At 47.7% G+C, this 70,922-nt stretch overlaps 2 protein-coding genes across 2 annotated transcripts; one reads left to right on the top strand and one right to left on the bottom strand.

Annotated features, from left to right (window-relative positions):
- The first annotated feature begins 14,736 nt into the window (after window positions 1-14,736).
- YWHAG (tyrosine 3-monooxygenase/tryptophan 5-monooxygenase activation protein gamma) lies at window positions 14,737-47,733 on the top strand. Its single transcript, XM_081890697.1, has 2 exons — window positions 14,737-15,269; window positions 44,128-47,733. Exons 1-2 carry the CDS (start codon window positions 15,183-15,185, stop codon window positions 44,782-44,784), a joined length of 744 nt encoding a protein of 247 aa, XP_081746823.1. The 5' UTR covers window positions 14,737-15,182; the 3' UTR covers window positions 44,785-47,733.
- Window positions 47,734-62,955: 15,222 nt separating this feature from the next.
- Window positions 62,956-69,508, bottom strand: HSPB1 (heat shock protein family B (small) member 1). The gene is made up of 3 exons (XM_081889526.1): window positions 69,049-69,508; window positions 63,597-63,660; window positions 62,956-63,269 (listed from the first exon to the last, which is right to left on the bottom strand). Exons 1-3 carry the CDS (start codon window positions 69,443-69,445, stop codon window positions 63,080-63,082), a joined length of 651 nt encoding a protein of 216 aa, XP_081745652.1. The 5' UTR covers window positions 69,446-69,508; the 3' UTR covers window positions 62,956-63,079.
- Between the last annotated feature and the right edge of the window lie 1,414 nt (window positions 69,509-70,922).

The following is a 70,922-nucleotide window of genomic DNA, read 5'->3' as shown; positions in this document are numbered from 1 at the left end:
CTGGTTCCTGCTTCATCATCTCTTAGGAGGAAACGATGGCCCAGAAGACAGAGAGGGAGATGAATATTTCACGAAGTCTGAAGCAGAACCGGAGGTTATTTTCGGGCTGGATTTACAGCCTGTCCAAAGCAAGGCACAGGCAGGCAAGAGGGAGGGGGGATTAGACGAGGACAAAATGATCTATCCTCCCAGGAGAAGTGGCAACGCAGCCAGGAAAAATTGGGAGTGGGTCTGCAGTTGGGGGCAGAAGGCTCTCTGGAGCCTTATTTTAGGACACAGTGGTTTTATATGCTCAGGGAGCGGGACACAAATCACGGCTCACCACCACTTGGAGCTAGTTAACACCACCCTCAAAACTTCATGGACAAGACCTGGCAAACACTCATATTCTTGTAATTCCACCCCCCACAACACCGCTTAAGATTCTCCTCCATCTCCTGCATGGGGCAGTCATTTACTGTCTCCATGTTCCTGAAGAATGCAGCAGAGAATTTTTAATTTTGTTGAAAAAGAAATACGACTTAAATGCAGGTTAAAAAAAAGAGTGAAAATTGTGAGCAGGGTGTTTCAACCCAGAGACTGGCTGACAGGCTGCCTCCTTTCCTGCGGGGGGTTAAGATCAACAGTAGGTATCTCCACTTTCAGAAGTTATGGGGTGCTGGCGTACCAGAAAAGAGCCTCCTCTGTGGCCGCCCCAAGTTGTAGAATTCCCTCCCCACAGATGGTGCCTTTAGCACTTTCATTACACAGCTTTTGTCTCTCACTCTAACCACTACACCAACAAACCCTCCAAGTGTCCCTGTTTTCTAGAGACATTCCCGGATTTACAGAAGACGCCCCAGTTTCTGATTTGATCTTGGAATGTCCCACTTTTCCTTAGGACGTCTCTATTTACATAGGAGATATGTTGGAGGGTAGGGAGTTATCCGATCCCCGAGCCATCTGAAGGCAGCCCTGTTTGGGGACTTGGAGAGCCAGTGTGGTGTAGTGGTTAAGAGCGGTAGTCACATAATCTGGGGAACCGGGTTCGCGTCTCCACTCCTCCACATGCAGCTGCTGGGTGACCTTGGGCCAGTCACACTTCTTTGAAGTCTCTCAGCCCCACTCACCCCACAGAGTGTTTGTTGTGGGGGAGGAAGGGAAAGGAGATTGTTAGCCGCTTTGAGACTCCTGAAGGGGAGTGAAAGGCGGGATATCAAATCCAAACTCTTCTTTTCTTAATGTTTAATGTTTTATTATGTTGGAAGCTGGCCAGAGTGGCTGGGACAACCCAGTCAGATGGGTGGAGTATAAATAGTAATAATAATAATAACAATACTAATAGAATAAAGGTAAAGGGACCCCTGAGCATTAGGTTCAGTCGTGGCCAACTCTGGGGTTGCGGCGCTCATCTCGTTTTATTGGCCGAGGGAGCCGGCATACAGCTTCCGGGTCATGTGGCCAGCATGACTAAGCCACTTCTGGCGAACCAGAGCAATGCACGGAAACGCTGTTTACCTTCCCGCTGGAGTGGTACCTATTTATCCACTTGCACTTTGACGTGCTTTCAAACTGCTAGGTTGGCAGGAGAAGGGACCGAGCAACGGGAGCTCACCCCGTCGTGGGGATTCGAACCACCGACCTTCTGATCGACAAGTCCTAGGCTCTGTAATTTAACCCACAGCGCCACCCGCATTCCAATAATAGAATAGGACGTCCCTATTTTCATTGGAGAAATGTTGGAGGGTATGCACCAAATCCTGGCTCCATGGTGATCATCACTGCCTCCTTTGGTAGCTGGTGCTCATCACTGCCTCCTGTGGGAGGGAGTTCCATAGTTTAACTATGAGCCGTGTGGCCTGACATAAGACCTTAGGGTGAAGGGTGCATAAATAATAATAATAATAATAATAATAATAATAATAATAATAATGGAAGTAGGACTTTGCCCATGGCGGTGTTGCTAGCTGCAGCTGGTGCCTCTGAGCCTCCTCCTCCTCTCTTCTCCTTGCATTCCTGCTGCAGAGCCTGCTATTTTAAGGAGCTGCAGAGTCACTGGAGCAATGAGCACCTCAGGTTTCCGAAGCATAGCTGGCTCCATCGCTGCTGCTTCTCAGAAGCCAAGAGCCTTTTTGGCATGTGGCCATGGCGAGGTTTCTCGCACGGAGAAACCTGCGCACTGGGAGCAGGGCCCTCCGGAAGCTTTTGAAAGCCACCTGGACCTGTCTGGCCCAAGACATTCTGCTGCTTGCGGGGCTGGGCCCTGTTCCATGCATAGAGCTCTGACCTGATTGGCGATGGGAACGGCGTCTTCCACTTACGCCTGCGGTTGTCAGGTCTGGAGCATCCCAGGCCTTGAGGTTTCAGAGCCCAAACCTAAGACCTAGCAGTGGGTCCTGGTGATGCCATTGGATCTATGCAATAATATGCGGAGACGGAGGTTTATTGGGAGAGGAGAAGAGGCTGGCGTGAGAGCCTCTGCAATAATTTGCAGAGATGGAAGTTAATTGGGAGAGGGGAAGAGGGCGGCCTGAGAGTCTATGCAATAATTTGCAGAGATGGAAGTTAATTGGGAGAGGGGAAGAGGCTGGCCTGAGGGTCTATGCAATAATTTGCAGAGATGGAAGTTAATTAGGAGAGGGGAAGAGGCTGGCCTGAGGGTCTATGCAATAATTTGCAGAGATGGAAGTTAATTGGGGGAGGGGGAAGCAGAGGTGCACAAACTCCCTCCCCAGAGAATCTATGCAATTGCATCTGGGTCCTGCCGGGCTGCATACACAATCTTCTTTAAAAGTTTTTTTTTTTTTAAAAAGGAGCTCTTGTCCAACTGGAAATTCAAGCACTCTCCCTGTTACTTGGACAATTCAGGCCAGCTCTACAGGGTCTGGCAACCCTAACTACACCAGTGGGCAGCAGGGGAGATTAGATGGTACTTGACAAGTCATGTGACACATACTCAGTTCCATCTTCCAATACTTTTCTGCCATGCCCCGTATTCTGCCCCTCCCCGTCAACATCTGCCACCTGAGGCACCTGCCTCACTGCCTAATGCTTGAGCCAGGCCTGCCTCACTGCCTAATGCTTGAGCATCTCAGAACCTGCTTGCAGCCATTAGGCAAGCAATGTTATAGCAGAACCTTGAGCATGGGCAGAGTACATTTATCCCACAGGGCTGCTGCTAATGGTCATACATCTAGAGTGAGGCCAACAGAATTTCAGGGGAGAGGGTATGCTTCCCTTGGGTGTTCTTCAGCCTCAGTGTCACTTGTTTTACAAATTATTATTATTATTATTTTAAAAAACAGTGAGTGATTGAGCATCCTTAGCTATGGTGTTGCCAGCCAAATGCTAGAGCTGCCTCCACATTTTGTGCTCTTTCTTCAGAAATGTCAAGGTAGAACACACACACACACACACACACACACACTTGTTTTAACTGTGTTTATATCTGATTTTATTATATTGTCAATCAGTATCTGTACATGTGAGAGAATGTTCCTTTTTTACAATGACGGTATGATTTCCAGTACATCACTGAACTGGGACTTTTCTCCATCTCTGGTGAGAACGCCCACAAGATTGCTTTCTTCTGTAATAAAATTCAACAGGAGATATAAAATATTATTAAAGCACATATTAGCATTTCTCTCCAGTTATCCCTCCTAAATAGGTGGGCAGAAACTATGAAGATGTTTTGCCAAAAGGAACTTTTGACATGGATGCTGGTGGCTGCCAAGATCTCCATGGCACAACCATGGAAATCATTTTTTAAAAAAATCTGAATATATCCTTATGCTATAAAAATCTTGGGAATGAAGTTATTCCCCGCCCCCCCCCCCAGTTCATACATTATGAGTCTCTAAGGGACAGGAAGACCCGGATAATTTCTACTCAGTAGAGTGGGATTTTAATTCCTACAGTTTTGTTTCAGATTTACAGGTATGCAACCCCACCTAAAGAAATATGGTTATCATTAGTTTTGATTAGGAGTTATAATTTAGTATGTTTAGGTTTCGTATGCCCTGCCTTCAGTTCGACATATTATTGAATTTCTGTTATTGTATACTTGTCTCTGCAGTTGAAAACTAAAGAAGAAAAAAATTAAAAAAGAAAAGAACATGAGCAAAAATAATAAATAATAAACATTTTTATTTTATTTTAGACTGCTATTTCATTTTTGAAATTAGCTAGGTGGTTTACAACAAATATATATAAAACCATACAGTAGAAACGTATAAAAAAGATTAAAATAGTCATCAGTTAACCATTATGAAAATATGTATTCTTAATTGCCTGCATAGGCCTGGCAGAATAGAAAAGTTTTCAGCAGGTGTTTAAAAGTTAAAACAGAATAATCATAATGACAATTTTTAATTGCTGCCCTCCTTGGCTATAAAATAAAATAAAACTGGCTTGAATGTCCTCAACTCAATGCAAGAGGACAGAATAGCACAGCCCCCAACCTAGGAAGCAGAATTAGCAATTCTGTGCACACCACGAACTTAGCTAAACGATGGTTCCCAAGGTATAATTTGTTAATTTTCTGTTTATATGTACTCAGTTGATACATCTTGCACTTCCATAAACGTCCACACTGAGAGCACCTTGCAGACACTGAAAATCATATCAACCAATTAAAACAATGCCTCTTGAAAGAACACAAAACAAAACCTAATGAGCAAAATGGCAATTAAACTCATGAAACAATTATGCCATAAAACAGTGGCGTTCGACTAGCACAATATTAAAAACCACAGGCCTGTAAACATGAAATGCCTACTTCAATAGATGACTTCTAAGGTTGTCTAAATCGGAAAACAAAACAAGACAGAAAGTTGTGTGGCGTTTCTGAGGACTCACCTTTTCGAAGCCCAAGGGCCACATTACCATCTGGAGAAACCTCCTGGGGGCCGCATGCTGGTGGTGGGCGGGGCCAGATGAAAAAGTGGGTGGAGCAATGCATGTAAACATTCTCTTTGCACAGGAAGCTAGTTTCTACATGCACTCTGTCCTTCATCTGAGCCTGCAAAATGCATAATGGAATTTAAGGACCTGTTCCAGTTAGATCAAAACACTTGAGGGGGCAAAGTGTGGGGTGTGGCTTTTGAAGGCTCCCTAGGGAGCAGACCGAGAGACCTGGAAGGTCACAATTCATAACCTGGGTCTCAGGTTCCCTCCCTCTGGCAAACATCATCAGAGCAGAGGCAGATTTTGGTAATAAAGGCGCCTTGAGCAAGGACAAAATTTGGCACCCATCCATATCCCCCCCCTTATTTTCAAAAAAATTCCTTTTGGAACAACTGTGTCAGAGCAGATGTCAGGAGCAGGTCAGAAATGACTCACACAGTGTCAGCGAAGTTAGCTCTCTTTATTCAAAGAAACAAAAACGCTCAGGAGGCCAGGCCTAGTGAGCAGCTCTCCCCAGTGGATCTTGCCCCGATGAGGCAGTTGTGAGGACTTGAAGATCCCTGCCTTCCCACAGCTCCCTGAGTCTCCTCCCCCCCCCCCCAGGTCCTTCCCAATCGATCTGAGATTACGACACCTTGTCTGTTTTTGCTCTGTCCTCTTCTTACCCCTTCTGGTTCTAAGAGCCAGAGCCAGAAACATCTGGAGGCTCAAATACCTGTCACAGTGAGCTGATGTCGGTTCTGTCACCTCCTTCGGGTCAGCCTGCAAAAGGCCCTGCACTACAGTGGTACCTCGGGTTACATACGCTTCAGGTTACATACGCTTCAGGTTACAGATTCCGCTAACCCAGAAATAGTGCTTCAGGTTAAGAACTTTGCTTCAGGATGAGATCAGAAATCATGCTCCGGTGGTGCGGCAGCAGCAGGAGGCCCCATTAGCTAAAGTGGTGCTTCAGGTTAAGAACAGTTTCAGGTTAAGAACGGACCTCCGGAACGAATTAAGTACTTAACCCGAGGTACCACTGTACACGGGACGCAGGTGGCGCTGTGGGTTAAAGCCTCAGCGCCTAGGACTTGCCGATCGAAAGGTCGGTGGTTCGAATCCCTGCGGCGGGGTGCGCTCCCGCTGCTCGGTCCCAGCGCCTGCCAACCTAGCAGTTCGAAAGCACCTCCGGGTGAAAGTAGATAAATAGGGACCGCTTACCAGCGGGAAGGTAAACGGCGTTTCCGTGTGCGGCTCTGGCTCGCCAGAGCAGCGATGTCACGCTGGCCACGTGACCCGGAAGTGTCTCCGGACAGCGCTGGCCCCTGGCCTCTTAAGTGAGATGGGCGCACAACCCCAGAGTCTGTCAAGACTGGCCCGTAAGGGCAGGGGTACCTTTACCTTTACCTTTTTACCACTGTACACAGAAAATTTCTGCTGGGCAGCACAATGAGGATGCAATGGAGGAAGGAAAGTATGCTTTCTTTGTTGCCTTCACTGCCACTAGGTAGGCCCAATGTTGAGCCCTCACAGGTGTTTGACTGCATTCGACCAGAGTTTTCCTCCACTCATGTCGGAGCCGTTTCCCAGTTTGTTTCCTCACCCTAAACTTTGGAGCATGCCAGGGGGCCAATAGGGCTCCACGAAACAGGAGAGGGAGAGCGGCGATCGTGTCAATGTCCTGAGCCATTCAGATGTTCCAGGGCTTCGACAAGAGCAGCACTCATATCAGCTAGAAAATCCCCCAGAGCCATCTGGAAACTTATCAGCCTCCGAAGGCAGGCCATCCTAATATGCCCCCCACCTCTGCAGGGGGTGGGAAAGTGCTGAAAGCCTGAATCTCCACAGAAAGTGATCTGAGCATGGCAAGGGACTGGTGTCACTATCCTCCACTTTCAGATCACCCTCTTCCTGCCCAGTTGAGGAAACAAGGTCCGGAGTGTTATCTGCCACATGTGTTGGGCTGATGACATGTTGGGGAAGCCCCATGGTCGCCATGACAGCCCCTGAGCCAGTCGCCTTAGCATGGACATTGAAGTCCCCAGAACCAACAGTCTGGGAGTCCACAACATTGCCTCCGAAACCAGCTCTGTCAGCTCAGGGCAGGGAGACTGCTGGGCAGCAAGGCGGGTGGTAAACGAACAAAATCCCTAATCTGTCCCAACTGCCCAGTGCCAGGAACGCACATTCTAGATCCCCCCTCAAACTGGAGAGAGCCTAGAGAATTTCTCCAGGTTACAACAGCTACCTTTTCCCTCCTCTTGAGTCTGCCCTGATGCTGTACTGAATACCCAGGTGGGCACAGCCGGGTGAGACCAAGACCACTCTTCTCACCCAATGCAGGTCTCAGTGATACAATTCATATCGGCCTTCTCATCCACAATCAGATCATGGATGAGGGAGGCCTGACTCTGAGCCGACCTGGCATTCAGCCAGAGACCTGAGGGCTGGCTGACAGGACCGCTGCGACTTCTCAGGTTGGAGGAGGGGTTGGCACATGGCATAGTCACTAATGGAAGTGCCCCTTACCCAGGCTGACCCATCCCTCACCCCATAACTCCCCCTGCCCAGAGCCACTCCGATTGGGGTCACCCCTGATCTCCCCAGCTCCTCTCTTCCCAGGCACATCCCACATCTCCTAATCTAAAAAAAAACAACAGACACAAGTTAAAAATCAGTTAATAATAATCTGTAACAGCCCAAACAACTAGGGCAACAGAAGTAGAAACCTCCAATAACGCCCCCCCCCAAAATACCCCAACCCAAAATCAAGGAAGGCTTTTTAAAAAATAAAACCAAGACAGTCCCAGCAAGGGAAGCCCAGGGCTTGCAAAAGCCACAGGGCAAATAGGGCGGTAGGTTGGCATTCTTGCTGTGGGTCTGGGCAGCAGGATTATCCTGACCCTCTCGGTGCCGACTCAGGGCTTCTCCCCTCTTTGCTGAGTCATTCTGCGGAATCTTTTTTCCCCCTCTCCTCCAGACTGCAGCACTGAGCTGCTGGCTCCCGGTGAAAACTAATGTGTCAGTTAATTGTTCTTTATGGCCCCGGTGCTTTTTGGCTTCATCCACACCGGATCCATCTGCAGAACAAGCGGCTTGTGAGGAGGAGGGGGGGGGCTTTGCAAGGAGGAGAAACAATCCCAGAGAGAGAGAGAGAGAGAGAGAGAGAGAGAGAGAGAGAGAGAGAGAGAGAGAGAGAGAGAGATGCAAGGGAGAAGAGATTGCAGCACCAGGGAGGGATTCCTCTCTCTCCGCCTCCCCCTTCCTGCTTCTCCCACACCCTGCTCTCAGCAAGCCAGCAGGCCGGAGATGAAATGCAGCAGGAAATCTGGGCCAAAGAGAAATGGTTAGATCAAATCTGCTCAATTCCTGCGGTGGCAGCGTGGTGCCTTGTTCTCAACAGAAAGCCCATCTCGTCTGTGTCTGGGCACAGCTAGGGGTGCATTCTGGAGCTCTGCAGCTTTCAGGTGTGGGGCAGCAACGGACCCAGCAGAGAGCAGCAGATAATGGGAGCAGACCAGCCCCAGCATCAGCACCTGGGACAGCATCCTGCCTGGGTCTTAAGCTTTTGCCAAAGGGTGGGCAAGACTGCCATGTACACGGTTACAGATTCTCAGCTTTTTAAAAGGATCTTCTTTTCCACAACAGCATACTGCTTCTTCACAGAGCAGCAGAAGCAGCTCCCAGGTTGCCAGGTGTCCTTGTGTGGAAGAGTCATAGCTCAGTGACAGAGCATCTGAAGGTCCCAGGTTCAATCCTTCCTGCACAACATATCCGGTCAGGGCTGATAATTTGATGTCAAACAGATAAGCAACTCTTTGACTTTTAGAAGACATTTGAAGGCAGCCCTGTAAAGTTTTTTTTATATATAATGTCTGATATTTTATTGCATTTTTATATTTTGCTGGAAGGAGCCCAGAATAGCTGGGGCAACCCAGTCAGATGGGCAGCATATAAACAATATCCTCCTCCTCCTCTTCATCATCATATCCCCTGCCTGAAAAGCTGCTGCCAGTCAGTGCATGTTGAGCTAAATGGACCAATGACTTAAGTATAAAGCTGTGTTCTCACGGTTCTGTGATTTAAGAAAGATTGCAAAACGACACATCCTCTCTTGTTAAAATCAAGGCCGGCAACTGTTTCTGGTTTCTTCTCACCAACATATCAGACACGCAGAGGCACCTGTGAAGCATGGAATGGTCATGAACATAAGAAGCCCAGAGCATAAGAAGAGTCAGTGCTGGATGAGGCCAATGCCCCCCCCCAGTCCAGCATCATGTTCTCACAGTGGCCAGCCAGATGCCCCTTCTGGAAAACCTACAAGCAGGACCTGAGCACAAGAGCCCTCTCTCCTCCTGAGACTGCCCCAGAGTGAATGTGTTCCTCGGCAGATGGAAATGTTTCCCACCCCTGTTCATGGGCCTTGGGTCTTGTGATGTGAGATCCTTCAGCTGGAGAGGGCGAGGACAAAGCATAGAACCAGGGATGGCCTGGGATGGGCATTGGCTCTGCAGGGTTTCAGACATTAAGGACAGACACTACTGGGAGATGCTATTGAGGGGTTTCAACTACTGGCACTGCAAAATGGCCATTTTTCTCTCTCTCTCTCTTCCATGCCACATCCTGTCAATGGTTCCTTAGGCTGGGAAGAGCTGCTTGCCTTTGATTTACTCTGCAAGCCATGCAGACTTCCCTCAGCCGCTCCTGATTGGCTGCCGATCTCTACGAGTGCTTTTGGGGCCACTACACAATGCACCTCCACACCCCCGTCCTCAGCCATCTCTCCAGCTCTTGCACTGCAGCAAATGCAGAGAGAGAGAGAGGGAGAGACAGCTGGCTTGCATTGCAGTCCTCAATTAGTATGACTTGCAAAGCAGATTGGCGATTCCACTGCAGTCTCGGGGGTTGCAAACAAGGCTTTCCAAAGCACATACACCAGGATTACTCTGCTGCTGCTGCTGCTTGTTGCTGCTTGCTACTGCTGCCAGGATGCAGCAAGGCCCCAGCCAGCAGCCCCAGAAGATGGACGTTTTACATGCACAACACAGAAAAGGACGGTGGTGGGTCCCTAGTCCTGCAGAGCCTGCAATCTCTTGCAGGTGAGAGACCAGTTTTTGACTTCCAGGGTGACTCAGGGCCCCTTACCAGGTCTTTTGTGCAGGGATGCAGATCTCCTGCACCCCCCTCATATTTTACCCCTCCCTTTTTTGCTTTGCTTCTAAGATGTTGGATCTGCTGCAAAGCTCAGTACCTCCCAATAGCTCACCATCATCATTGTTTCTTCTTCTTCTCCTCCTCCCTTCTCTCTGCTTCTGCTGCTTTGCTCACAAAGCGATATATTGAGCTAGTGTGGCATAGTGGTTAGAGTGTCAGACTAGGACCTGGTAGAGACCAGAGTTCAAATCCCCCCTCAGTCATGAAGCTCATAGGGTGACTGGCTCACTCAGTGCAGACTACCTTGCAAGGTTGCTCTGGGGATTAAATGAGGGGGGGCGAGAACCCTGTGTGCCACCCTGAGTTCCTTGGAGAAAAAGGTGGGAGATGATAGATAGATAAATAAATAAATAAATAAATAAATAGAGGGGCTGCCATCTCTGCTCATGTTCCTTTCCTACTCCTGTTGTCATGCAAATCCAGGATTAAATGATGCAGCACAACAAATGCTCCAATGGTGACTGTATGATGACATGTTTATGTACATCTTGGTTAGAGGATCACACTAGTGTAGGGAAATGTCTTGGACCCAAGGAGCCAATTCTTCCCATCCTCACCCCACAGGCCAAATTTGACAGGTCGATGAGGCCACACACCTATCAGTCATTGGACATCATTGTAACACCACCCACTGTCCCGCCCACCTGTCAAAGTTAGCTGGGGGGGGCAGGGGTCTGCCAGTCTGCCTCACCAGTGCATTCCCTGAGGGGAACGCACTGCCGATGCAAAACCCAGTAGGATCGAACCCCCTCACCATTCTGCAGTTTCACACAGTGACTTCAGTCGGTTGACAGTGGGCGTGGTTGGAAATGGCCTCATGGGCCAAATTGGACCTGCTGGCAGGCCAGAATTTGCCTGTGGGCTGGAGGTTCCCCACACCTGGTCCAGGATTCAAAGCCCCACTTAGAGATGGGGTATCCCATCATGGTCATATAGGTCTGCTCTGTCCTTCTCCCTTCCATCACATGCTGTTCCATCCACTGTACCCAATGAAATCCACCAGTAAAATACACATTCTGCATGCATCTTTTAGGGAAAACATTTGTTTTTGCATGCACATTCTATGCACTGAAAATGCCTTGCTAAATGTGGAGGGGTGCATCATCCAGCTGGGAGCTTCCTGTCCTTTTGTCTGTCTTGTGAATGCCATACTGCTCTAAGTCCTCTGCAGGCTTTTATTTTGGCTTCCCTTAAGTGCGCTGTTTCACTCTCAGTTCAGCGATCGTCCCCTGGGGTTTGGCAGGGCTGAATTTCTAGGATGATAGCAGTAGGGGCGTGCCTTGAAGGTAGGTGGGCTGACAATCTCCCACCCGGTCTGTCTGGTCTCCACCTGCGATCCTGTCACCCCAGCAGCTGGCCGATTGCTGGCTGCCTCTGCACCTCCTCCTCCTCGATCATCTAATTGGGACACCGCTTTGTCACTGTTCAGTCAGCTGCACAGGAGACCCGGGTGGAGACAGATGTCCAGCCTGTTTGACACTGCATTCCCGCCATGCGCCGTGATGGTGCAGGAGGACAATTCAGAGTGCCTTTCTGACACGGCGTTGACAATTTATTTATTTAAAGAGTTTATATACCGCTTAATTGACGTCACCTCTCAGTGGCTTACAAAGATAGGATACAAACAGCAGCTAGAACTTATGAAATTGGACATCAATGCTTGCTGGAATTAGGGGGGGGGGAATCAGGAAGTTCCAGATGTCCAACAAGGAGGGGGCTGTCAGACCACAACTGGAAGGGAGTTCTGTAAAATTGGGCCAACAGTATTGTTTCACGCCACCCCAATCAGTGCGCCAGGGTTTCCCAAACTTGGGTCTCCAGCTGTTGTTGGACTACACCTCCCATCATCACTAGCTAGCAGGACCAGTGGTCAGGGGTGATGGGAACTGTAGTCCAAAAACTGTTGGTGACCCAAGTTTGGGAAACCCTGCTCTGAGCAGTGAGGAACTCCAGGATGTGCTTCCCTTGAAATGAAGGTTAGTGGAGACTGTGGCGTCTTTAGCATATATGGAGGGGCTCACAGCATTCACACCTCCGTAGATCTTGCTTCCCCTTTAGGTTTCCAGAGGAGCCCCTAATTCCAGCACGAAGCAAGCATTTCTCTGTGTCTCCGGCTTCTAGCCTGCTTCCAGCTCCCCCTCCTCCATTCAGGCTATTGTTCTTCTATCTAGGATCACATGGCCACCAGGTGATTATCCAAGTGAGGAACATTAACTTGGGTAGCTTTGAAAATGGACAACAGTGTAAAGCAGCATTATCATTAAAACGGCTCGTAAAAAAGTATATCCTATGTCTCATAATACAGTTATAAAAGGTTTGACTCTCCAGAGATCTTACAAAAACCATGGCTTATGAGCAACTGTAGTGGCATTGGGGGGGGGGGATACACTTCACCAAATAATGGACCCATATAGGACCACAATGATGTATTATGGTATTATGAAACAAGGAATTTGCCTTTCCTGCAAAGCCTTTGCATGTAGATGTTCTTACTGCAGCCCTGGAAGACTCCGCATGTCTGTTGCATGGACTTATGGCTGGATCCTGCACCTTAATTAGGGTGCCAGACCTCCAGGGTTTGAATTTTCAGGTGGGCAGGAAGAGTGCCACTACCAAGAAGGCCCTTCTTGGCAGTTCTCAGTATATTCCTTTTCACCTGAGAGCTGTGACCCAATTTCCCAGATATTAGATTATTTCCAGTGTTGATTTTGATGGCAGTGCAGTCCATGCATGCCTTTCTTAAAAGTGGTACAGGCACTTAGCAGGAGTGTGATCTCTCTTGTTGAGAAATAATCTTTCCAGTTCCTTTCATCCAATTCAGTTCTTTGAAGGCTCCTTGTAGGGTGCTTCCTCCAGTGCTGAAGCACAAGGTTTGTCATCGCTTGACTATAGGGCAAGGGTGGGGGGAGAACTTAATTTCTGGAAAGGCTTGGAGGCATGTGAGGAGAGTCCTTATACTCAAAGAGGTCCTGCTTTTTGTCCACCTCATGCTTGTGCATGAGACTTCACATTTCTTGTCTCCTTGTTGAAAAATGTCATGTAGGAAAGCAACTATTTTAATAATCATATATAAGAGGGGCACAGTGGTGTCAGGCTTACACAGAAGGACTCAACACTGCAGCATTTTGTTGTTGGTTCCATATACAGCTATTTCCACATTATTTTATGTTCTTGTATATTGATCTGTAACTCTAGAAGATCCACTTGTCTTTCTCTTTCGCTTGAGTCTTGTTCTGCCGGCCAATGGGTTTTTGCTTGTACTATACTTATATACCGTATCTGGGTATTTTGGGAGAGAGGACATTGGCTATATTATTTGTCTCTGAATGCACATTGCTGGGAATCACAAGTGTGGAGAGTGCTGTTGCAATTTGGTCCTGCTTACAGGTTGGGTAAGGCTAGGATCACATCCACACCATGCATTTAAACTGCATGGCTTCCCCCTAAGAATCCTGAGAACTGTAGATTGTAATGTGTGCTGGGAATTGCAGCTTTGTGAGGGGCAAACTATACTTCTGGGATTCTCTCTAAAGGTGCTTTTAAATATGACTTCCATACATCAGATGTACAAAAATACATGCCAGATATGGAAAAGATTGGATTGGATGAGGCTTTGTCTTTTTCAGAAATGGACTTTGTCCTATTACTTCTCTTTTCTTCTTTCCGCTGAAATGTCTGTATTATGATTTGTCAATGATCCCGTGTTGGGAAGATATTTGCAAAGGGTGGGTTTTCTGGGGGGGGGGATATGTTGTTCTTTTTGTTCTTGTATATTTGAAAACTTAATAAATATAATTGAAATATGATTTCCATGTGTTTTGAGTATGCGGTATGGATGTGACTTAAGGCAGGAGAGATCGGTGTTTGAATGATACCCAATGAGTGGCTTTGGGTGGACATTCTGTATCAGCCTAACTTGCCACAGTGGGCTATTGTGAAGACAAAACAGAGCTTTACTGGAAGCAGCAGAGGGAAGGTTATAATGAATTTAAAATAATTAGGTTACTGTGACAGGACCAGTATTTTGTACTATAATCAATTTAATATGATTTGATTTAATTCGCATACTAACGACATGTTTAATATTTGCATCGACATGATAAATACATGAACTGCATTGATGTTAAATATACATTATACACACACACACATTGTGTGTCTGTACATATATGAACACAAAACTGTATGAATGTGTACGTATATGTATATATACGTAAAAATTGTATTTATACGTATACGTATTGTCTTTATATGTATATATACGTATAAAGACAATACGTATACGTATAAATACAATTTTTCGTACTAATAGCGAGGCACGCGTTGCTTTATGGGAAATGGAGGCTCCCTCTCAGAGGGCTTTCCCTCAGACTCAAAGCGTGCTTTAACACCCCGGGACAGAGAGCAAACTACAACTCCCATGGTGCCCTTCGCGTAGGCGGTGGGATAGTCTTTGTGAGGCGGTGGGGGTGTGAGCGAGAAGGGAAAGAGAACCGCGCGGCGGTTTGGCGCCTCTTTCTTTTCCTTTAGAAGGCAAAGGAAAAAAGGGCGGGCGGGAGGAGCGCGCGGCTCCAATAGGGGCTCTGGTGGGGAGAGGGGGAGGCGGGGTCTACGTGCTGCGGGAGGATCCCTCAGAGGAGGGGAGACGGGAGAGGAGAAATAGGGGCGCATGCGCACGCCGCCCGGGTGCAGCCGCCGCAGCTACTACAGCCCGCTGTTGTTGCCGTGCGAGAGAGCGAGAGCAGTAGCGGCGCGAGCGTGAGGGGGGAAAGAAGCGAAAGTCCGTCTCGCGCTCAGGGAACAGCGGCGGGAGGAGCAGCAGCAGCAGCAAGCAGCTTAACCGCCTGCTTGCCTGCTTCGCGCGCGCCCAGCGTTCGGCCGGCCCTGATTGGCGCGCGCGCCTGCCTCTCGTTCCATTGCCGCCCTTCCTTCTTTCCCCTCTCTCTCTCTCCCGTTCCTCCTCCCGTTTTGTTTTTGCGTTTCTCTCTCACCTTCAGCGCGCGGTCGGGATAAACGAGAGATAGCTTTGCTGCCATTATTATTACTACTACTGTTATTTTGATAAAAGTCCAAGCCAAGAATTAAAAAGAAGAAGAAAGATGGTGGACCGCGAGCAGCTGGTGCAGAAAGCCCGGCTGGCTGAGCAAGCCGAGAGATACGACGACATGGCGGCTGCCATGAAGAACGTGAGTCTCTCCTCCTCCCTCCTCCTCCCGGTTTCCTCCGCTGCTGCTGCCGCCGCGGCCGCCACCGCAGAAGGGCCTTCCCTCCCTCTTTTCCCCTTTCCCCTCCCTCCCGTCTGCCTCCTTTGTTGCGGGGGGGTGTGTGTGCCACCCTTTTTTATTGAGAGAAAGGGGGGGGGGAATTGAGATTTTTTTTTCCTCTGGGGGGAAATTTCTGGGAGATATTATTAAAAGGGGGGATTCCCAGCTCCCCACCCCAATTTCCCTTTTTTTTTTTAGTGGAGGGGAGTAGGATGTGTCTACTGGTTAGTATTCTTCATTTAGTGGGTCAGATAATTCACCCCTCCTTAACGTGCATAAATATATTAAATCAAAATGTTAACATACAGTATTGATTATTATTGTAAATTAAAATAAATTACGTTAATCAACGTGTAGAATATATTGCTTCTGGTGGATATTATTGGAGATAAGTGAGAGAATTTGCAACTGTTCCTTAGATTTGTTCAGTGACTGAAGGAGGATAACGTGCCTTTTCTTTCTTTTGACACGAGGAGGGGGCATTTTTGGTAGGGTGAGATAATTTTGTCTTCCTGACACCATATATTCATTTATTGGATGGGGAGAGCGGTGGTGGCAATTGACAGGGTTTTTCATTATTAAGAGAAATGGGAGAAATGGACCTCATATTAATTTATTGGGAGGGGGAGATCAACATACTGGCAAAAAAAGAAAGCTGGGGGGGGTAGAGAAATGGACATGTTCTCTGAGGAGAGTGTATGCTATGTATTATTTCTTGCACAGAAAATGTGTTTATTTTTGAGTAGGGGACCAATGCACATATTTAATCCGCATGCTTCAAAAGCATAAATGCTTTGATTTGTGGTGGTGGTGGTAAGCAGGGGTCTCTTTTTCTCTGTCTTGAGGGTGGGAGAAATAATTCATACAAAGGGCAAAAATTAAAGGGAGGGGGAGAATGTTTCCACAGAAAATCCCCCCTCCCAATTTTAGAATGTATTTAGATTTTCTGTCTGCTCCATCCCAAATTAAATGATGGCTAGAGGAAATGCCATTGATGAATTCTCTTCATTTTGAGGGGGGGGGGCAGGTCTGCAACTGGCTCTCTGTGGAGGCATTACTCTGTGTGTTTGTGTGTGTGTGTATATACACACACACACACACACACACACACAGAGGTCCTTCTTGTCCATCCCTTTCCTTGCCCCGTACAGAAAATGCTTTGGGGAGTGAGTAAGGTTTCTTCTTCTCTTGTCACTCCCATTCTCCACCCCACCTTGCAAGCATTTCCCCTGGGAGGTAGAAATGGCCTTGCAGAGCCAAGCCCTGAACTCTTCTCCTGCTCCACCATGCCTAGAGCAAAAAGAGATTTGCTCTCTCTTCCCCATGTGCCCAAAGGATAATTCCCCTGCTTGGGGTCAGTGTCATCTTTAACCATCACCACTGGACCTCACACATTCACACACACACACACAGATATCCATACATGCTGCCTGCATTCATATTTTGGTAGGGAAATGCAGCTTCAAAAGGTGCCTTAAACAATAAAAGCAGCATTCCTGGAATAGATGCCCCTCCCTGAGTAAGTGTAATGGGAAGGGAACATGATGCTCCCCCCCCCTCCTGGAGATGCCCCTCCCTAAAGTTGCAATTCCCCCCTTTTTACAGGGATGCTCTTTCCTGTCCTTTTCCATGTCAGTCTGTCCCTGAAAATGCTTGGCCACCCTATGCATCCTCTCTTACCATCTAACACTTTGCTTGGTCCCTGCTTCCCCAGATTTCTCATTTATCCCTTAGGGCATAGTGGCCCCCATTGAAATGTCCAGGTACCATTTTGACCCCCTTGGGTGGCTCTTTTTTCCAAATGCTGCTCTGGGCTTAAGGTGCTCTCAAATCCCCTCTTCCCGTGGAGTACCTTCAGTGTTTCAGAGGCACCTTACACACCAAAAGGCATGTGCTTCTGTTTCAGGTCTGATGGGGGGGGTTTGCTTTGTAAGATTAGGCGCCATCCTCTTTGGACGAAGTAAAGAGGGTGTCCTCTTTTCTGCCTTATCATTGGGCCTAGTTAAAAATGGTTTCTCTTCTGCTTTGAGGGAGAGAAGTGGGGTGGTGGCGATGACAGTGCAATTTATATATGGGTCCCCTCTTGTTTCACCCTGTTGGAGAAAAAAGTGAAGGGCAGAGTGTAACCTGTGCTGTGTCCTCTGCCCCCTCTTTATCTCTCCCTCCCTGGTGCTTGGGCGGTGCCTTTCCCATGAATTCATCTTCTGTTCCCTCCCTACCCCCCCAACCAACCCCACCCACAATCACCTACCATACCCTCTCTTAATCTGCCTCATGACAGGGCAAGGAACTGTCTTCATTGCAAAGAGCTGGCCTTAAGATTACATTTTTTGGGGGATGTAAATGATCTGCAAGGCTTCCACCCTATCTTAACACACTTTTGCAGGGTGGTATGGTATTACAGGGAGAAAGCTCGAATCAGATATGTAGGTTAACCAGTAGGCAAATCTTTCCCTAGGGTTATTTCTCTCTCCCCTCACCCTGTCCACTATTATACATTATTCTCTCAGGTGAGAAAAAGGCGTGCAATTCGGAAAGACCGGTGACTTCAATCTCTAGCAATCTTAGTATTTATCTAGGTTAGCTTTTCAAAAAGGGGCTTAAGATAGGATGACGTGCTGTTAATTTTTATGTTTTAAAACGACAGCTGTAAATAGAACAGTTCTTAAATTGTGCAACTAGGGTATTTTTTTTTTTAAAAAAATACAGGTGGCCTCTTTGAGTGTTCAATAAGTAAAGGGGAAAAAAAAGAGAGAAATCTTTGATGTGATCTTGCAAACAAAGCGATCGTAGGAGGCAGTATCAAGTCATTCCAGAAGATTCTGCATTTGTCATATTGCAGAGAGGCTAGACTGGGTGGAGAGAGGGAGGGAGGGGTTGCTTTAAAGAGGAGAACGGTTCTTTATATTTGTCTTGTTAGTCAGGTCTGAGCCTTTAAGAGAAGCCAGCGTGGCCTCTGTCTCTGATGAATAGTGAATACTGATCCAGAATTGTCGCAGTCTTGCCTGGGATGCTGCTCTCTCTCCCTGATTGCACCATTTTGTCGTAACCGTTCGTTTGTCAAGCATGTGAAACTGCTGAAGCTTAGCTAGGAGCAGAAGACGATGCAGCTAGCAGCATAATTAGGGTGGGGAATCAGCCTAGTGGCACGGTAGTGCTGTGTTAATATTTGAGCATCCCTCTCTGCAGGATGATTTGATGTCAGTCAGTGCTTACAGAGTAATCTAACTGAATGCAAGGGGTAAAACTCTGTATTTTAAGATCTGTGCATTTCATTTTATGACTACCTGAAGACTGATACTTTCAGCAACCCTCTATTTCTGTTGCTTTATTGCTGTAATTGCCTTAAATGTACCTTAGCAAATAAATCTGTGTAAAGAAGTAGAAATGCTAATCTCTTCTAAAACAGTAGCCTGGGATGTTACAGCACTTTGAGTCCAGCTGTGTTGGTATCTGGGTTGGGGTTTTTTTTTGGAAATCTTTGCTCAGTGCTTCCTCCTAGGGCCAACACAAAGATCTGGCCTGCTCTACTCAGAAAAGAAAATTTAAAGCCCATCTTAATGGCCCGGGGCTGAGTTAACGCTTGATATTTTTCTCCATCTCCTTTTGCCACTTTGTGCAACACTATTTCCCTCTACCCCACTTCCAGCTGTGTGGGAGACTTATGACCTCGCACTCATTTCCGTAGCAACTCAATGATGTCACGCATAAGAGTAGAAGCTGCAGTGCACCCAGGTGGTATCAGAGAGTGTACAAATGGCATTTGTCCAAGGTAATGCAGAAATGTAGTGATTGAATTTGGATTGACACCTCTCCTGTTGGAATGGACAGTGGATTTTAGGTCCTCATTCGCTTCTGCTTTCGCAACTAATGCACTTAATTGTCTTTATTGCCATCTATACTGTAGTTAACCATTCACTTTTTTTGCAGTAGGCATTCATTATTAGGTCTCTTCTAACATCTCCCCAAAATTGCTTCTCCACTGCTACAGTTAAATGCACCCACAGCCTAATAGTTAGTCTGAGCCTTTAGAGCAGGCATAGGCAAACTCCGGCCCTCCAGATGTTTGGGACTGCAATTCCCACCATCCCTAGCTAAGAGGACAAGTGGTCAGGGATGATGGGAATTGTAGTTCCAAACACCTGGAGGGCTGGAGTTTGCCTATGCCTGCTTTAGACTATATCCTGATTGTAGTTTGTGGTTACTTTCTAAGACAACTTGTCAACATGGGCAACTATGGCTTATTGAAGACAGTGCACAAAATCATGCTGCTGGCATGTGTCCTCTTTTACCTGAATCTAAGAAGAGCCATGTTGGACCAGGCCAAAGCCCATCTAATCCAATGCCGTGCTTCCTACAATGGTCAACCAAATGCCTACAGGAAGGCCACAAGCAGGAGCTGAGCACAACAGCACTTTTTTCACTGCTGAATGCCCAGCAGTGGGCATTCAGATGCATGCTGCCTCTGTTCCCTGAAGGTAGCATACAGTGATCAGGACTGGTAGCTCTCGATAGCTTTATCTCCCATGAATTTGCCGAAGCATGAATTTGCTGGGCAGTGTGTATGTACTGTCCTGATGGAAGAGCTCAGAAGCATGACCCCCTCTTCAAGACTTTGCTGCATCTGCTGGCTGGTCAAATATTAAGGCAGTTGGGTTAGTATGAAGGCAACTCGCTGCCACGAATTGTCCTCTGCTAAAATGGAAGGACCACAGCATACATTCTCCTGCCCAGACAGTGCCATTGGCAGGGTTTCCTTAAGCTAGCAATTGGCACACTTGCTAGTCTAAAAGATACCAGGGCCTGCATTTAAGGTTAATACAGTTTAGTTTGTCCCTTAGCACACCTGGCAAGTGCTGGTTAAAAGTACCTCTTCAGCCTTGCCATTAACGCTTGAGATGGGTTTATTTGGAACCCACCTTATTTCTGTGATTGCAAGTTGCTTTAAACTGTTTATAACATTCTGTGTTTTAATTGTTGCAACCCACCCTGGGGCCTTAGGTAGAGGGGGGTGGGGAATAAATCGTTGTCGTTGTTAAAGGTTGGGGGCCTGCCATTGCTTGCAAGCTTCCCTGTGCGTGGGATTCTGATTTGCTTTGAGTATAAAAAGTGATAGCTGTTTTACAACTGGAATGAAAGGGTGGTTTGTGCAAGAGCCTTTAAACTGAGAAGGTTGCCCCCCCCAACCACAAGAAAAATCCCCCAAGTTTTAGAATCTTAAATTTAGAGGCGTGATATGTTGAAAGCATGTTTGATGTGGATGCATCTGCAGTTCTGCTTCAGGATCGACTCCCATGGCCTGCCATACAGCTGCCTATCGCAGGATGCCTAGATCAATATCCATTAGTTGTAATGGAGATAAAGCCTCGCCCCACCCTGACTCCTTGCAGTCCCTCTAGAGCTGGAAGTCTTTCCAGCTCCTAGTTAAAAAGAACTGCACCATGCCTAGGTGTGACATCTAGCTTTGATGTGCTCTAGCTGGATAATTTATGGAATTTATTCAGATTTCATTCAAAAGTGCAGGGTAAATTAAAGATCATTTTTTTAGTATCTCTGCCTCTGAAATAAGGAAATGCAGTCACTGCTAGCTTTGCAGAGTTGTTTTTTTTTTTTTTGTACGCATTAAATGTCAGTGTCCTTTAAACCAGTGTTCCACAAAGTGGTAGTCCACAGACTGGCGCTGGTCTTCAAGGCATTGGGCTGCTGGTCCAGCGCAGCTCCACCACAACCCAGATTGAGTGGCATGTTTCAGGAACCAAATATGGTACCAGTCCCTGGGGTATGGGTGGGTGTTGCTGGTCCACCACATTGGATAGTTTGAAAAGCATTGCTTTATACCACAATGAGATAAAATCTTAACAGGTTTCATTGACCTCAATACTAGTACCACATCTTGATTCAGCCTCCTACGTTCAAAGCTGTTATTTCAGTGTATTAGTTGCTTGCTTCACCAAGTGTATAAAGATTTATAAAGATTTAAAACCTTAAAAGCCTATTTTAAAATCAGGGAGGAGAAGAGAACCATTGCAGTGCAGTAAAAACCATACAAAAATTATTACTATTATTTATTGAATTTTTATATTGCCCTATATACCTTAGGACAAATCCCTAGAACAAACCCAGTAAAACAGCACCTGAAATATTGCCGTAAATCTTAACCAATATTAGTGGCTAGTCATATCACCTAAAGGTGCTGCCCTATTTCCAGCGTTTGGGAGAAAGTGCTAACAAGCGATACTCATCCTTTGGGATGAGAAGTACGAGGAAACCTTTTTCGAATGTTTCTCTGTGGCCAAGTGTCCAAAATGTAATAATAGCATTAGGGCAAAGTGTGATGTTACAAGTGACCTTTAATGCACCCATACGCCGAGAGCGCTGCAGCTCTACAAAGATAGATCAGAAAGCTGCCCTTTGCGGCTACCAGTCCGTTAGGTCAGGAAGCAAAACGCCACGGGGAGTGGCCAGCCTTGGCCGCCAGCCAGTGTTTCATTCTTGCCAGAATGGGATCGTCCATGAAGATGAAAGTTCTCTGAGATGGAAAACCTTCAGAACTTTCTTTCTGTGTTGAGAAGTCAGTTGAGGCCCTGGGGAGTAGGAGCACATTATAGGATCACTTCCCTCTTAAGAGTAACCAGTAAGTAGATTGTATGGATGAAGCAGTGATTGTGAACAAGAAGCAGGCCTCTTTGTCTTCTACCCTGCCCAAAGATGCCATTATTATTATTATTATTATTATTATTATTATTATTATTCTTCCAAGTTGGGATTCAGGACAGCTTGCAACATTTAAAAACATGATAAAATGCAAAGTAATAGCAAACTAGCTAAAAGCAGTAATTAGAATACATCAGAGACAAGCAATTTGCTCTGACAGCAGTCCCCAGTGGTCAGCCCTGTCTGCTTCTCTGAGCAGGAAGGTTTTAGTCTGCCAGCGGAAGGATAGCAAAGAGGGAGCCAGTCTGACTTCTCTTGGGAGGGAATTTGAAAAGGCTCTTTCCTGTGTCACCCCTAACCATGCCTCTGATGTTGATGGGACCGAGAAAAGGTGCTCACCTGAGGATCTCAGCACCTGGGCAGGTTTATATAGGGAGGCCTTTTAGGTCATCTGTTGCTGGGTAATTTGAGGGAAAGGTTTTTGTGCAGATGAAGAGGGGGGGAAATAGTTGCAAAGTCAGCTTGACTTTATGTGGTTTCTAAAAATGGCAGTGGGTTAATTATTTAATGCAGGAAGGTGGCAGGTTTGGTTTTTTGAGGAATGAAGGCAACCAACAGCAACAGTGACTGGCCTGGTCTAGCGATACATTTTATCCACTTGGTAGCATTGTTCCTTTTTAACATTTCATGCTTTAGCTGTGCTGAAATGCTCCGTTGTCCTGCAGGCATCTTTAATGTTTTCATAGTTTGCGTGACATTCTGTAGGCTGCACTGTCGTGTCTAACCTACTGATGGCACTCTGTTGAAGTGAATGCTGAACAAAGATGGTATTTAGCTTCCCTCCAGCTATGTAGCCCTGGTTCTGCAGATCACAAAGCTTTCTGGCCTTTGGTGTCTTGATACTTCAGTAATTGGTCATACCTCTAGACCACGATGGCCCAAAATCTCAATACCAAGTAGGCCGCAAGAGTCTTTCAACATGGAACCTGTGGGCCTCGTCTTGTGAGGGGAGGAGTAAGGCCAAAATTGGATGCCCCAAGCACCAGGCATTTGGAAGGCAGGGTCCTAGAGTCCTCCCACTTTCTCCCCAAAGCTGGGGAAGTGCTAACTAGACTTTGGGAAGGAGGTGGGAGGACTCTAGGACCCTGTTAAGAGTCCTCCTTCCTTCTTCCCAAATCCCAGTGCCAGATGTTTCTGAGGGCCGCCCAAAAAGGCATCAAGGGCCACATGTGGCCCCTGGGCAGCATGTTGGACCACCCTGCTTTAGACAGCAGCCTCACTTGTGTGCCCCTTTCAGCCAGGTATATTGAGAGGAACCCTTGGCCCTCCAGATGTTGCAGAGCTACAGTTTGCACCATCCCTGGACATTGACCATGCTTGCTGGACTGGGGGGAGTTTCAGTTCAGCAACATCTGTAGCACCAAAGTCCCCCCCCCTGCTTTAACCCTTAGCTGTGGGTGTACCTTTAAAGCATAGCTAAGCTTAACAGTGGTTTAAAGTGACATGTCTACTGAGCCCTTATGTTGGGTGGGCCAGAAGAACTGCAGCAGACTGTGCTGAAAGGGGAAGCACTGGTCAGCTCCTATTTAGGTAGAATGCAATATCCTAAATTGTTTCCTCAGTATGATACAGCATTTGCCTTTTTACCTGCTATATTCTCACCCTGTCTGCACATGGTTCTATTGGGTGGCTTTTGATTGCTCATTCTCTGAACCTCTCAGTGAACCAGAGGAGGAAGAGACATTCCTAGTATGTTAACTTTGTTATTAGCAAGAGCATGAGATGCTTCTGCAAACTAATGAACAAGCTTGAGAGAGCTGATTGTCTGCTTCAAATTTCAGTGTGACATTTTCTTTTTTTTATAATAATTTTTATTGGGTTTTCACATTTTTAAAAGACAGACGCACAAGAATACAACAAAAACAAAACAAATATAGTCTCAACATCTTATTTTCTTAACCTAATTCCCCAGACTTCCCCCCACCCCCTCTTCATACATCCCTATTCTCATGATTTACTCAACAAATTTTAGTTTCATCTTCTTAACCTATAATTGATATTTTTAATGTATCTCTTCATGATTAATCCCATTTCTCTTTTCCCAAATCTTATAAACATTTAGATTTCTTTCCTAAGGTCGGCCTAGGTTCCCTTCCACAGATTCCCCGTTTTTTTTTTGTTTTTTTTTAAAATAGACCCTTTTCACCCAACCCGAAATTCATCATCGTTCTTACCCTTCTGTTTCCCCCTCCCCCCTTCCCAGGTTCTGGTCCCTTTTCAAATAAAAGTCATCCGTAGTTTTTAGCCCGGATTCCTCACGTCCGAGGCCTTTAAGTCACTTTCAGTTCCTCTCCGACGGTTTTGTTGGAAATCTCTTATATCAGTCATCAAATCCCGAAGCAATCCATTCTCCATCACTCCAATTTTTCTTCCCACCAGAATGTTTGGTAACAACTGCTGCCCAAAGACAACCAGCCTTTCATGATCTAAAGGAAAGCCCCAATCATATTTCTTCTGTCCTTTAAATTCCTGAATTCCAGATACTTCAGGGGCCTCCTCCTTCATCCTTAACATCTTTTGCAGAGTTGTAATCCAAATAATCCAAAGGTCTTTTCCCTTACATTCCACCATCGTAGGCTTTTTGTTAGTGTTTTCCAATTGTTCTTTCTCCTCTCCTCGCTCTCTTTCTTCCAATTCTTGAGATGTTGTTTCTGTTTCGGCTGCAGATTCCTTTTCTGTCAAATCCTTCATGCATTCAGCAGAGTTGCTTGTTCCTGAAGTCAAGGTCATTAATTGTTTGTTCATACTCAAACTCTGCTCCTGCAGTATTCCCACAAGATAGAACATCCTGTTTATCTCTGCCTGTAGTTTTCCTTCTGCAGCCATTGTAGTAGCTTTGGAATCCCCCTAGAGGGATTCTGGTTACTTTGTAAACTTTTCCAACAGTCCAAAGCCTTTTTTGTTTCTTTCTATCAGGTCTCCAACCACTTTGTTTCAATTTAACTTTTAGTTCAGAGAGATATCAGTTAACAAGTTTTCAATCTGTCCATTTGACAGCTCTTTTAGCAACTTATTCTTCTTCACCAGACTCAAACATGGGACTCTCCCTGGTCCCGGGGGGGGGGGGTTCACAAAGAATTTCGCCTCCCTCTCCAGCACAGCACTTCTTTTGTTAAATCAACACTTCTTTTGTTAAATCGTAGAAGAAGTTTCTTTTATACCGTATAAATATGTCTTTTCCGCCTTAGTTCTCAAAACTTTGCTTGAAAATTATCTGTAATTAGGGGGGGTGCGGACTCCCTTTTAGCACACCCTCCGGTCGTCTCGAATTCAAGGGAAAAATTTCTTATAGCCAAATTCCGTTTACTCACGGGTTAAGTCTTTCAGTCCGAATTTCCAGGGAGAAAGTCAGCGCTCTCTGGTCGTGGCTCGCGGCTCCGCTCCACCGAGGTGTCAATCGACTCTCAGCGCCACACCGCCCTCCGTACCCTTTTTCAAGGGTCGGGGGGGTGCTTAAGGCGCCCACCGAGTCTTCCCGTCTGCAGGCTTCAGCGCCTGCGGTTTCTAAGGGTCCCCGCATCGCCGGCGCGGCAAGACCCGTCCTCCGTGGAGCCGATTCCCTCCGCAGCTCGGAGGGAATCCGCCATTTCCAGATCGCGCTAACCCGGAAGTCCCTCAGTGTGACATTTTCCCTCCCCCCTGCAATGGACTATCACAGCTACCCCTCCTAGAAATGGGTTTCAGAACTGCCTAAGTTTTATTGGGCATGTGTATAGCAATCTTTTGCCTGGAAGTGTGGGAAAGGAGGTACCAAAATACACAAGCCTTGAGCCTCATGTTGAAAACACACAAGCCTTGAGAATTGTTGAGATTTCCTGACGTTAGAATATCTGAGTGGCACAGAAATCTGCTCAGTCCCTTATTGTTAACATCTAGTGTGTCAGCTCAATTAAACCTCTTGTGAATATAAAATCTTGGGTGTATTTTACTGAATAATTCACTTTAAAAAAAAATAATGTTCAGGGCATTCTAAACTGTAGGCCCATTTAAGTGTGTGCTGGATGCATACATAAATGGCATCTGTGGAATAAAATGGAAGCTTCTGTTTGAAGTGGCATCAGTGTTAGAAATCAGCCAGGTGCGTTTTGCAACAGGCGTCGTTCCACTTGCGACCACGTGGAGATCTCTGGATGCCAGATTGGCAACTGACATCTCCATCTGGTTGGCTTCTCCAACTTTCTTATGCAGGTAAGAAGAGGAGCTCATTTATTGCATTTATAGCCCACCTTTTTCTCTAAGGGAGTACATGGTTCACTCCCCTCCTCTGTTACCGTATTTTTCGCACGATTGGACGCACCGGACCATAGGACGTGCCTAGTTTTTTTGGGGGGAAATAAAGGAAAAATTTTTTCCCTTTATTTCCCCCCCAAAAGCAGGTCAGGGAAACCGAACCAGGTCGAGGAACAGCGGGATAGTGGCGCTGCGCCTCCCTGCTGTCCCCCGAGCTTGTGGGGCTGGCTGATGTCTGCCTAGCGCGAGGGGCGCTCTGCTTCAGGGCGCCCCACCCGCCGGGCGGCAGGCTGCTATCCGCAGCTTGGGGAGCCTTGCGGGGAACTGCTGCAGGGCTCCCCACGCTGCGGATGTATGCCTGGCGTGAGGGGCGCTCTGCTTTAGGGCGCCCCACCCGCCGGGCGGCAGGCTGCTATCCGCAGCTTGGGGAGCCTTGCGGGGAACTCCTGCAAGGCTCTCCACGCAGCGGATGTGTTCCCGAAGCGCCAGGCGCTCTGCTTTCAGGGCGCCCGACGCTCCGGGAAGCAGGCTGCTATCCGCAGCGTGGGGAGCCCTGTGAGGAACTGCTGCAGGGCTCTGCACGCTGCAGATGTCTGCCCGGCGCGAGGGGTGCTCTGCTTCAGGGCGCCCCTCGCGCCGGGCGGCAGGCTGCTATCCGCAGCGTGGGGAGCCTTGCGGGGAACTCCTGCAAGGCTCTCCACGCAGCGGATGTGTTCCTGAAGTGCCGGGCGCTCTGCTTTCAGGGCGCCCGACGCTCCGGGAAGCAGGCTGCTATCCGCAGCGTGGGGAGCCCTGTGAGGAACTGCTGCAGGGCTCTGCACGCTGCAGATGTCTGCCCGGCGCGAGGGGCGCTCTGCTTCAGGGTGCTCCTCGCGCCGGGCGGCAGGCTGCTATCCGCAGCTTGGGGAGCCTTGCGGGGAACTCCTGCAAGGCTCTCCACGCAGCGGATGTGTTCCCGAAGCGCCAGGCGCTCTGCTTTCAGGGCGCCCGACGCTCCGGGAAGCAGGCTGCTATCCGCAGCGTGGGGAGCCCTGTGAGGAACTGCTGCAGGGTTCTGCACGCTGCAGATGTCTGCCCGGCGCGAGGGGCGCTCTGCTTCAGGGCGCCCCTCGCGCCGGGCGGCAGGCTGCTATCCGCAGCGTGGGGAGCCTTGCGGGGAACTCCTGCAAGGCTCTCCACGCAGCGGATGTGTTCCTGAAGTGCCGGGCGCTCTGCTTTCAGGGCGCCCGACGCTCCGGGAAGCAGGCTGCTATCCGCAGCGTGGGGAGCCCTGTGAGGAACTGCTGCAGGGCTCTGCACGCTGCAGATGTCTGCCCGGCGCAAGGGGCGCTCTGCTTCAGGGCGCCCCTCGCGCCGGGCGGCAGGCTGCTATCCGCAGCGTGGGGAGCCTTGCGGGGAACTCCTGCAAGGCTCTCCACACAGCGGATGTGTTCCTGAAGTGCCGGGCGCTCTGCTTTCAGGGCGCCCGACGCTCCGGGAAGCAGGCTGCTATCCGCAGCTTGGGGAGCCTTGCGGGGAACTGCTGCAGGGCTCCCCAAGCTGCGGATGTATGCCTGGCGCGAGGGGCGCTCTGCTTCAGGGTGCTCCTCGCGCCGGGCGGCAGGCTGCTATCCGCAGCTTGGGGAGCCTTGCGGGGAGCTCCTGCAAGGGTCCCCACGCTGCGGGTGTGTTCCCGAAGCGCCGGGAGCTCTGCTTTCAGGGCGCCCGACGCTCCGGGAAGCAGGCTGCTATCCGCAGCCTAGACACGGCTAGCGGAGCGCTAATCCCGAAGCTTGGGGCATGCGGAGCTCAGCGCGCCCCAAGCTTCTGGGCGCCGACAAGGTCTCCGCTAGCCGTCGCGGGGCTCTCCCAGGGCTAGCGGAGACCTTGCCGGCACCCAGAAGCTTGGGGCGCGCTGAGCTCCGCACGCCCCAAGCTTCTGGATTAGCGCAGTGGTCCGCTAGCCCTGGGAGAGCCGGGCGACGTCGCGGGGCTCTCCCAGGGCTAGCGGAGACCTTGCCGGCACCCAGAAGCTTGGGGCGCGCTGAGCTCCGCACGCCCCAAGCTTCTGGATTAGCGCAGTGGTCCGCTAGCCCTGGGAGAGCCGGGCGACGTCGCGGGGCTCTCCCAGGGCTAGCGGAGACCTTGCCGGCACCCAGAAGCTTGGGGCGCGCTGAGCTCCGCACGCCCCAAGCTTCTGGATTAGCGCAGTGGTCCGCTAGCCCTGGGAGAGCCGGGCGACGTCGCGGGGCTCTCCCAGGGCTAGCGGAGACCTTGCCGGCACCCAGAAGCTTGGGGCGCGCTGAGCTCCGCACGCCCCAAGCTTCTGGATTAGCGCAGTGGTCCGCTAGCCCTGGGAGAGCCGCGCGACATCGCGGGGCTCTCCCAGGGCTAGCGGAGACCTTGCCGGCACCCAGAAGCTTGGGGCGCGCTGAGCTCCGCACGCCCCAAGCTTCTGGATTAGCGCAGTGGTCCGCTAGCCCTGGGAGAGCTGCGCGACATCGCGGGGCTCTCCCAGGGCTAGCGGAGACCTTGCCGGCACCCAGAAGCTTGGGGCGCGCTGAGCTCCGCACGCCCCAAGCTTCGGGATTAATGCAGCGCTCCGCTAGCGGTGGGAGAGCTGGGTCTCCCACTCCTAGCGGATAGCTTCCTGAAGCCTGGAGAGCGAGAGGGGTCGGTGCGCACCGACCCCTCTCGCTCTCCAGGCTTCAGCGAAAGCCTGCATTCGCTCCATAGGACGCACACACATTTTCCCTTGCTTTTTAGGAGGGAAAAAGTGCGTCCTATGGTGCGAAAAATACGGTAATCCCGACAACGACCCTTTGAGGTAGGTTAGGAGGCTGTGAGTGACTCCAAGGTCACCCAGTGAGCTCCCATCCTGACTGAGTGGGGATTCGAACCCTGATCTCCCAGGTCCTAGTCTGACACTCTCGCCACTACAGCACACTGGCTTCCTAGAGTCCTTCTGCTACTGGCAGCTCTATAAATCAAGTAGCTAAATAAATAAATATGGGGCAAGCAAAGTGTCACTTAGAGAAGGATCTGAAATCTTTCCCTTGAATTGGTTTTATTCTGGATTGTTGTATTTGATGTTTTAATGTGCTGTAAACCCCATTGAGGTCTTGTCTTTAAAATACAGAGTGTTAATGAAATGAATAGCAACAACAAATTTCACTGGGGGGCAATGGCGCCTAGGCATTCTGCTGTGGCGACCGTAACCTAGGTTTAAGGTGCCATTTGGCAGTTAGCTTATATATCTTGAGTTTCCAACACTGAGTGCAATCGGCTGGTTTTAGAACTGACTTCTGTGTTCTGGCTGCGATGTTGCTCACCCCTTAAAAGTGGAGCCGCGACCCACTTGGGATAAAGTCTTAATTTCTCAAACAGCTGATTGAGGCAGCTGCGCTGGTGCTGTTGGGCGGGGCTGCCTCAGGGCTGGCAGGAGGACAAAGGGGTGTAGGCGGGCTGTGTTGCTGTGCTGCTTGAACACCTGAAGCCTGCCTGATCACCGAGGCACCTCTTGGCTTTAGCTAATGACCCAGGTCATAAATGTGCAGAGCCAGGCTATTAAGTGGAAATGTGTAGGCTTAAAATTATTATAGGCCATTGAACTTGGAGACTTTTACAGGCAGATTCCCTTCCCTTCTCCATAGTAACAGCACAGCTTAGTTTAAAGCTTGAACAGAATATACTGCTGCATCTCTCTCTCTCTCCCCCCCCCCTCCAAATATCAAAAAATAATTGTCCCTCTCCTTCACCCCATCTGGCTCCCTCCCCTTTGCTTTCAGATAGTACATGGGTAGAAGAGTCTAAAAAGCCCGGGACACAAATTTTCACAACCTTCTAATGGCTATGGTGTCCCATATACCAGAAGTAATGTTAACTCTGGAAGCATATACTTGATTCTGACCAAACTAAACCTCCTAAGCTGGCACCAGCCAGTGTGGTGTGTTGATCAGAGTGTTGGATTAGGGGCTAGAAGACCAGGGTTCAAATGCTTTACTTGGCCTTGAAGCTCGCTGGGTGACCTTGGGCCAGGCACTGCCTCTCGGCCTAACCTACCTCTCAGGGTTGTTGTACGGATAAACTGGGGATGGGGACAACTGTGTACACCGTCTTGAGCTACTTGGTGGGATATGAATACTTCTGCATCTTTTTTCTTACACCAAACTCACAATGAGAGCTGAGCTACACTTCTTGGGAGTATTCAGCCACAAGTAGAAAGAAAAAGGAAGAATAAAGCTGTCCTTCAGTAATGACCACCAGCCTTGTCAAGACAGCAAAAGTTTCTAGCCTGTAAAGGTTTTACTGTCCCGCAGTGGTGGGGATCTCCCGTAGCAGCCTGGTGCATTTCTATGTTGGAGGAGGTTTATCTTTTTGATAGTGCCCCGCCTTTATATATTGCACACAGAAGCGGTCAGTCCAGCCTCCCATCAGGTCGCTTTCCTGAGTGCAATTCCGGGTTTGGCTACCTGGCAAGTGCATAGATACAAGGTTTTCTTAGGCAGCAAGCAGATACTGCCTGATGGGTAATGCGAAAATGTCAGCAAAAAAAAGCCAGATTTAGTCAAGCTTTTAACTATACAATACTGTTGCTATGGAGAATGACTTGCTGGGCTGTTGTAGTCTTAAGTAAACACTTCCTCCTTCATTCGCATGACAGAACCAGTTGCTTGAATGAGCGCTGTGTCATAAACTGGTTGTGTGATCTCCAGCTTGTGCATGTGATAAAAGATGGTCTAGGCCAGGCATGGCCAAACTTGGGTCTCCAGCTGTTTTGGGACTACAAATCCCATCATCCCTAGCTAACAGGACCAGTGATCAGGGATGATGGGAGCTAGTGATGGGAAGCAAAAAACTTAAGAGGTATTGTTTTAAAGAAAAAGTGACAGGGGTTTTAGTGCAGAACAGTATATTCTTCTCAGGCTGAAAGTTCCACACCAGTCTTGTTAATCCTGTGATGCTGACCAATTGTGAGACACCTTTGTACTGTTGGTGATCATTTCGATGTTGCCAATAAGCAGATAGTCCTTGTAGGAATGGTGGAATTGGGGCATTCATTTGTACATGGGGGGTTCCTCCTCAAGAATGTCCCAAATAGACGAATGGTAATAAAAACAAGCCAATGCAAAATTGTGCTGTGACAGCTATTTAAATTATTATATGCCTTACCTTTACTCTTATTTTGGGCCTGCCCCCTGATTTACAGGTAAACTGTGAGTCAAATGAATTTTATGAAACTTTTTTTTTAAAAAAATAGAAATTGAAAGCTTTCTGCGGAAAATTGTAGCAAAAAAGTAGTCATAAAAAAACACTCCTCCCTACCTCTGTGTGAATAGGAAAGGAAGAAGCAGGGTCTTGAAGGCAGCTGGCCAGTGAAAGCAGGTGAGCGTAAGAAAAAATTGTGAAGAGGGGAGATGACTGGGGTGGAAGAGAAGGTATGGGGTGGGAAATGGCAGGAGAGGAGAAGGTCACAGAGTTGGGAGCTGCAGAATAGCAGAAGTGAGGAGGCTGGGCCTCCCTATAATAGATAACTAACCATACATTGTCTGCAGGTTTCTGTAAATGTACAGTAACATTGCAGAATAGCAACATCAGCTGACAAGATTCAGCTCCTTATGAAGACTTTTGATGACGCAAGGGAACGTCTTGGTCCGTTTCGTGGAATCATGAACAGTGATGAACCTTGGGAGGAAATTCAGGAGTCTCCCTTGGGAGGAAATTCAGAATTGCTCCTGAGAAGACCTTAATCATAATTGGTTTCTGACACCCAGAGGGCTCATATGGCAGGAGTATGTATGGTCTGCTGTCACCCTGGTTATTTCATATCAAGTTGAGATGTTCCTTCAGACAAGCTGGCTGTGTCTTAGGCTAGCTTCTGAACACTTTCAAGGGCAAGAAAATGTAAAGTGTGCTACAGTGGTCCAATCCTTGGTAGTTGGCCAGAGGAATGACGCTAGAAACACCGGTAGGTAGAGCATGCTTCTCACTTTCCAGAGGTCCAGGCTAAAAGGGTTTCTCTGAAGTGTAGCTACGTTTTGTATTTCTTGGAATTTATTGTCTGTTTGGCTTTCATTGTTGTCCCCTCTCTTCGTTGACTGCTTAGCATGTTTTGGTATTAAGCAGTGTATATAAAAATAAATAATAATAAATAAGCCACACTAAATTCCCAGCTAGCAAACAACATAAAGCCACTACAGCATTTTAAAGGCCGACTTTGCATGTTTTCTGGTTTTAAAACATTTCATAGCCTGGTAAATAAACGCCTAAAAGCGTAAGGAAATCAGACAGCCAAGCACCCCGTTGTTCTTAAATAAGGTGGGTGTGTCTTGTAGCTGCAAGCTGAGTTTGGGGCAATTACTTCAGTTATTATTATTTCAGTTCACTGCCAACTTCAATCCCCCCCCCCTCAAATCTCAGAATGCTCTTTCTGCTGCCAGTGTTTCTGGAAAATTAGGCCTCTAACCCTTTGGCAGTTCCCAAATTAACGCTCTCAGTGTGAGGTCATATAGAATTCTGGTTTGGGTAGGGTAGATCAGATGCCATTAAATACCATGGGATGGGTTCCTAGAGCAATGAATCAAGGTCTAAGTTTGGATAACTGACTAACTTCAGAATGAAGTCTCAGAGGATGGGACTTCTGTCAGTTAAGTGATAGAGATGTGCATGCATATATATATATATATATATATATATATATGTATGTATGTATGTGTGTGTGTATATATATATATATATATATATATATATATATATATATATATCATTTGCAGGTTTAGAAGAGGGTTCCTGTTCTGATCTGCATTAAATTCAGCTTCACCTCTTCCATTTGCAAAGGCAAAAACTTCATTCTTCCCAAGCGATAAACACCTGCATGTCATGATTCATTTTTCCTTGGTTCTGAACTTTCGAAATTGAGACAAGGCACTTCTCTGTTCAGGCAAGCTTCCAAATATTTTATTTAATGTACTCACTAAGTCAAATTCACATGCTCATTAGTTAATGGTTAAATATCTAAGAAGTGTTCAGTCATATATTCATTATCCACTAGTTACATTTGTGGTTTAGTGGATTAGAGTCAGATTTAGTCAGGGCGACTTTGATTCAGTTAACTGCTTCACTACAAAATTCATTAGATGACTCTGCCTGATGCAGACTCTCTTGGAATTAATTGGATAAATTGGGGTATCCTTCATCCCATCCACCAAAAGAGAATGATGAAGACCATGGGATGTTTACTTGCCCTTTCTGTGATATTTGTCATGAAAAGTAGCAGTGAAAGTAAGAGCCATTGCCCAAATCATGCTATACATGAAGGAAATTTTGACCTGCATATCTCAAGAGGGCAGAGAGGGAATTTTGTCTTGAAAAACTCAAGAGGTAGTAGACAGTAGCTGTGCTCAATGGACAAGCACTTGTCTCAGTATGGCAACCAATGTGAGGGAGCAGCCCTCGGCTTAGGAAAGAACATATCTTCAAGATTTCTGAATCGGGAATGGGCTTTGATTTAAGCAACCGAGATCTGCATTTGCGATCTTGTAGGACAATGCAACACTAATTAGCACGGGAATTGTCACTTCATATGAATAGCTTACAATTGTTCTAATTGATTGGAATTTTGTCATTCAGGGAGAGAACTATTAAAATTACTCATCCCCTCTGATGGAATCAGTTGGCATGCTCGGGTCTGACTCATTCCTGCGCCTACTCATAAGTTCTTCAGATGTTGGTTTTTCTGTCATGAGTGCATTTCTGCCCCTTTGAACAAAGATAGTAACTGTGCCAGAGGCCCTCAGTGTTTTCTAGGAATGGTGATCTTGAGGTGGAACAGGAACTCCCAAAAGCATGCTGTCTTTTCTCCTAAAAACACTTGATTGTAAGAATGTGCTTGCGGCAAGCTGCTAGAGCCTTAAAACATGGTCATATCCAGTGTGGGGGAATCATCTGCTGTAGGAACTCAGGTTAGAATAACAAAAGCAAAATGACTACAGGAAATATTAATTGCTGTTAATTGCCACCCTCTGACTGTGTGCTTGTACTCCTTTGAGCTCTGCTTCTCTGATCATGTGAGACTTCAGCTTTGCCGTTGCATCATTCTCTTGCCAGTGAATTAACACTCACCTGCTTTTATACAACTATCTCTTTGTATAACATAATGCAGAGGAACGGCCTTCTCAAATTGACAGATGTAGCACAGCAGGCCGTAGTAATAAGTCTTGCCTATGGTGCCAGCCCCTAGGTGCATGGATGCGAAACCTAATGAAGCGGAAGGCTGTAAAGATGGTAGGATCATAGAATTGTAGAGTTGGAAGGGACCTCAATAGTCATCTAGTCCAGCCCCCTGCAGTGCTAAAGCATCCATGACAGATGGCCATCCAACCTCTGCTTAAAAGCCTCCAATGAAGGAGATTCCACTACCTCCTGAGGGAGCCCATTCCACTGTCAGACAGCTCTTACTGGCAGAAAGTTCTTCCCGATGTTTAGTCGGAATCTCCTTTCTTGTAACTTTAAGCCATTGGTTTGACTCCTACCCTCCGGAGCAGGACTAAAGAAGCTTGCTCCATCTTCCACGTGACAGCCCTTAAGATAATGGAAGATGGCTGACATATTTCCTCTCAATCTCCTCTTTACCAGGCTGAACACACCCAACTCCTTCAAGCGCTCCTCATAAGGCTTGGTTTCCAGTGGGTGCAAGTTATTGGTACCCACTGATGAACTTAAAATGCAAAAGCCCCCTGTTTATATTGTGGACCAGTTAACTCCATAATTATTGGGTCGCCTGCTTTGGGTGTGCATGTAGTCCCTCCCTGCGCTCTGTGTGTGTGTCATTGTTTTGTTACTATGTTTTGATTTGATTTTATAATGAAATGATTTTAGAATGTTGTATCATTTTAATGTTGTTAGCCGCTCTGAGCCCGGCTTTGGCTGGGGAGGGTGGGATATAAATTTTTTATTATTATTATTTATTTTATTTTAATGTATTTTTGTGTTTTTATATTGTAAATTGTCTTGGGGTCCTCTGATGAAGAGGGGTATAGAAATTTAATATAATAATAATAGGGTGTGTGTGTGTGCAAAACTGAGTTTTTATCATTCAGCGCATTGTTAAAACGATGGAGCTCGCTCCCACAGGTGACATGGATGGCTTCCAAAGAGAGTTGGACTGATTCATGGAGGAGAAGGCCATTGATAACATCTAGCCATGATGAAGGCTGTGCCCTGCCTCCGCAGTGGGAGGCATCAAGGCTTCTGAAGGGCAGTTGCTGGAAACCACAGGAGGGGAGAGGGCTCTTGTGGTCAGATCCTGCTTGTGGGTTTCCTACAGGCATCTGGTCGGCCACTGTGATAACAGGATGCGGGAATCGACGGGCCACTGGCTTGATCCAGAAGGCTTTTCTTACATTCTTATTTTCTCCAGCACAAATGCCCAGACCATGGGTCAGCAAACTAAGGCCCACGGACCGGATCATGCCCAGTTGCCTTCTGGATCTGGCCCACGGATGGTCTGGGAATCGCCACGTGGATCACCAGCGCATGCGTTCTTTCCCTCTCCTGCACACGGTGGCAGCGCCTCCTTCCATAGATTATCAACAGCAAAGGTTGCAGTTATTCCATTTGCTTTGCCTACTTTAAAACGGTTCATTCAAAACCTTTTACAGAATGTGAGTGAACTTAATGTCCTGCCAAAGTCTTGAGGCTTTCCCAAAAACAAAGGCCATCAAGAAACTTTGCATGAAGCCCTTGTACAGGCGGAGAGAACTTTTGTAGTTCTGGTGGAGGTGAATTGGCTATAACTGTACTCTGGCTAGTTACACTAAAACTCCCAAGGCTGATCCCTCCTCCATTTGTCTGGGGGAAGAGTGGGATGCAGGCAGTTGTAACTTTAATAGTTCCTGAAATTAGAGCAGAAATCCCTTTGAAAGGGGGCTGGTAACTGTATCTCTCTTGACAGGCTTAGCATCAGGCCATCATGTTGGGCTCTTGAGAGATACTTAGTTACACAGCTTGGCCGTTTCTCAACTGGTCCTTAAAGCTTTAGTATGTTCAGTACAGTCATACCTCGGGTTACGAACGCTGCGGGTTGTGCGTTTTCGGATTGCGGACCGCACCGAATCCGGAAGTATCGGAACAGGTTACTTCCGGGTTTTGGTGCATGTGCAGAAGCACAAAATGACGTCACACGCATGCGCACAAGCGCCAAATTGCGTCACGCTGCGGGTTGCAAACGTGCCTCCTGCATGGATCACGTTCGCAACCCGAGGCATGGCTGTATTATGGTTTGAAACTAAACTGCTGATTGGAAAAGCTACTTGTCTGGTATATTTTTTTATCCTGACTCAACAAAAATGCGTCAGAGGTCCCCCTGCTTTGTGGGACTTTATTTACCAGTGAACATGCAGAGCATTAGAGACATCCCAGTTATGCAGTTACCTGCCTGATGCAGAATAGCATTGTTATTATTTTTGGAGAAAACAGAGCTGCGCATTAATTTCTCGATGGGTTTATCTTCCGCTCCCAGAGTGTTCTACCAGGCAGAGGTCACTGGTGTTCCTGGACCTTCAAAGGGAGTTGGGTTCTGATGTGAAGCTAAACTGCAATCTGTTTTTTACCTAATGTGGGACTCAAACTCACAACCCTGAGGTTAAGAGGCTCATGCTCTACCAACTGAGTGTTGGCTGCCCAAATCCTGGGCGCATGTTCTCCCCTCTTCCACCTCCTCTGGTATGGCCACAAGGAGGATATTGGAAACATTTGCTTCCATAATCTATTGGCCATGCTTTATAAGTGCATCTGAACCAGAAACTGGTTAGCCTTAAGTATGGTTTAGGGAGCCATGAACTGCAGCTTGAAGTTGGTTTGTTTCCTTAAACTGTAGTTACGGCTAACCGTTGGGCTAAGACAGCAATAAACCACAGTTACTTTAAAACTGGAAGTGGGAAAGCTTCCCAATTTTCATGCCAGAGGGAAAGCAAAGGGGGAGTTTGTGGTTTGTTCACAGAATGCAGAGCCAAAGTTCAGTGTTTTATCTGAGCAAAGCCATTCTTGCCTGGCTCTGATTATAATACAGTGGTACCTTGGTTGTCGGAACTTAAATCTGTTCCAGGAGTCCGTTCAGCTCCCCAAACCATTCAAAAGCCAAGGCATGGCTTCCAAAAAACGTTCGCAAACTGGAACACTTCCGGGTTTGCGGCATTCGGGAGATGATTTGTTTGGGAGCCAAGGTACCACTGTAGATCAGGCTCCAACATCCATCATGACTAGTAACTCGATAGCCCAATTCTCCATGATGTTCCTTCACTGTCGGAGGCATAATGCATCTGAATAGCAGTTGCTTGGAATTATGACATCTATTTGGCCACTGTGAGAACAGGAAGTTTTGGCCTGATCTAGCGGGGCTGGACATTCTGATGCCATATGGCTGTAGCAGCTTATATCCTGCATGATCCCCCCCAATAACTTCCGCATCAGGGGCACCCAACATTTTGTTAGCTTGAACTGGGCGTTCCAGCAAAGCGCAAGGAAGAGGGTTGGATCTAGGATGCATTTGGCATAGCTGATAGTATTAAGAGCACCTTTATGCTCATGGAGAACTTCAGAACTACAATTTCTACATTATGTAGACCTTATGTAGTCCCCCTTTGCGTCCTTTTACTATATCGGACGCTGGTGGCGCTGTGGGGAAAACCTCAGCGCCTAGGGCTTGCTGATCGCATGGTCAGCGGTTCGAATCCCCGCGGCGGGGTGAGCTCCCGTCGTTCGGTCCCAGCTCCTGCCCACCTAGCAGTTCGAAAGCACCCCTAAATGCAAGTAGATAAATAGGGACCACTTTATAGCGGGAAGGTAAACGGCGTTTCCGTGTGCTGCGCTGGTGCTGGCTCGCCAGAGCAGCTTCGTCACGCTGGCCACGTGACCCGGAAGTGTCTCCGGACAGCGCTGGCCCCCGGCCTCTTAAGTGAGATGGGCGCACAACCATAGAGTCGGACATGACTGGCCCGTACGGGCAGGGGTACCTTTACCTTTACCTATCCTTTTACTATGAGGAAAAGGCACATGTAATGGAAGCTGTTTGTGGCTGATGCGATACCTTGAAATCAGTGTCCAAAATTCTCCAGGTGCGTTTTGCAGTAGGTCCAACTGTTGTGGGTCCAATTGTGACTACTTGGAGATTTCTGGGCACCAGGTTGGTGATCACAATTTTAAAAACCGCTGCCTTTGTTCATATAGCTAATACCATTTCCATTTCTACTTCTTGCATACCGGGACAAGTGAATACTGTAGTTGTAAGAGCAAGCTACAGTCCTGCAATGTAGTTGAGATCATAGAATCATAGAATCACAGTGTTGGAAGGGACCCCAAGGGTCATTTAGTCCAACCCGCTGACAAATAGACATTCTGTTGTGGCAAGCGTAGCCTAGGTTTAAGGTGCCATTTGGTGCCTAGCTTGAAATCCATCAGTCTCTTGAAGGAAATTTCACTGGCAGTGGCCTATGAATCGGAAGTCCCCACTGCTGCCATCTACAGATTTGGTGCCATCTGCATCCTGGCCCCTTTGTTAGGAGACAGAAGTGACACAAGTCTTTCCTTGGGCTTACAGCATTGTTAGGCAGAATGCCTTCAGGAAAGGTTCCGCTGAAGATGGCTTGTGATCTCTAGACAATAGTGTGTCTAAATAGTGTGGGCAAAAATGGCTGCTGCAGAGAGATCGAAAGGGGTGGCTTTTGAAGATGCAGACAGGTGCAGCATCTACAAGCATCCTTGCAAAGCAGTGGAGTCTCTTACTTAGAAGATCCTTCCCTTGCCTGTGCTGCCCTTGCCTGCGGGGAGGTTACAGCTTGCTCAGTACGCATTTTTGGATCCCGGAAACCCAAAGAGCCAGTGTGGTGTAGTGGTTAAGAGCGGTAGACTCATAATCTGGGGAACCGGGTTCGCTTCCCCGCTCCTCCACATGCAACTGCTGGGTGACCTTGGGCTAGTCACACTTCTCTGAAGTCTCTCAGCCCCACTCACCTCACAGAGTGTTTGTTGTGGGGGAGGAAGGGAAAGGAGATTGTGAGCCGCTTTGAGACCCCTTAGGGTAGTGATAAAGCAGAATATCAAATCCAAACTCTTCTTCTAAACTCAGAACAAAGTCACAAGGTTGCTGCCTGCCTTCCAAAGATCTGGATTTGGTGGCAACAACCAAACCATGTGTGCTTCCACCTGTCTTCACATTCCTGTTTTATTGGTTAGACATTTACCTTCATTCCAGTGCTCTCCCTGTATAAAATGAAATCCAGTGGATTAATGTGCACAGTCCTTGCTTCTGTGCTGTTGGCCAAGATTCCCTTAACACAGTTTTTCCAGCGTCTGTCTCGCACTTACGGGCAGACAAAGGAGGCCAGGGTGGTGCCGGTCAGAATCCTTAAGCACACAGTCTGTTGTGAAGCTTTGACACTGGCTTATGAAATATGGCCGGTGTGAGAAAATGAACAGATTTAATTTCACCTATGTGAATGAGAGCAAGGTTGCCTTCCGAGGGCTTGTGGAGCAGATGATGAATGACTTGTCTAATCCTAGATAATATGAATTCCAAGACAGTGCAGGTACCTGTTAAGGTGGTAGGCGGTGGAAGAAAACTTGAAGCCTTTTCCACATGAACTGGCAATCTGAATCTCGCACTTGAATGCTGCCTCCATGCCACTTTGTGGATCTAACACTGACCCTACTGCTTGCGGAGACAAGCCACGATTTTGCTTAGGAGAATATGGTAGCTAGAACAGCGAGAGATACATGTGGTGTGCATCTCTCTTCAGCTGCGCCATGAAAACTTTGGGACAGGCTATAGGAGGTTGGGCTCCTGCCCTTTCATAGGTTACTGAAGGGTTCATAGGGTGGGGTTGCCTTGATCATTTCCCCTTTGTGACATCTCAAACCTGCTGTCAGCTGTAGAACCCGGCAGCCTTCATTGCCAGGGAGTCAGTTACCTGTATACCGAGAGCCATTATTTCCTGTGGGTATTAGATGTAAGTTTTATTAGGAACATTGTTAGGGCCTGCTAGAACAGACCAAAGGCCCTAATAGTCCAGCATCCTGTTCTCACAGTGGTCAGTGGGAAAACCCAAGTACAAGCACCCTCTCTCCTCCAGTGGTTTCCAGCAACTGGTTTCCAGCAGAATTTTCGCCTCCGGCTGTGGAGGCAGAGCATAACCATGGTGGCCTTATAGCCACCAATAGCTCTTTGCTCCATGAATTTGTATAATCCTCTTTTAAATCCATCCAAGTTTGTGGCCCATCCCTGCTTCTTGTGGCTGCAAGTTCCATAATTTAATTCTGCACTGTGCAAAGAAGAGCTTTCTATTGTCCTCCCTGAGTCTTCCAACATTGAGCTTCATTGGATGTCCATGAGTTCTTCTAGTGTTGGGAGAGAGCAAGAAAAACTTTCCTCTACAGTGGTACCTTGGGTTACATACGCTTCAGGTTACATAAGCTTCAGGTTACAGACTCTGCTAACCCAGAAATTGTGCTTCAGTTTAAGAACTTTGCTTCAGGATGAGAACAGAAATCGTGCTCCGGCGGCACAGCAGCAGCAGGAGGCCCCATAGCTAAAGCGGTGCTTCAGGTTAAGTACAGTTTCAGGTTAAGTACAGACCTCTGGAACGAATTAAGTACTTAACCCGAGGTACCACTGTATCCACTTTCTCCATGCCATGATTCTATACCCTTCTATCATGTCACCTTATATTTGCTTTTTTCTGAACGGATAAACCATTACGAGAACCACCACTATGAATACAACTTGAAAACAGCCACACTTCGTAATAACCCAAAGGTAGCACAAATTATCCCTGCATAAATTGAACATGCTGTGATTGAAACATGTAATTGTATTCTATTATATACATACTTAATAGCTTCTGGTTATTTTACTTATTATTATTTTGATACATTTTAGATTAACTTGCTTTTAATGGTTGGTTTCTCCCCCCCACCCCAGTCTTTTTAATGAACGTTTTATATTTTGTGTAAATCTCTTGGAAGTTAAGGATGATCAAGCATTCTATGAATCCTGTTCAATAAATAAAATGCAATTACGAAACAAATCTCTGCGGCCCAGTTGCTGCTGTCCAGCTTTAAGGAGCTGGAGATTTAAGTTCCTGCTTCAAGCTAAGAACAAAACTTATTCAGATTTTGCAGTTGTTTCCAGGGAGGCCATTGTGGCACATATTCTCAAGTAGTCTAGATGGTACCCAGAGCAAGCGGCTAGCTGGAGGTGCTACCACTAATAGCCTGTGCCTTGGACTCACTCTTGGAATATGGCCGTGACCTTCTGCGTTGTCCCTGAAGATCAGGAGACCGTGGATCTTTCAGGGGCATCCAAAGTGGGAAAGACTGCTTCATGTAAAACTCACCACACCTAAAATGTCCTTTTCCAGGCTGCAGAGATGCCCACGTTTTGCTTTTTGACCAGGTTAACTGCCAAGAGGCGATGTCCCCTTGAAGCATGGCTTTAAGGCTGTCTAATTAAAATAAAACCCAATGAGCTCTAAATAGCTTTCTGCAGCGCTGTCTGAACCAAATTATCGCAAAGGTTTAATTGCTTCATGGCCCGAAATAGAGCGATGCTGTGTGCAGAATTACTGGAGGGGCAGAGTGACATTCTTAAATATGATCTCCCATTTATTTGCCTTGTCACCACTGAGATCCTATCTCCGTGCTCTTGCTGGAGGCTGCAGCCTGCTGCCTGCCTCTGCTGATGTCTGTGCCTGATTGCGAGAGGAAGTACATGCAACCTTGACTCGGTACTGCCAAGTTATCTCTGTGCTCTGCAGTGCCCACTAAACGTGCCTTCTGTGAGCGACCTGAGATTCCTGAAGGTGCTGGAGGGATGGCAGCCTAGTGAGCAGCTCAGAGCTGGTGCCGTGTGCTGGCAGGTGAATTTCTGGAAGTGCTCTTGCGGGGTTTTTGTTGCATTAATGAAGGGTGCCAGGCATTTTACTCTGGGAGCTGCCTGTTGCAGCACGAACACCGTTGCTTAGGTGAAATAGTTGTATCGGACATCTTGCTTCTTAAGCTCCAGCAAGCTGCAGATGATGAATTCAACTCCCTGTCCCTCGTTTTACTTGGGGTCAAGGAAGCTTTTTTGACTGCAACGTAGTCAACATGGGATCCTTCTAGTGTAGGATCTGGCAGCCTGAACATCTCAAATGTTGGCTTCTTTTTTTAATAAAAGAACAACTAACAACAGCATTCCTCGAACTATGCTATGAAGGGCAACTTAAAAATCAGTGGGAAGAGACCTCAGTGGCTTTACTGTCCCCTCAAATCCCAACATTCATCCTATCTCGGAACACACCCATCTCTCAACCTATTTGCCTATTCTTGTCCTTGCTTGCTGGCTTCTTTCCTGTATCTCCACTCCCCCCCCCCCCCAATACTTGCCATGGATGTTTTTTTGTTTCTGTGTTTTTAAATTTTTCAGCAACCTACTTTCAGGCCTGGGTCCTATAGTCCTGGGCTGCCTTTGTAACCCTTCAAGGACCCCGCATTAAAACATTTGATGGATCAGTTAACTTTCATCCTCCATTTCCCCCTTTCCCATATCTTGAGTCTACAGATATTGGCTCAGTTGGTTGGTGTGTGGTGTAGCTAACACCAAGGTTGCAGGTTTGATCCCCATATGGGACCTCTGCATTGCAGGGGGTTGGACTTGATGATCCCCAGGGTCCTTTCCAACTCTACAATTCTATTATTCAATTGCTTGGCTAGGTTTGTTAGCTGATCATTGTTTCTTATGGCTTTCTTCTTGATCCCTCGAAACAAAAATGTGATTCTTCTGTGACCAGCAAGGCGGGGTTTGTTAGGGGAAGAGCAGTAGGCAGCTGGGGTGTACGTTGATGGCAGTCCTTGTCCTCCACCAACCCATAATGCAAATGTCGTGTCCCAGCACAAGACAGCAGCCAGGCATTGTTTTGTGATGAGTCCCGCCTACAGCCTCATGCTACCGGCAGCTCTTTAAAATGTGTGCCGCCTTATTCACATAAAGGAGTGTGCTGGAAGTCTTCCCTCCTAACCCTAAAATTAAATTTGGTTGCCCTTCTGCAGGCTGTATTTGTAGTGTCCTCTATCCTCCAAATGCTCTAGGTTATGGTCCCATCCCTTGCAGGATGTAGTGTTCTGTACCAGGGCTGGGCCATACCTGGTTTTCAACTTCGATATATCCCTGGCTAAACATCGCCATATACTGATATATCATGATGTCTGAAATAAGGATTGAGCTCTGTAGAGGCATTGGCTGGCTTCATGGTTTTTCCCACATCATGATTTTTGCATAGCACACCCACCCACCCCATGATTCACAATATATTGCCAGGTCAAAAATTATGAAACTGATATCACAATATGGACTTCAAACTGGTTTTGGATGATAAATTGATATATTGCCCAGCCCTATTCTGTACTCTTTCTTTCTTTTTGGAGGGATGGATGGGGAATAAAAGACTGCAAATGCAGAAATCCTCATGTCAAGCAGGTAAACTTAATAGCTACTAGTGTGGCTTTTTAAAAACTTCCAGTTGGAGTCCGCTGTTGCTTGTGTATTCGAGTACCTGACAGATCATTCCTAGATCTCTTTAACAGCTTTTTGACCCCCTGTATTCTTCCTAATTCCTCTCTTCCCTCCCCTCCAGTTCCATCCTGTTCTGTTAAAGATGTGGCAGCAATCTAGGTATGGGATGTTTAAGATGGCATCTGCTGCTGGGGCGAGCTAGTGAAAGACTTTTCCATAGAGCAGGAGTGAGCTTTGGAAAGCGGCAGGTTCAAGTGTGGGGACCAAAAGCTAACTGGGCCTGTTTGTTGTGTCCTCCCTTCTCTGGTGCAGGTGACGGAGCTGAACGAGCCCCTGTCCAACGAAGAGAGGAACCTGCTGTCGGTGGCCTACAAGAACGTGGTGGGGGCCCGGCGCTCCTCCTGGAGGGTCATCAGCAGCATCGAGCAGAAGACCTCGGCTGACGGCAACGAAAAGAAGATCGAGATGGTGCGGGCCTACCGCGAGAAGATCGAGAAGGAGCTGGAGGCCGTGTGCCAGGACGTGCTCAGCCTGCTCGACAACTACCTGATCAAGAACTGCAGCGAGACCCAGTACGAGAGCAAAGTCTTCTACCTGAAGATGAAAGGGGACTATTACCGCTACCTGGCCGAGGTGGCCACGGGGGAGAAGAGGGCGACGGTGGTGGAGTCCTCCGAGAAGGCCTACAGCGAAGCCCACGAGATCAGCAAGGAACACATGCAGCCCACTCACCCCATCCGCCTGGGCTTGGCGCTTAACTACTCTGTTTTCTACTACGAGATCCAGAACGCCCCCGAGCAGGCGTGCCACCTGGCCAAGACGGCCTTCGACGACGCCATCGCCGAGCTGGACACCCTCAACGAGGACTCCTACAAGGACTCAACGCTCATCATGCAGCTCCTGCGCGATAACCTAACGCTCTGGACAAGCGACCAGCAGGACGACGACGGTGGCGAAGGCAACAACTAGGACCCCGCCCCCCCCTCCGGATGGACTGGCAGCCGCACGCTGATGCTACTACTGCAGTCTTTAATTTTGTTTTCCCACGAGGTGTGGGGGGGAGGGGGTCGGGTGGGGGAGGGGGACAAAAAACAAAACAAAACACAAAAAGGAGGGGCGACCTTCCAGGGAGGCTCCCCCCGCAACCTGTCTTTGATTGCCTCTTTTGACACTTTTGCCAAAACACAACTTAGCGGGAAAGGTCAGGCTTGGCTGTGCTTGGGTGGAATGGAGTAACTCGATTGTTGCAGCCTCACAATGGCGAATGGACTGTTCTGTAGACTTAGTAATTCAAGGGGGAGCTGTCTTTTAAGTTATCTTAATCGCTAGGCGTACGTGGAAGTTGACGATGACTAACTTGGATGGAATGGCCCTCTCTTTTCGTTGTTGGGGTTTAATTTTGTGTGTGTATGTGTGCGTGTGTTCGTTTGAGAGAAGCAGTTCTGTGGTTCCAGTAAGGTTTCCCATCCGTCTGTCCCCCGAGTTAAAATGTCCCCTGCCTTTTCCGTTGTCGAGGTGCATCTGTTTGTGTCTCCTCTCTGATATCTGCCCCGAACTTTTGGAACGCTATTGACAGCATAATTTCAAAGCGGGAGGAAAGTCCTAGGCTCCAAACCCGTAAGAGCCCATCTAGTCAGGATGCTTGAGACAGCTTTCAGTATTATTGCTAAATTGCAGTTTTAACAGTGTTTTCTACATGACAGCCATATTTTTGACACCGAGCCATTGAGTGTAAACCTTTTTTTGCTTGCTTTTTCTGGCTTGCCATCTCCTACCTGCAGATGGGCTTCACCCACCCGACTCGGTTTCCCCAGTTGCCCAAAGGCCACCTGAAGAACATCCATCTGTTGGCCATTCTGTTGGGTGCTTCGTAAGCAGCTATACAGTATAAAGTCCCAAGAGGCCGCCCCCAGCAAGAAGCGTTCATAATATAATTGGTCAAAGGGGGGGCTGCTGAACTGTAATGTAATTTGACTAATTCAGGTCTGTATGTCTCATACTGTACCTGGTATATTCCAAGAGCATGCTGATTTCTTCCGTTTTTTAAAAAGAAGGTGAAGGTGTCATGGCCCCTTCTGCAGGAATCATGCTGCCATTGTGATTATAATCTGACCCCCCCCCCTTCTGTGCCAGAAGATTATGGCAGATCCCTGGTTTCCCGTTTACTAAAGCTGGGTCTCTGATCAGTGGGAAGCCTGTGGTACGAAGTGAAATGATGTGGAAATGTAGTAATTTCATAAAGGTGAGAACTTGCTTGCCAGTGTTCGTTTTTTTTAAAAAAAAAAAAAACACACACACCCCAAAAAATCTTAGGCACTCTAGAACTTGTAGAGAATCCGTTCACATACAGGTCTTGATTCCTTGAAGGGGAAAAAAAATAGCCAATTATGGTAGCTAATCAAGTCGTTTTTCTGTCATTTTTCTACCCACCCACCCTTTTTTTGAAAAGAGAGAAAACAGATTGATGGTTTTCCTTCTCTGGTTGCCTGCTTTTGTTCATCAGGGGCTGCATAGAAGGAGAATGGCCTCCAATGGGTCCTTCCCCTGTGCAACACCATTTGTCTTCCCCTTGTGGAGATGAATGACTCCATTTGACACAGTGCTGTGTGGTTTTTTGTGCTCACGTTGTTTGATGCTTTGGGCAGTGGGGGTGAGCTGCTTTGGTGGCCTGCGAGTCCCAAAGGCTGTCTGGGTTTAAAAGCGAATCGACAACAGGCAAAACTCTAGCAAGTCCAGCATTAAAGTATCCAAGCAGCTGCATAAAAAAAACCCAAAACTTTTGTTGCATCGTGAGAATTTGCACTCGGTGACTTTTCCATTATTATTATTATTCTTTTGAGCCACCTCGGGGAAAGAGCCACATCAAAATCCCATGGCTTATCTTACGTTCTGTGGGATCGAAGTAGAGGAGGGAGAGGCTTGCAACCTGGGTAAACGGACGGGAACCTTTTAGGAAATGTCGCAAGACTACTTTGGAAGCCATGTCTAGGCTTCTGTTTGGTTTGCAATCATGTAGTGTGAGCAATGAGTCTCCCTGGATTTGAATTGGAAGTGATTTACTGGAATTACAAAACCTTTTCTTGATGATGATGATGATGATGATGATGATGATTTTTATTTTTTATTTTTGCTCTGGCTGCTTTAGGAAAACTTTATGCAGGGGGGAAAAGATCGCACAAGAGGGCTAAAACCTACGGAGTCGCGGGTGGGGTGGGGACTTGTGAGCAGCTTGAATGGTTTCTTTCGATTTGTTTTGTTTTGTTTTGTTAAGGAAATGCACTTGCCTATATGATAACTGTCTCTCCAGTGAAATGAATAACTGCTCCATTATTCTATTGATACAATATTGTGCATGCTGGTGTTGTATTTCTATAAAGTAGCTTGAAATTTATTAACTTATACTGTAGATGTTATGTATTCCTATGACAAATAGTCTTCAACAATTTTTTAAAGTTTTTTAATTTATTTTTTTTCCTCCTATTTTTTTCCCTTCCTTTTTTGGGGGTAAAAGTTTGCTCTACCAAATAGTGATCGTAACGAAACTGATCTGTTATGGATGTTGCTATAGTGACATGCAATTATATATGATTTTTTTTAAAAAAAAGGAAAGCAAAAGAAAACACCAGTGTTAGCTTAATCTTAATGTCTGGTGTTCGTCATGGTGAAATTATAACTATTACAGTGTAGGGGAAAAATGACTATGTTCTTCGAATGAGCCTTTGTTTGTGCTTTTCTGTCATGTTATGCAGTGAACTCTTTTTAAGGTCTAATCAGTGATTATTTTTCCAACTCCGTGTTTCTGTAAGGAATTATTTCACACACGGACCATTCTTAGCAGTTTTCCTCAGTGATGGAATATCATGAATGTGAGTCATTATGTAGCCGTCGTACATTGAGCAAATAAACTTACAGATCTGATGTCAGTGCTATTTGGTCTTTGTGTTGGAATCTGCTTTATTCTTGGCAGCTGTGAATGGGCGTGTGTCTGGGAATCTGTCTGGCTGCTGCAGCGAGATCCTGTCGAGTGCAGAATACGCTCTGTATGCAGGATCTCGTAAGCTGCAGCCCAGCCTTGGAGATCTGTATGAAGGGGTCCATTGTAGTGAAATGCTAGTGAGTAGGAACCCCACGATTCTTAATATGTTCTTCTTGATTATGGAACCCAGTTTGGCAGTATTCTGTTCCTATAAAGTACCTCTGACATGTGGTGGTGCAACCTGTTCTCCTTGAAAGCCTACCAAGGTGCTTTGGCCACTTAGCCTGAATTAGAATTCAGTCGTACCTTGGTTCTTGAACAGAATGCGTCCTGAGAGTCTGTTCGACTTCCACAACTGTTCGAAAACCAAGGAGCGTCCTGCAGCCAATCGGAAGCCGTGCCGGACGTTTGACTTCCGAAAATCGTTCGGAAACCGGAACCCTAACTCCTGGTTTTCGATCGTTCGGGAGCCGAAACATAGGATTTCCAAGGCATTCAGCAACCAAGGTATGACTGTATCCATGTTCAGCAGCTATGGAGTGAACGCTTTGTCTTAAATATACTACTGTTTATTGCATTTATATCCCACCTTTTTCTCTAAGGAGCTCAAGGCATATGATTCTCCCATACCCCAACCAAAAGCAGCCCCGTTAAGGGAAGTTCCTGTTGGTTGGTGCTTTATTGTGTTTTTAATATTTTGTTGGGAGCCACCCAGAGTGGCTGAGGCAATCCAGTCAGATGGGCAGCATATAAATATTATTATTATTAGGGAGGCGGGAGGCGCTGTGGTCTAAACCACTGAGCCTCATTGGGCTTGCCAATTATTATTATTATTATTATTATTATTATTATTATTATTATTATTTATTACCAAGTGAGTATTTGAACCCTGGCCTTGCAGATCCCAATCCAACACCCTACCTGTTGCACCACACTGGCTTTCAAATAGGATGCTACCTTATACTGAACTGAGAAAGAGCATTGGCCCATCTGGAATTATCCCGGTTTTCTGGCAGGGAGTCCCTCCTAGCCCTGCCTGGAGCTGCTGGGGATTGAACCCAGGAAACTCTGCATGCCAGATAAGATGGAGCAGGGAGCAATGGTTCAGGACACAGGTGGCTAAATGCCATCAAAAAGCAGATGCAGCATGCTGACCTCCTCCGCCCTGGGCTGTTCATTGGCGGTAGCTTGTCCATTCAGTGGACAGTTGGATATAAAGGGTGTTGATTGTGGTGGACACTTCATATATGCTAGAGTTGTTTAAATACCAAGCCTTGCCTGAACGTTATGTAGGTTGATTGGGGATAAACAAATGTGTGGCTTACTCCTAACATTTATCTTGCCACCTGAGCAGACACTTGCTTGGAGAAGATCTGGCAGGTATCAATTCTGCTACCGCTGCATCTCCATCACGTCCACGCAGCCCATTTAAATTGGGAAATCCGTGCTGGACTAGGTTAGATTAGTTGATAATGCAGCTGTAGCACTGCCGGCGTGTAAGGTAATTCAAGGGTGTTGATGGCATTGCCTTAGAGGAGAAACAGGACCTATGCGTCATGGATTGGTTGGATGCAGAGGAATGGTGGGAGGATCCAGCTGGGGAACCCCCAGGGGAAGAAGTCTCGGAGCGCAGGGAATGTTGGTAGGATGACGATGAGCGGTCAGAGGGAGAAGACTGTGGGGAGGAGGTGTCAGAAACTGAAGGAGCAACAGGGCTTAGTGAGCTGGGAGAGAGAAGTCCAGAATCAGAGGCAGAAGCTGAAGCAGGAGAGGAGGGAGGCCAAGAGGCAGAGATGAGTTAGGTTGGGGAAGAGTCACGGGTTTATCGCCCTCCTGCAACAAGCTCCTCTTCCCTTCGTCTCCCAGGATCAGAAGAGGCATGAAAAGGGCTGAAGAGAGATTACGGATGCACAGATGCAGTCTCTGATTGCTTGGAACATTTTTTTTGGAGAGGAGGAAGACTTAGGCAGCTATGGAGAGGCGGGGACCAACTGAGAGTCTCAACTGCTTCATAGAGGCAAGACCTAGTGGAACTAAGTTGCTGGGCTCATTAGGCCTGACACTCCTGTGTTGATCATGTCTTTGCTAATAAAGACTTCACTCCAATTTGCACAGTGTGATTTACTGCTGGCTCACTTCTCATTTGATGGTTCTCTGTAGATGTGGTTGGGCTCTCAACGCCAGTGCTTGGGGATGATGGGAGTTGTAATTCAACATCTGGAGGGCCACAGATCCCCACCCTTCCCTTAAAGGTTTTGTGGGTCTCTATGCACAGGCTTGATGTTCACCAAAACCAGAGCAGGTTTCAGAGGAGTGGTCTGCCTTCAGTCTTGCCTGTGTAAGTTGGAGGCTAATTGAAATTAGAGTCTACAGATTTCCTGCCCCTGTTCTCTATCCATAGGCGCCGACTCCATGGGGCCTGAGGGGGCCCAAACCCCCTCAAAAATTCGTTTGGGGGGGCTCTGCCCCCCCAATAATTTAAGAAAATCATTACCGTATTTTCCCCTCAAAAAGAGGAAGCGGCTGCTTTCCTGCATTCTGCCTCAGGGTCTTACTGCCCACCCTCCTCTGTTTCCTTGCTGTGTTTGCTCAAACGGAACAAAGAGCAGGGAAAGCCCCTCCCCTCCAGGCAAGCAGAGTGTCGTCTCTGTGCTCCAGGAGGGGGGGGGGGGGAGAGAGAGAGAGAGAGAGAGCGTGCGAGCTGGCTGGCTGGCTTGGGTGGGTAGGTGAGGGAAAACTTTTGCCTTCCTTTCCTCCTTGCCGTTATACCCCTCCCCTGCATTCTTAGCCAGCTGCTTCTCTGCACACCCCTCTCGTGCTCCTTGTCCGTTCTGTGTTTTTCCTTCCCTCCCCACTTAAAATGTGGTTTAAAAGCATGGATCCACATGGATCCTCAGGATCTTTGCATTGGGTCACCCCAAATTCACCAACAGATCACATAGCATGTCCATGGCTACAGCCTGCCCCCCCAAAATCACACACCCACTGTTGCCTGGGGCTGCAATGGTGCAAAAACGTGGTTACAAAACATGGATCCACATGGATCCTCAGGATCTTTGCATTGGGTCACCCCAAATTCACCATCATAGCACATAGCATGTCTATGGCTACAGCCTGCCCCCCCAAAATCACACACCCACTGTTGCCTGGGGCTGCAATGGTGCAAAAACGTGGTTACAAAACATGGATCCACATGGATCCTCAGGATCTTTGCATTGGGTCACCCCAAATTCACCATCATAGCACATGTCTGTGGCCACAGCATGAAGCACAAAAATGATACATCATTAATATTCACTGCCCACGGCGGCAGCCAATCGGCTGCCGCAAAGGGCGGGCCCTCACAGGTTCACTTAAGGTCGGGGCAGCCCGGGGCTCGCCCCTTTCGTTCCCCCAGCAGCAGCGGTTTGGAGGTCTTGGGCCCCCCCAATATTTTTTATGTCGGTATGGGCCCCCCCAATATTTTTTATAAGTCGGCACCCCTGTCTCTATCAGATCTGAGCTTTAAGGAGGAATGTCTCTGGGGAAACCTCTTGAGAGGGCACCCAAGGGCCATGGATTTCTGTTTTTAGTTTTCCATTCTGGGGCTGTGAAGTGTAAACTTTCCACTCCCGGTTGTCTCCTTTGCAGAGCCAGTGAGTCAAGGCACAGTTCTGGCTCCTGGTCTGATCCAGCAGCCAGGATTGTCTTACAGTCTTATGATTGCTGCTGCACAGAGAGACTTTAAAAAAATGGTGAGTCACCATTTCTGCAGCACGGGCTAAGCGAAATGCCAGGGTGCAGCTGCATATGTTAGTCACAACCCATTCAAAAGCTTGAATTAACAGCACAGGCGCCTTCTCTCCCCACACACCCCTGGTAACTCTTATAGAGTGCGCCTGTATTTCTGGAAACATGTACCGGTAAATCTTCCAGCATCATAGGTGCTTCTGAAGTTTATATGTGCTGAAGCACTGGTAAAGATTGAGGTGCTGCAGGATCACAACTCCCATTGTGCAGTTCCAGGGGCTGCACTCACTATGGATGATGGGAGCCAGAGTCCAACAACATCTGGATATGCTTCACATATTAACTGACCTAAGGCAACCAATGGACCTCATTAAACCAATTGTCTACATCGTGAAAAGTCATAGTTCTGGCCAATTCTGCACCAGTCAGGCTAGAATTGGGAGTACTGTGTCCAGTTGTTGGCACCATGTTTTGGGAAGGGTGTTGAGAAACTGGACAGGTGGAGGCTGAGACATTAAGGAAAATGGGGCCCTACGCCACCAGTCCTGCCTGCCCTGTCTTCTTACAACCCATCAGGGAGCCTGTTGTTGGCTCTCATACTGTTGGTCTTCCATCCTACGAGTCCTAATGGGTACCAGCTTGCCACTGTTGGAAGATAACTGGGGTGGGCAGAAGTCTGGGAAACTGCTTTGTTTTCTCTTGGTTTCCTCTGCTCTGGAGGGTAGGACTCGAACCAGTAACTTAAAAGTTACAAGAAAGGAGATTCTGACTAAACATCAGGACGAACTTACTGATGGTAAGAGCCGTTTGACAGTGGAGTGAGCTAAAAACCAGATTATGACACATGCCAACATTCTACATGTCTGGGTCAGCTTGCCCTAAAGAAAAATGTTTTTAGCAGGTGCCGAACAGAAGGCACCTGGCTGATTTCAATAGGCAGGGAATTCCAAAGTGTGGGTGCTGCCAAGTTTGATTTCTTACAAACATGGAACAAGCCTTATATGACTCCGGGTCTCTGAGCACAGATGTTACATGCTGTTGGGGACTTCTGCCAGCATTTGACCTTCTTCTGAATCTCCCTCCCACCACCACTTGAATAGGCTAATAAGGTGCAGAACTAGGACCACTTAACCTTGAAAATTGACTTCTTGATCTTTGGCCAGTCACTGTCACCCAGCTGAACATCCTTCGCAGTGCTGTTTGGAGGGATAAAAAGGGAGAGGGAAAGAGAGATTCTTTGCAGAAGCGCTTTCCATGCCATCACACACAAACAGCTCGGAATCGCATGGAGAGGAAAGCTACACCTGTTGGGTTTCTGCCTCTTGTTACAGAAGGGACCGCCAAAAAACCAAATTTAATTAATGATATCGCCATGAGGAAGATGGGTGTGCTTGTCTTGGGATCTGAGGCTTGCTGCCAGCTCCTTTTCCGTGCCTCACTTTACATGGGGTCCTTCCGACCCCCGACCCCCAGTTTCTTGCAAAACGGACCTCGCTGCAATGCAGAAATCCCCCTACCTCCCAGCTGCGCAGGCGCACTTCGCACCGCAAGGGAGCTGCTGCTGCTGCAGCATCGGCTTCCAATCCCCGCCTGGCGTCTGCTCGGCGGCGCTGCCACCTACAGGCTGCTACTGGTATGGCTTCCTCGAGCGCACCTCTGTCCTGCAGAGAGTGAGGTGGTAACTGATCTACTACGTTAGCAGCATAGAAGTTACCTCCTCGGGTGCAAGCCTGGGCAGCAGTGTGTATGTAGGTCCGGGGCTGCCCAGAAAACAAGACCCCACCCCTCTTTGCCTTGTGGTCCAAAGGAAAGCAGAGTATTGTGTCCACTTGGCAGCTTGGCTGCAGGAGTTGCTGTAAAGAGACTCCATCCAACTCTCTAATATTCGGATTTGTGCCTTTCCTTCTCTCAAAGATATCCTGCAAGGCAGTGCAGGTTTCAGATCAGTTTTTCTTCTCCTAAATGGGCTCCCTTCCCAGGTTGACGAGCTCCACAAGCAGGACTTGGTCCTCAGCATAGCTGTCAACGTTTCCCTTTTTTAAAGGGAAATTCCCTTATTCTGAATAGGATTCCTTGCAAGAAAAGGGAAAAGGTGACAGCTATGGTCCTGAGCGGAAGAGCCCTTTTTGATATCATCAAGAATACATGCTTGCTACAGCCCCCACCCCCAAATATTACCACCTCCATGTGGTGTCCATTGGGATTGATAGGGTGAAAAGCAGGGAGGCCACCAGTAGGGGGTGCAAGAGATCGTGACGGGCAGAGCCAACTCCTGACAGCTTTTAAGTAAGAAGGCAGGCAAGTGGGGTCTGGGCAAATCATAGAATTGTAGAGTTGGAAGGGAACCTGAGGATCATCTAGTCCAACCCCCTGCAATGCAGGAATATGAAGCTGTGCCGTATGGGGATTGAACCTGCAACATTGGTGCTGTCAATACCATGCTCTAACCAACTGAGCTATTGAATCAGCAAAGCATTAAAAGCAGACACATGACAACTATTAAGGAAACTGCTTCCCTAACCTCCCATTTGGCAATGGGCCTAGAGGATTAAAAACTAATCAGTCAGGTGTCACAGGCTGATCAGCTGGCAAAGGTACTTGACAAAACTCTCCATCCTCTTTTTTGCTGCCTGCACCAGGCCGTAAATTGGAATTTGTTAGGTCTAATGAGCTTGGGGTTACAATCGGCGATGCCAGTGTTTTAGCTGTGGAAAAAGAGACCCCTTTTCTGCCCACAGATATTCAAATTCTGGATAACGGTTTGTCAAGCAATGGTCAAAGCACTCAAACACCCCATTCCAATTTCACCACAGTTCTGTTTGCTAAATGCATGGGATGATCAGCTGCAAGGTTTCTGCTCTTTTAACAGGACGATGACAGCTGCCAGGACCTCAGTTGCCCCCCAAAATGGAAAACCTTACAGGAATGCAACTTTTCCTTTGGTATAAAAAATATGTGGAGTTTAGCATCAGGGTATAGGGTGGTATATAAATTCAATAAATAATAATAATAAGTTGGGGGAGACTAATAAATTATATAAGGCTTGGAGGACCCTGATAAATTGTATGCTTTTTGGTGGGATTTTATCTTGTCTACAGCAAATGCAAACACACAGAACTCATTCCCTACAGTACAACGTACAAATCAGTACTTTCTTAATGGGCTTGAGAGGTCAGAGTGCCAGACCAGGACCTGGGAGAGACCAGGGTTTGAATCCCTACTCAGCCATGGAGCTCATTGGGTGACCTTGGGACACTCACGTCTGCTCAACCATGCCTACCTTACAGGGTTGTTGTCGGGTGGGGGGGAAGAGAGGAGGAGAGTCATGTGTGCCACCGTGAGCTCATTGTGGGGGAAGGTGGGTTATAAGCGCAATAAAGAAACACACGCCTAATATTAAGTCCTGCATATACAGTGGATGTTTGGGTTGTGAATGTGCTCCATGCGGGATGCACGTTGGCAACCCATGGCGTTCGCAACCCGCAGCAGCACCTCTGCCCACACGGGGGTTGCGCTTCTGCGCATGCGCAACTGCCAAACCCTGGGAGTAACCCATTCCAATACTTCCGGGTTTTGGTGGTCCGCAACCCGAAAAAACACAACCTGAAGCATCTGTAACCCGAGGTATGACTGTACTGCGCTGCTTTTTGGGTACTTCTATTGTTTTTATTGCATTGATTTGTTTAAAAAGGGAGTGGATGGCGCTGTGGTCTAAACCACCAAGCCTCTTGGGCTTGCCGATCAGAAGGTCAGTGGTTCGAATCCCCACGACGGGGTGAGCTCACGTTGCTCTGTCCCAGCTCCTGCCAACCTAGCAGTTCAAAAGCACACCAGTGCAAGTAGATAAATAGGTACCACTGTGGTGGGAAGGTAAACGGTGTTTCCGTGCACTCTGGCTTCTATCACTGTGTCCCATTGTGCCAGAAGTGGTTTAGTCATGCTGGCCACATGACCCAGAAAGCTGTCTGTGGACAAATGCCGGCTCCCTTGGCCTGAAGCGCCGCACCCCATAGTCAACTGGACTTAACCATCCAGGGGTCCTTTACCTTCACCTTTTACCTTTATTGATTTGTTTGATTCACTTCAATAAAATCTTTTTTAAAAAAGCTCAAACTTTTAAACTGCCTGATATATCTGTGCCTGAAGAGCAAATTGATGCACAGGAAGAACTTTCTGAGGGTAAGTAAAGCTGTCTGACCATGGAAAGGACTCCCTCAGAAGGTAGCAGAATGTCCTTCATTGGAGGATTTTAAAATGGGAGTTGGGTGGCCATCTGTCAGGGATTATTTAGCTGCAATTCCTGCATTGCAGGGGGTTGGACTAGATGGCCGTTGGAGTCCCTTCCAGCCCATCAGTTCTACATTTGGTAGGTGATGCAGTTTATGGCCCTGTCCTGGAAGAGCTTCACTAGCCTGTCTAGGTGCTGTCAAAGGGACAGATGCAGCCCAGACACTCCTCCTTCCTTCCTTCCTTCCTTCCTTCCTTCCTTCCTTCCTTCCTTCCTTCCTTCCTTCCTTCCTTCCTTCCTTCCTTCCTTCCTTCCTTCCTTCCTTCCACCTTGCCCAAGTGTGCAAAGGACACTTGTCCTTTAAAAACTGGTCCAGCTCAGAAGCTTTGCTGGGCAAGCAAGGACATCATCTGGTCTGTCAGAAAAGAGCCTTCAGCTGTTACCAGCACAGAGGAATATTCCTGTTTCCATCTGTGAAGTGCTGGAGAGCGAGAGAGCACAGACAGCATCACAGCCAAGCCTTTTCTGCTGGTTTGCCTGCCCTCCATCCCCAGAGGGGCACATCCTGCTCTGCGCCACATCTCTGGTGCAGCGCGGCAGCTCCGGAGTCCGGCCTGATTCCTCGGAAATCTGCATTGGGACGAGGAGGACCGCAATTGCAGCAGCCTCCCAGGCTGCCACGCCCTTTGTTCTGGGCCTGACACACAATTCCCAGTGTGCAAGCACACTCGCACACATCGCTTGTGGCCAATCCCTGCGCAATCTCGGCAGCCAATGAGGGAGAGGGAGCTAGCAGCTGGCTGCCAAATCACCAGTCTGTTGCTAAGGCTGGAACAAATTGGGGAGGAGGGAGAGCCTCCCCCCCCACCTCGTGCCTTGTGGCAGAAGGATTTGGGGAGAGGGGGGAGGAAGAGAGAGTTCACACATCTTTTCCTGCGCCTGCTGCATGCATGTGGGGCTTTATGTAACTGCAGCTGGGTCAAGCCCAGGCCGTCAGTCACATCCTGTATTAAGGCCTGCCGGGTCAAAACGCCCCAGCTAAGTCCACCATCTGGACTTCTGAAATTAAGAGGCGGCTTTTGGAAGCCGGGAAGTGTGTCCCGAGATGAGCATCTGGAGACAGTGTGATTTGGGGGCAAAGACACTCCTGGTGAGCCCTGAGGGGCCTGCAGATTTGAAGAGGCACTGCTTGAACAGTGGGCCCCTGAGCATGTGCAGAGGGCCTCCCGCAGCACAAAGGAAAATGTGGCTTTAAGTAGATGTGGAGCAGAGCAGATTTTCCACCACCCCCTCTAAATATGGCTTATTTGGGGAAATAAGGGGTGAAATCCCATGGCTCTTACAAGCTTCCTGGTTCAAGGAATAAAAATAATCAGAGTTCCTGATGGATCAGGCCATTTAATCCACATCCTGTTGACTGAGGGGCCAACCAGATGCCTGTGGGAAAGCAGCAAGCAGGATTCGAACACAAGAGCACTCTGCCTCTTTTCTGCCATTTCCAGCAACTGGCATTCAGAAGCATAGTTGCCTCCAACTGTAGAGGTGCCATGGCTAGTGGCCACCAATAGCCTTATTTCTCCTGCAGGAGTGAGTTCCATAGTTTAACTCTGGGGGGCCTTCATGGAGAGAGGTTTGATATTTGTGTGCAGACGCCCTAACATGGGATATACAGTCCCTCCAAGTGTCCCTATTTTCCAGGGACAGTCCCGGATTCGCAGAAGCCGTCCAGGTTTCCAATTTGATCCTGCAATATCGCCCCCCCCCCACTTTTCCTTAGGTCGCCCCTATTTTCACTAGAGAATTTTTGGGAGGGTATGGAATTATGTGACCCTCAAGCAAAGGAGATAAGTAACTCGACAACTTTCAGAAGACATCTGAAGGCAGCCCTGTACAGTGGTTAAGTACTTAATTTGTTCCAGAGGTCTGTTCTTAACCTGAAACTGTTCTTAACCTGAAGCACCACTTAAGCTAATGGGGCCTCCTGCTGTTGCCGCGCCGCTGGAGCACGATTACTGTTCTCATCCTGAAGCAAAGTTCTTAACCTGAGGTAATATTTCTGGGTCAGCGGAGTCTGTAACCTGAAGCGTATGTATCCTGAAGTTTATGTAACCCGAGGTACCACTGTATAGGGAAGTTTTTTAAAAAATGTTTGATGTTTTGTTATGTTTTCATATAGGTTGGAAACAGCCCAGAGTGGCTGAGGGCAAGCCTGTCACATGAGGAGGGGCGGGGGCATAAATAATAAAATTATTATTATTATTATTATGGAGTAGGACGTCACTGTTTTCATTGGAGAAGTGTTGTCAGGTATGATATGAAGATCTCTTAACTGCATCTCATCAGGAACAGTGGCTACCTAGAAGCCTCCACTGTTGCCTAGCAACGAGCCCAAGAGATGCAGGTTTGCGTCTCTGGGCCGGCCTAACAACCATTGCCTTGCCGTCACAGAGAGCACTACAGACAGCATGTGTGGATTTCTCTGGGCAGGAGGATACTTTCCTCCCGGTTTCTTTTCTCCTCTCCCCGCCTGCCCTTTAAAAGGACACACACACCCCCCACACCGGACACAAGGCTGTAAATGACACAATAAACTAACACAATGGCAATGCATTCTCCTTTCTTATCCGGACAAGTGCGAACATCCCCAACACACACATACACACACACAGACCCTCTGAATGAAAGAAAACAAGCATGCGCTTTGTGCGCAAACAATGCGGCTATGTCAGATTAAAGTTTTCAGCGGTGACATTTCGAAACCCCCAAACAACCCCCCCCAACACTCCAGTAAAGAGTAGGATATTAGGAAAATAAAGAGGACGCACTGCTCTGCAACCACCACCCTGAAATAATTCAAGCCCTGGAAAATGCCAAACCATTATTGGATAGGTGAAAGCAATTATTTAGTATTTGAATTGGTTGGTTGATGGCATTTACATCCCATCCTTCCCCCCCCCCCCAAAGAACTCGACGTGGCACACATGGTTCTTTCCCCTCCTCAGTTAATCATCACAATAACCCTGTGAGGTAGGCCAGGTTGAGAGGCAGTGACTGGCCCAGTGAGCTTTATAGCTTTGTGGGGTTTTCAACCCTGGCCTCAAATGCTTATGCAGGGCTGCTGCTAAGGATATGCAAACCTTTCCGTATTATTTCTCTCAGGTTTTTGTTATTCCTGTCTAAAGTTCACCTCCACATCAATTTCTGATTTAGTTAAAAAAACAAGAATATGCACCAGCATTTTAGTTTTTGCAGATCAATTTTCTGTACTGTAATGCATTTCCGTATGTTGTTTTCACTAATATGTGCATTTTTATGCAAATGTTACCAATGGCCTGTTGTGTCCAGCATCCTGTTCTCGCAGTGAACAAACATGCCTGTGGGAAACCCGCAAGCAGGATTTGAATTCAAGAGCAGCACTTTGCCCTCCTACGATTTCTAGCAACCAATATTCAGAATTATTGCGGCCTCTGATCATGGAGTCAGAGCAGAGCCATCATGGCTGATAGCCTTCTCCTCCAATAACTTGTCCAGTCCTCTTTTAAAGCTGTTGAGGTTGGTAGACATCACTGTTTCCTGAGGAAACAAGTTCCACAGTTTAACTATGCGCTGTGTGCTTTTGAACTGTGAGGTTGGCAGGCGCTGGGACCGAGCAACGGGAGCTCACCCCGCCACGGGGATTCGAACCGCCGACCTGACGATCAGCAAGTCCTAGGCGCTGAGGTTTTACCCATAGCGCCACCCGCGTCCCTGTTATGAAAGAGGGAGGGGGAAAAACCTTTTCCTCTATCCATTTTCTCCATAAACATTCATCAGGAAGGCTCTTACTCACCTTTTCTCTGAACTTCAAAGTCCCAATCTCTGCAATCTTTCCCCTTAGGGAAGTTGTGCCATCAATTGGATGGCCCTTTTCTGAACCTTTTCCAACTCCTTTTTGAGGTGAGGCGACCAGAACGGTACACAGCACTCCAAAAACGTAGTGGATTTGTATAACCGCATTCCGAGCCTGGAAGCCTTCATTTCAGTTCCATTCCCAATTATCCCTAGCATAGAATTTGCCTTTTCCACAGCTGGGCCGAGATCTTCAATGACCCACCAACTACGAACCTAAGGTCTCCTTTCCTGGTCAGTCATTAGGAGCTAGGAGTCTTCATCTCCTGCACAACTGGGGTTCTGAACCAGTGGTGTAGCATAGAGGGGTGGGGAGCAGAGGGGCTGTTGCCCCGGGTTCAGAATTTCAAAAGTAAAACCGCTTTGAGTTTTTAAAAAACAACAACAACAATCAAGTGGTGTAAAAAAGCCATGAAATCCAGTGGTACCTCGGGTTACATACGCTTCAGGTTACATGTTTCAAGTTACACACTCCACTAACCCAGAAATAGTGCTTCAGGTTAAGAACTTTGCTTCAGGATGAGAACAGAAATCGTGCTCCGGCAGCACAGCAGCAGCAGGAGGCCCCATTAGCTAAAGTGGTGCTTCAGGTTAAGAACAGTTTCAGGTTAAGAACAGACCTCCGGAATGAATTAAGTTCTTAACCCGAGGTACCACTGTAAATAATAATGATAAAATATACGGCCGCTGTCACTGTCCCCTGCCCAGCTTCCCTCTCCCTGCTGGGAAGACCCCTCCCCACTAATATCGCCGCTGCCCCACCCTTGCAGGAACCATGGGTTGAGGGTGCAATATTTGCCTTGCCCCGGGCACTGGCAACTCATGCTACACCACTGTTTACTGCAGTAGCATAGCGTGGGTTGTCAGCACCCGGGGCAAGGCAAGTAATTTGCACCCCCTAACCAATCATCAAGACACACGATGGTGGAAGCAACAATGCTTCTGAATGCCAGTTGATGGAATCCACAGGAGGGACGAAAGAACTTTTACTGCTCAGGTCCTGCTTGCGGATGTCCCATTGAGCCATCTGGCTGGCCACTGTGAGGCTAGATGGACCATTGACCTGATCCAGTTGGTTCTCCTTCGGATCTTCGTTCTTAATCTTGGTGCCCTGGGCTGCCGGTTTTGTTCTCTCCCCTGCCTCACATCCCCCTAGCCATACAGAGAGGCTCTTCTGTGCCTTTGCAGCAGCTCTGACCATATAAGGCCTTGCCTTCATCGCTAGCCTGCTTCTCTCGCTCTGCCTCCCTCCCCAGCCTGGTCAGGGGCTCCTGGGGGACCGTCTGCAACTTGATTGCACCAGCTACGTCGATGTGCACTCACAATGCTTGACTGCGAGGCGACATCCTCCTGCGATTTTAAAATTTCCAGCTGTCAGTATCGAAATGCCATCGAAATGCTGTGTGTCAGGGGCTTTGAAACCTCCAGCTCTGATGGCCACAGAGGAATGTCTCTGCACAACTCCCGTTTCACCTGTGCAAACAAATGCATTCCTTCTATTATTTTTTTTTATTCTCTTCTGGCCAACACCTTTTTTCCAGAATTGGAAATGGATCTATTTCCCTACTTCACAGTCAGGATTTGGGTATCCTGTCCCTTCAATACATTTCCCCTAATATAATGCTTTTTAGTTTTGGTGGGTTTTTTGGGTGGGGGCAGCTTCACTTTCAAATGCACTTTGCACACATCTGCAGAAATTACTTAGCAGGAGAACTGCATGGCAAAATATGGAGAAATGTGGACATACAGTGGTACCTCGGGTTACATATGCTTCAGGTTACATACGCTTCAGGTTACAGACTCCACTAACCCAGAAATAGTGCTTCAGGTTAAGAACTTTGCTTCATGATAAGAACAGAAATCATGCTCCAGCAATGAGGCGGCAGCAGGAGGCCCCATTAGCTAAAGTGGTGCTTCAGGTTAAGAACAGTTTCAGGTTAAGAACGGACCTCTGGAACAAATTAAGTACTTAACCTGAGGTACCACTGCATTGTTGACATATTGTTCCGGAAAGTGCAAATCTGGTAGATTTGCCTTTTAAGTACAAACTTAATAAAAAAAAATCCCTTCCCTCACACCAATATATTGTTATAGTTTGGGAGTGGGAGCTAATCCCAAGAAATTAATAAATGGTCAGATTTTGATTATTTGGAGTATTGAAGGGGAAATTGCAGGGTAGTCGGGGGAAACAGGCTAAGTTTTAAGTTGTGGGTGAACATATCAGACGACACAGCGATTCTTCAAACAGCTGTTCTTTATTCAGAGGCCAGAACAGAACTGAAGGGCTCAGTCAGCCTGCTTATATAGAGCTCTAGTACCACATTACTGTAACAACTTTCTAAAACTATCCAATCACTGAATGTCACTTTCGATCCTTCATTTGCATAACTATCTACAGTATCCCCCTGCTGGCCCAGGGTGAGAACTTCAAGCTTCCTTTCCAAGCCAGGGCCACACCTGGGATGGAGGCATGAACACAACAAAATGCCCCATGTAAGAGGAGTTCTTGGGCCTGGGCAGACAGAAGGTTAGCAGGGTAACTGGGGGTGAAGTGACAGGAAAAGAGGGTCTTTAGCAAGGTGTGCTGGGAAGAAGAGGGCAAAGAACAAAGACTGAGATCCATCTTGGGCAGGATTGTGGAAGCCAACTGCAGCCACTTGCTAGCCACAGCTGGCCACAGCTGGCCTTAAAACCTTCCTTGCCCCCTTTCTGCTGATCTTATATGTAGCTGGTGAGCTCCATTCAGACTGGTGGGTTTCAGGTTCATTTCCCACATGGTTTCCTTACATGGAAAGAATTCTCTGTGAGCATGGAAAAGGCTTTAAGCCACTGGTGGACTGAGTCGCAGAGAGTGGGCCTGCTCCCTGGAGGGGTTGCCTAGCAACTGTGCAACCCAGCCAGGGATGACCAGTACTTATGAATGGGGTTGGTCATTGATGCATAACAACAACAACAATTTTATTATTTATACCCTACCCACCTGGCTTACGTTCCCCAGCCACTCTGGGCAGGTTACAGCAATTAAAAAAGTGTAAGACATTAGACGCTAAAAATTTCCCAATAGAGGGTTGCATTCAGATGTCTTCTGAAAAGGACCAAACTGTGGGGTGCTGATGTGCATCAAATCTTTATGCTTGGTTTTGAATGCTTTGAAACATTTACTTGTTAATGATAATTACTTTTGTATGTCCATTGCATCTGACTGTTTTGAAGGCCTTGATTCTTAGTCCACATGGATGCCCGTTAATCGGCCGACTCCCACCGTGACCCCAAACACAAAAACAAGACGATTCAAAATAAATAAATCAAAAACCATACATGGGGTTTTAAAAAACCACAACTTTATTTGTGGCACTGTTGCAGAGGTCTCTGTCTTTACAAAAAGGGGATACAGAAGGGTTTGCCCGTTTTCGAAACCCGAGTGGTAAACTCCAACCCGGCATTTACACCTTGGGAGCCTCTTCTGGTTTCTTGGCTCCTGACGGGGTGATTTGGGCATGCGCCTCGAAGGTGACAGGGATCTGGATTTCGGCAGACTGAATGGCCGGCTTGGGCAAAGGAGCCTCTATCGTCAACATGCCATCGGGGGAAAGGGAGGAGCGGACTGCAGCAGGGTCGATACCAGGGGGCAGCCTGTAGAAGGGAACAGAGAAGCATGAGAGTGGAATGAGGCGAGGTGCCCAAAGCAGTACATTGTTATGGGTTCGAGGGGGTCAGTCTGGATGATATCAGGGGTTCCCTTGCAGGCCTGTGATCCTGCGCCCAGTGAGGATTAGCATCCAGCAGAAGAAGCTGCTGAGCTGGTTGGACAAATTCCTTTGCAAGTTAATGAGAGACAGACGGCAGAAAGGCTTGGAAAAAATCAAGATTGAGGTTGGTGGGGCAGCAGATCTGTCTTCCTTGTCCTCAGACCCTGAAAAGCTTCGCTTCTTTCCCCAGCAAACTGGTTCAGCTACTTACGTGTATTTTCTTGTGAAACATCTGGAGATGAACCCATGATCATCCTGCCTTTCTTCATGCTTGCCTGAAAAAGAAAACGACATTGTCATGGGGCCATTGATACATCAATACATGCCCCATCGGCTACATTCATTTAACTCTTCCCCAGGCACCCAGGCAGCTCTATTCAACCTGCATTCTGAAGCATAGGACCGTAGAATTGTAGAGCTGGAAGGGACCCCTCCTCCAATCATGTCTCTCTCTCAGGTCTGGCCCAAGATATTTTGCCACCTGAGGCAGACGAGAAAATGCATCCCATCCCTGCCATTATCTCACCCCTGCAGGGTTTAAAGCCACATGCACCCTCGCCAAAGCAGAATCCAAGAGGCAGAGATGGGCAGGGCGTGAGGGGAGCAGCAGGGCCAGTGCCCAGCCACCAGCTAGGTGCAGCAGCAGCCTCCGCCCTGCTTCCTCTGTGTCAGAAACACTGGGCAAGAATGGCATGCGGAGAGAGAAGGGAAGCCTGTGGCATCTGCATGCACGCTTACTTAAGGATGGGTGATTATTATTATTATTATTATTAAATTCTATACTGCCCTTCACCCAAAGATTTGCAATGTGCAATTTGCAAAGTGAACACACAAGAATACATACCATAATAACAAGCAAAAACACTAACACAAACAGACAGTCCAAAAGGCCACAGACTGTTTAATTATCCAAAGGCCTATGTCAGTTTCAGGTTCTCATTTTTCCAATCTTAAATTATTTTTATTTTTTTAAAAACCTCCTCATGGAAATTCATCAGCATTTTAATATGAATTTCTCTTAATATGCATAAACCTATGGAATTTTCTCTCTTTTGCCCCGTATGAGGGAAGAACCCTGGAGTTGGTATTTGGAATATTTCTTGGCTGATACAAATGATTTAATAACCAAGTTCCTCCTCTCTCCTCAAAGGCCTTGCAAGATGGTACTCTCATTTTAACTGCTATTTGTATCTCAGGTTTTCTCCTTGTAGCACATTCTGTTTCAAATATGTGTGTGTTTTATCCTGTGCATCATATGGTATTAAAAATACATGAATGCTGCATTGAGTGTCGTTATTTTTCACTCTCTCTTCTATCTTAATAGCTTTGTTCCAGCATAATAAGTGATTTATTGATGAAACTTTCTCTAATATACATACTCCTGCAAAGTAATCTTCCCTAACAGAATGCTGTTCCCACCCACCCACTGAATATATGCATTTTTAGGTATGTTTAGCCCAAGTATATGCATTTCTTTACCCTAGTAACACCCACTCTTCCAAAATAATATGCATTTCTGCAAACATAACCTGGCCAGAGAACTGTGCTGAAATATCTGGAGACGTTCAGATTTGAAAAGGTGGCCTGATATGGTTTGTGGATTGCTTCAAAAAGTGCGAATTACCTCTGTAGGCCTTTAAATATGACCTGAGCCAAATTCTGCCTCTCATCCCTGCTACTGAATGGGTGAAGTTTCAGACTTGGCATAAACCACCTCCCCCTTTTTTAAAAGATGGGGGGACATATGTTTAAAAAGAATAGATATTTAATGCTTAACGTGGATGAATTGGTTAGAGCGTGGTGCTGATAATGCCAAGGTTGCAGGTTTAATCTCTGGCTGGGACAGCTGCATATTCCTGCATTGCGAGGGGAGTTCCTCAGGGATCATTTACAGTTCCATGATTCTATGACTATCTGTAGGGAAATCACTGATCACACTGAGCATCAGCATGCCTCTTGCCCTTCGGTCGGCGCCAGAAGGGAGGGAGCCTTCTAGGCTGGATGGCATGAACAGCTGTAACTTTGAGCTTGCTTCCCTCCTCCTCCCTCCTCCTCCCCTTTCCTTGTGTGCTGTGTCTTTTTTAAAACGGTCAGCCTAGCAGGGGCCGTTTCAGTGCTGATTTCCATAAGCCGCCCTGAGAACCCTGGGCCTGGTATAAAGCTACGAAGAAACCAACTAACCAGCCAACCTTCACTGCTGCCGTATTTTTTGAGAATTGACTGCAACACCAAACCATTCCCTCTTCCTTGTGTTCCTGCCTTCCCACCCTTGCCTGCTGCTGTGCTGGTTGCCATGGCCACATGTTAAGCCATGGACCACAAACAGCCATTAATATTTCAGAGGGCGACGAACTGAGATTTGGGGGGGGGACCCCACAAGGATGGGTGCCGGCTGCGGTATCAACAGAGCATGAGAAGTGGGATGGGGGCTTAGCTGTCAACTTTCCCCTTTTTTTAAGGGAAATTCCCTTATTCCGAATAGGATTCCTCGCAAGAAAAGGAAAAGTTGACAGCTATGGGTGGGGGAGCCACATTTATCCCATCCCAATTCCTGAGGGGGGGGACTGAGTGAAAGCATGAATAATTCAGAATGGCAGATTTTGGGGAGGGGGTCACCCAGCAGCTGAGGGGGTAGGGAAGGCCAGGGAATAATGCTTCCCAGAAGGGGGTCTTGCATGTAGCAGCAAGGGGGAATCTGTTAATTTGGGGAGAATGATCGTTTTAGTAATAGCCAAAATGTCCAGTATAGTATAATTCTCTCATTTCCACCTATTTATTAATGTTTTGCCAAATAGGTTTATTGTTGTCTCAAAATAAACTGTTCATATTTTTTAATATTAAAAAAGAAAGAAAAAGAAAGGGTGTCTCTTGGGGAGGTTGTGATTCCAGGCTCTCCCCCCCCCCCCCGCTCCTCCTCTGCCCACGATTCGCTAAGGCGCAAACTTGGCACCTGATCAATCTCATTGATTTTAATCAGGGGTGTAATGTGGCAGCGGCAACCCAGCTGGCTGGGAGGAGGAGAGGGGGGAGAAGAAGGGGGGGAGGGAGCTCCCAAGCTCTGTGCTCCTTTGTCTGCCTTCTTGGGCCACACCCATCTTTGTTCTTTCCGGCTCCTCTGATTGGAGGAGCCTGACCGAGGGAAAAAGTGGGGAGATCCGACTCAGAGCACTCATCGCCCTGATGCGCCTCAAAAAAACAAAAGCATTTGCCACAATAAACCCAATGGCTCTTAAGGTGTCACAAGACCAGTCCTTCTCTCCCTCCCACCAATTTTCTGTAACTGACTAATGTGGCTTTATCTCATTAGCTTTTTCCCTCCACCGTTGGGCTGAAAAAAGAGGCAGGAGGGATGATCTCCCCACCCCAAGAGGGAGAGAAAAAGAAGACTAGCAAATTGTATTATTAGTAGTGCTGATATCTCAGTCAGCAGAGCATGAGGCTCTTGATCTCAGGGTTGTGGGTTGGAGCACCACCTTGGGCAAAAGATTCCTGCACTGCAGGGGTTGGACAAGATGACCACCATAGTCCCTTCCAACTCTACAGTTCTATTATTCTACAATTCTAATTACCCGTCCTTCACCAGCAGGTCTCTGGACACACTACAAGGATTTAGAATTCAGAATTAAAAACCGTTAAGACAGATGGCACTTGCAGGAAGAGGGTTAAAGGTAAAGGTAAAGGGACCCCTGACCATTAGGTCCAGTTGTGGCTGACACTGGGGTTGCAGCGCTCATCTCGCTTTATTGGCCAAGGGAGCCGGCGTACAGCTTCCGGCTCATGTGGCCAGCATGACTAAGCCGCTTCTGGCGAACCAGAGCTGCACACGGAAACACTGTTTACCATCCCGCCAGAGCGGTACCTATTTATCTACTTGCACTTTGACGTGCTTTCGAACTGCTAGGTTGGCAGGAGCAAGGACTGAGCAACAGAAGCGCACCCCGCTGTGGGGATTCGAACTGCCGACCTCCTGATCAGCAAGTCCTAGGCTCTGTGGTTTAACCACAGTGTCACCGCATCCCTAAGAAGAGGGTTAGGGTCCTGCAAAACATGAATTTCCAGTGCCATAGGAACATAGTGATCTGACTTCTCCCAAGTGAGACCATTGGTTCATCTTAGTACAGTGGTACCTTGCTTCTCGAAAACCAAGGTGTGGGTTCTGATTGGCTGCAGGAGCTTCCTGCACTCAAGCGGAAGCCGTGTCAGATGTTCAGCTTCCAAAAACCGTTCGCAAACTGGAATACTTACTCCCAGATTTGCGGCGTTTGGGAGCCAATTTGTTTGACAGCTAAGCCATTCACAAACCAAGGTACCACTGTAGTGTCCTGCGCTGACTGGCAGCAGCTGTGTACATGGCTTCCTCAATAAGTGTTTTATTATTAAATACCCCCTTGCCTACCTGGAGATTCAAGCCTTCCACCTGCCACCTGAGTTGAGTTGAGACAAAAGGCAGGAAGAACCAGCTGCACAAACAAAAGATAGGGGACACCTGGCTTGGCAACAGTACAGGCGAAAAGGATCTAGGGGTCTTAGTGGACCACAATCCGATCATCAGCCAACCGTGTGATGCAGCAGCAAAAGAACCTAATGCTATTCCAGGCTGTATCCACAGAAGTGTAGTGTCCAATCAAGGGAAGTCATAGTCCCGCTCTATTCTGCCTTGGTCAGACCCCACCTGGATTTCTATTCTTTAGCTGTGAATCCTGCTTTTTGGGGGGAGGGGTGTTAGATGACCCTTTGGATCCCTTCCAACTCTCCAGTTTTGTGGTTCTACGAGTGCCATGATCTCGTCTCCTAGAGGCTTGGGAAGATTCCACATTTTTCAGCATTGGAGTCTCAGCAGATTTTTGAGTTCCACATCACCTGCCCTTATTTCCGAAAGCAGAGAAAGTGCCTTATCTTATTTTCAGGCTGCTACAACTTTCTTTTGGTCCATTCATCACAAACACACACACACACACACACACACACACACACACACACACGATGCCTGGGCAGCTCCAATACATTTTGTCGCCTGAGGCAAAAGGCATAATGGCCTTATCAGAGTTCAAGGAAACAATCCAGCCAGGCAAAAATACTTCAGAGTGCAGAGAGCCAGCGTGGCCTAGTGGTTAGAGTGTCAGTCTAGCTAGAACCTGGGAGAGGCCAGGGCTGAAATCCCCACCCCACCCCAGTCCTGAAGAAGCTTATTGGATGACCTTGGGGCCCCCTCAGCCTAAGCTACCTCAAAGCGGCATTGCGGAATTAACTGAGACGAGGGAGAACCAAGTTTGCTACCATGATCTCTTTGGAGAAAAATGCAGCAAATCTGTTCATCCATTGAGCAAGTCAGCCATCTATCAATGGATTAATGATTGCATTAATAGACCACCTTTTCCTCCAAGGAGTTCCAGGTGACGTACAGGGTTCCTGCTGCCCCCCATTTAATACAAACAACAACCCTGCGAGGTTGGTTAGGGTGAGATTGTGTGACTCCCCCCCAAGATCACCTAGTGAGCTTCATGGCTGAGTGGGGATTCGAACCCAGGTCCTGGTCTGACACTCTCACCACTACACCACAGGAGGGACGGGAGGGTGTGTGCCTTGGGGAGAGTCATTTTGGAGCCATACTGGGCCCCCAGGCCTGAAGCCCCCCTCCCAGCCTCTCCAGGGATGGCACTTACCTGTGATCTCCACAACGCCATCTTTCGTTTTCACCACCAGCTCCTCGGGCGCAAAATGGTTGACGTCCAAGGCCACTTTCCAGCTCTCGGAAGTCTGCCGGATCTCTGAGATGCCGCTGCTGAGCTGGCGGCTCAGTGCCCTGCTGTATGCTGGGTTGGCGGCTGGGCTGGCAGCGGCGACGACTGGGCTGGCGGCCACTGGCTCTGGGCTAGGGCTGGCCAGAGGGCGGATGTAGCCCGGCCAGCTGGTGGTCCCCGCAGGCCACTTGTACCAGTCCTCAGGGATGAGGGGCATCCCAAAGGACTGGTCAAAGAGGCGGCTGCCCCGGCACCAGTCCCGGAAGGGCTCCCAGCTGGGGCTGCGCAGGAAGGTGAAGGGGACTTGGCGTTCTGTCATGGCGAGGCGTCCCGGAGTCGTCCCGAACCGCTTTGTGGAGCCTCTTGACTCCTGTGGAGAACGAGAGCCGCCAGCTGCCCCTTATCAACAGACAAACGCCTATTTTGGGAGAGGAATTCCAGAGGTCTATTAATGGAAATTACTCTTGGCCGGAGGAACTGGTGATGAATGTTGCCCAGGTCCTGACAGCATTTGTCATTTCTGCCCTGTGTGTTTTTCCAGGGTGGGATGGAGACCAAGTCCCATTGCAGTTGAGCAGGATCCTGACTTCCCAGGCCTGCGTTTGATCTCAGCAAACTGAAAATAAGCACAGGCCAGTCTGGAGAGGGAATGTGTTTGGGGAGTACAGTTGTACCTCGAGTTAAGTACTTAATTCGTTTCAGAGGTCCGTTCTTAACCTGAAACTGTTCTTAACCTGAAGCACCACTTTAGCTAATGGGGCCTCCCGCTGCTGCTGCGCTGCTGGAGCATGATTTCTGTTCTCATCCTGAAACAAAGTTCTTAACCTGAAGCACTATTTCTGGGTTAGCGGAGTGTGTAACCTGAAGCGTATATAACCCGAGGTACCACTGTATTCACATCCCAGATGGCTCAGGAGTCGCTGGCCTTCCCTCCTCTGCCTTACTTATAAGAGGCAGAGAATCTTGGAAACCTGAGGGCTAAATCCAGCCTGCCAAGCCTCTCATAACCATAGAATCATAGAATTGTAGAGGTGGAAGGGACTCCAAAGGCCATCCAGTCTAGCCCCCTGCGTTGCAGGAATCTTTTGCCCAATGTGAGGCTTGAATCCATAGCCCTGAGATCAAGAGCCTCGTGCTCTACCGACTGAGCTAAAAGCCATCAATGGCCTTTTCCTCCATGAATTTGTCTAATCCTCTTTTGAAGCCATCGCTGCCTCCTGTGGGAGGAAGTTCCATAGTTTAACTGCACTGCATGAAAGGAGGGCTTTGTTTTACCTGGCTTAAATCTTCCAACGTTCACCTTCATCTTCCAAAGTTGGTTCTTGCAACTCTCTACAAGCCACGCCCCTCTGTGCAGGCCACACCCCTTAGTGGCTCTGGAGTACCTGAGTCTTTCGTATGTATGTCATAGGGAGCTGCCTTAGAACAAGTCAGAGCAGGGGCTCCTCTAGCTCAGTGCGGTTTACACTGACTGGCAGCTGCTTTCTAGCATTTCAGGCAGGGATGTTACGAGTTTGTGGGAGCCACTCACCTATATTCCTATATATTCCCTGTATGTATTTCTGACCCATGTAGGACTAGTCTGGAAAGTTAGCCTTGGTGAAGACTTGACGTTATCATCGCCCCAAAAAGTTTTTGATTTGAGCTTCCATTGAAATGAGGCTGTATTTTAATATTTTAATGTTGTATTTTAATCTTGTTTTTAAGTTGTATTTCAATCAATTTGTTTTTATACAGGGTGTTAGCTGCCCTGAGCCCAGTCTTGGCTGGAGGAGGGCGGGGTATAAATAGAAATT

This window comes from Podarcis melisellensis, assembly GCF_964234715.1.
Source record: "Podarcis melisellensis genome assembly, chromosome: 15".
Classification (NCBI taxonomy): Eukaryota; Metazoa; Chordata; class Lepidosauria; order Squamata; family Lacertidae; genus Podarcis; species Podarcis melisellensis.
This window is presented reverse-complemented; position numbering and strand designations above follow the sequence as displayed.

Excerpts from the sequence above, each read along its gene's own strand:
- YWHAG (XM_081890697.1), top strand. The coding sequence starts at position 15,183 with ATGGTGGACCGCGAGCAGCTGGTGCAGAAAGCCCGGCTGGCTGAGCAA. Across the intron at positions 15,270-44,127 it reads TGGCGGCTGCCATGAAGAAC|GTGACGGAGCTGAACGAGCC; the intron begins GTGAGTCTCTCC and ends TCTCTGGTGCAG.
- HSPB1 (XM_081889526.1), bottom strand. The coding sequence starts at position 69,445 with ATGACAGAACGCCAAGTCCCCTTCACCTTCCTGCGCAGCCCCAGCTGG. Across the intron at positions 63,661-69,048 it reads TGGCGTTGTGGAGATCACAG|GCAAGCATGAAGAAAGGCAG; the intron begins GTAAGTGCCATC and ends TTTCTTTTTCAG. Across the intron at positions 63,270-63,596 it reads TGTTTCACAAGAAAATACAC|GCTGCCCCCTGGTATCGACC; the intron begins GTAAGTAGCTGA and ends TCCCTTCTACAG.